Raw genomic sequence first — 72,089 nt, 5'->3', positions numbered from 1 at the left:
ATATTGCTCCAAGAAAGGTCTATGAAAATACTTTCTGTCTTCCTCGTATGAGTACACTCAAGTCTCTCGGAACAACATTTACATACCTTTCAAAAAATATTATGCTTTTCAGTTCTTGCTATAAAAGTAAATTACTTCACACTGCCCCACATTATACTACACCTGCCACATTCTTCCCCTATTCATTCAACCTTGTAGCCTCTCAGCATCTTATATTTCCACGTAAATTTGTATTCTCAGCAAACTTTGGGGCATTACACTCAGTCCCCTCATTTAAGTCATTAATATAGGTTATAAATAGCTGAGTGTATCTTCACACAGAGACATTTTTCCTTTTGGGGGATAGATTCCCGAGCTGATTATCAGCCCATTGGACCATATTATGAACATTCCTTCTGGTGCCAACATGTCCTGACATTGGACATGAACCAGACACTTCTAGTCTAGTGGTGGTGGCGCTACCCCTGTGCCACAAGACCTACTAGCCTTCCAATACTTCACTTGTTATAGCCTGCCAACCAAAAAATGCCATTTTTATTTCTATTCTGTTATCTGTCCATTAACCAATCCTCAATCCATGCTCTTACAGCATGTTACTTCCAATAAATTATCGTAAATCTGAACATGCTTTCACTTATTTTGACATATAATAATGAAAATATCACACTGTCCTTATTAATGAACTAAGCATTACCCTCATGGCCTACCCTTCCTTTGATTTTGGTGATTCTATCTTGGATAGACGTTTACCCTTTATCTAAGCCTCAATGCATTTCTATAACTCTCTTGTAGATTGTACATTTTTTCAAGGGAAGAAATGAGACGGAAGAAGGATCAAAGAGGTACAGGTGAGAAAGCTATAACATGCTCCTAAGGAGGAGCATGTGGACTTTCTCTTGATTATTGGAATCAATAACCTTGGTCCAGACTTAGGGTTTTAAGATCCTAATGAAACACATGCCAGGACTTTTCATCTCGAATTTCCTCTCTTTTTATCCCTGAAAGTCCAAAGGAGCATTTGTTGAAAAATGCTAAATTTCCACTGGACAATCCCCCATTACAAAAAAGGAGTTGGCAGAAGCTTTACTGAGTTTCCCTTTCCTGATTGAAATCTTTGGTGCTTTTTAGACAGGGTGGAATCACAGTCTATCCAATAAACCCACTGATCACATGACCCACTGAATGTATAAAGATGTTGTTCATTTTAGAATGCCAAAGTTCATTTGACTTAGGACCATTAATAATCACTACAATTAATAGTTTACTCCAACCTTCCCACCACCAGCACCACTCCCCCCCCCCCCCCCCCCCCCCCCACCACCCCTGACCCCCATCATTATTGGTTTGATCATAGGACATACAATCAAGATGTTGATAAGTTAAAATATTTATATTTCTTTATAATTAGAGATGTGATTACATTAGCAACAATGATGTGAAGCAGTTTTATTTGTTGTATCTGCCTTAAATTATGACAAACTTGTAGCACCAGAAAAGTAGAATATAATTAAAGGAAGTTAGACATAATGCTTGAGTATCATTTACAGCTTTTGAGAAGGTTTAAATTTGAATAATTTGCAAAACAGCAGCTGCATTTCCATATCAAATATAAAAAGGGAAATGGAACAACACAAACATTATTACAAAGGATTTTACTTTAACGTTGACTGAAAGTTGGTCCCAATTTTATTTGCATTAAAAAACATAAAAGGTACAAAATGGAGTTTTAAAAAAAGGCAAATAGAGCACAATTGTTAGTCCAGGATAATTTTTTAAAAAAAATAATTTTTATTCATATTTTCACATTTTCACAAAAAAGAAAACCATAACAGAAAATTCTAAGAACAAAAAAACAAAACAGAACCCCCCTCCGCCGTAAATACAAAAGAGAAACAATAAATTAACGGCTGTCATTGGCAAAAAACAGATATTCAACCCAAAACAAAAACAAAGAGACAAACCCCCCCCCCCCCCCCCCCCCCCCTCCCCCCGGGGTTGCTGCTGCTGCTGACCTTTTCCTTTTACCGTTCTGCCAGGAGATCTAGGAATGGTTGCCATCTCCTGAAAAACCCCTGCACTGACCCCCTTAGGGCAAATTTCACCCTCTCCAATTTAATAAACCCTACCATATCGTTGACCCAGGCCTCCACGCTTGGGGGCCTCGCATCCTTCCACTGAAGAAGGATCCTCCGCCGGGCTACTAGGGACGAAAAGGCCAGAACACCGGCCTCTTTCGCCTCCTGCACTCCCGGCTCCACTGCAACCCCAAATATTGCGAGTCCCCAGCCTGGATTGACCCTGGATCCTACCACCCTCAATACCGTCCTTGCTACACCCTTCCAAAATTCCCCCAGCGCTGGGCATGCCCAGAACATGTGGACATGGTTTGCTGGGCTCCCTGAGCACCTAATACACATGTCCTCGGTCTCAAAAAACCGGCTCATCCTTGTCCCGGTCATATGAGCCCTATGCAGTACCTTAAACTGTATGAGGCTAAGCCTCACACACGAAGAGGAGGAGTTCACCCTTTCTAGGGCATCCGCCCACGTCCCCTCTCAATCTCCTCACCCAGCTCCTCCTCCCATTTATCTTTCAGCTCCTCCACTGAGCCCTCGTCTACCTCCTGCATCACCCGGTACACTTCCGTGATCCTCCCCTCTCCAACCCATACCCCCGAGAGCACCCTGTCCTGGACCCCAATCGGCAGCAGGGGGAACCCCGCCACCTGCCGCCTGACAAACGCCCTTACTTGCATGTACCTAAAGGTGTTCCCCGGGGGGAGCCTGAACTTCCCGTCTATGAACAGGTCCCCCAGCCTCCTGACACCTGCCCTGTGCCAACTCAAGAACACGCCATCAATTCTCCCCGGAACAAACCAGTGGTTCCCCTGTATCGGGGACCTCGTCGAGGCCCACATCTCCCCCCTGTGCTGCCTCCATTGCCCCCAACTCTTGAGGTCAGCTGCCACCACCGGGCTCGTGGTATACCTAGTCCAGGATAATTTTGTATAACAGTTGGAAAGTATGCTTTTTGAAAATTACCTAAGATTTTGTGATAGAAATAACAATGACTCATTGTTATTTATGTGGAAGCTGAACAGTAACTTCAACCTTATATGTGCAATTAAAAATGCAAATAAGGAAGTTGCTATCTGAGGGGCCTTGCTCCTCCAGAAGATGTTTGATAATGCTCGCTTGCTATCTGACTCACCATTGGAAGACACTCATCAGCATGAAGTTACTGCACTTAACCTCGTAGATGCAGACTGAAATTGCCACAACAAAATTAAGGCATGTCATTCCAGTGTCAGTATGTGCCCTTTAATAGGTGCAATAGGTCCTATTATTGCAAAATATCCTTGTTAAATAATAAAGAAGCTTAAATAAAACTTTTTATTATTTAATTACTGCGCTTTTATTTTCCTCTCTTAATTCAATCTGAAAATCACCAAAGTCCCAAAGGCTGGTCTTTTTTGAGAGATGATGTGGAGATGCCGGCGTTGGACTGGGGTGAGCACAGTAAGAAGTCTTACAACACCAGGTTAAAGTCCAACAGGTTTGTTTCAAACACGAGCTTTCGGAGCACGGCTCCTTCTTCAGGTGAATGGAAAGGCTTGTTCCAGAAATGTTTATATAGACACAGTCAGAGATGCCCCGGAATGCGAGCACCTGCAGGCAATCAAATCATCAAAGATGCAGAGAGAGAGGTAACTCCAGGTTAAAGAGGTGTGAATTGTCCCAAGCCAGTTCAGTCGGTAGGCCTCTGCAAGTCCAGGCTTGTTGGTGGGGGCCGAATGTAATGCGACATGAATCCCAGATCCCGGTTGAGTCCGCATTCATGCGTGCGGAACTTAGCTATAAGTTTTTGCTCAGCAATTTTGCGTTGTCGCGTCTCCTGAAGGCCTCCTTGTAGAATGCTGACCCGGAGATCAGAGGCTGAATGTCCTTGACTGCTGAAGTGTTCCCCAACTGGAAGGGAACAGTCCTGCCTGTTGATAGTCGCACGATGCCCGTTTATTCGTTGTCGCAGTGTCTGCATGGTCTCGCCAATGTACCACGCTTCGGGACATCCTTTCCTGCAGCGTATGAGGTAGACTACATTGGTCGAGTCGCACGAGTATGCGCCGCGTACCTGGTGGGTGGTGTTTCCACGTGTAATGGTGGTGTCCATGTCGATGATCTGGCATGTCTTGCAGAGATTACCCTGGCAGGGTTTTGTGGTGTTGTGGTTGCTGTTCTGAAGGCTGGGTAATTTGCTGCAAACAATGGTTTGTTTGAGGTTGCGCGGTTGTTTGAAGTTTTTTGAGAGAGAGAGAGAGAGAGAGTTGACTGGTGGTGATTGAACTTGAGGGTCACCACACCTCAGGTGGGGGACAAGGTTGATAAAGACGGCCTTCATGAATAATATAAGAACATAAGAACTAGGAGCAGGAGTAGGCCATCTGGCCCCTCGAGCCTGCTCCGCCATTCAATTAGATCATGGCTGATCTTTTGTGGACTCAGCTCCACTTTCCGGCCCGAACACCATAACCCTTAATCCCTTTATTCTTCAAAAAACTATCTATCTTTACCTTAAAAACATTTAATGAAGGAGCCTCAACTGCTTCACTGGGCAAGGAATTCCATAGATTCACAACCCTTTGGGTGAAGAAGTTCCTCCTATACTCAGTCCTAAATCTACTTCCCCTTATTTTGAGGCTATGTCCCCTAGTTCTGCTGTCACCCGCCAGTGGAAACAACCTGCCGGCATCTATCCTATCTATTCCCTTCATAATTTTAAATGTTTCTATAAGATCCCCCCTCATCCTTCTAAATTCCAATGAGTACAGTTCTACTCAACCTCTCCTCATAATCCAACCCCTTCAGCTCTGGGATTAACCTAGTGAATCTCCTCTGCACACCCTCCAGCGCCAGTACGTCCTTTCTCAAGTAAGGAGACCAAAACTGAACACAATACTCCAGGTGTGGCCGCACTAACACCTTATACAATTGCAACATAACCTCCCTAGTCTTAAACTCCATCCCTCTAGCAATGAAGGACAAAATTCCATTTGCCTTCTTAATCACCTGTTGCACTTGTAAACCAACCTTCTGTGACTCATGCACTAGCACACCCAAGTCTCTCTGAACAGCGGCATGCTTTAATATTTTATCGTTTAAATAATAATCCCGTTTGCTGTTATTCCTACCAAAATGGATAACCTCACATTTGTCAACATTGTATTCCATCTGCCAGACCCTAGCCCATTCACTTAACCTATTCAAATCCCTCTGCAGACTTCCAGTATCCTCTGCACTTTTCGCTTTACCACTCATCTTAGTGTCATCCGCAAACTTGGACACATTGCCCTTGGTCCCCAACTCCAAATCATCAATGTAAATTGTGAACAATTGTGGGCCCAACACGGATCCCTGAGGGACACCACTAGCTACTGATTGCCAACCAGAGAAACACCCATTTATCCCAACTCTTTGCTTTCTATTCATTAACCAATCCTCTATCCATGCTACTACTTTACCCTTAATGCCATGCATCTTTATCTTATGCAGCAACCTTTTGTGTGGCACCTTGTCAAAGGCTTTCTGGAAATCCAGATATACCACATCCATCGGCTCCCCGTTATCTACTGCACTGGTAATGTCCTCAAAAAATTCCACTAAATTAGTTAGGCATGACCTGCCCTTTACGAACCCATGCTGCGTCTGCCCAATGGGACAATTTCTATCCAGATGCCTCGCAATTTCTTCCTTGATGATAGATTCCAGCATCTTCCCTACTACCGAAGTTAAGCTCACTGGCCTATAATTTCCTGCTTTCTGCCTACCTCCTTTTTTAAACAGTGGCGTCACGTTTGCTAACGTGAACTGGTGAACTATGAACTGGTATGGGAATAGAATCGGTGCTATTGGCATCAGTGTGTATTATGAACCAGTCATCCAGCCAACTGAACTAACCAACCCACCATCTTTGTAGCTAAATGTCGTAGCTAGATATTTATAAACATTGCGATTAGTTTCACAGCTGGGTACTTCAAAGCCCATGAGGCCTTTTGCAATATTTTCGACACTCGGTATGCTTTGTGGGATGTAACAAGATCTAGCGAGATGCCGTGATCTGGATTTCACTGGGTGGGATCCAGATTTGCATATTTAAGTGAGCAGTGACCTTCTCTGAAATATGTTTGTGTTGGAGTCCCCGAGGCCTGGGATCGAATGCCCACACGAGACAACTCGCTGTGCACCGTTTAGTACTGGTCCACACAAACGTGGACAGATGTAATGCCACCTGTGGGGTCTCCCCGGACATCAGAGGCCCTCAGGTGGTCAGGCTCTGGGCAGGATGGTACTCTGGCACTCTTGTAGGCACTCAGGTACCTTGGCACTGACAGCTTGGCACTGTCACCTGGGCACCTTGGCAGTGCCATGGTGCCCAGCTGGCATTGCCAGGCTGGCAGGGGTAGTGCTATCAGTGTCAGGCTGGCAGTGCCAAGCTACCAGGTTGGAATTGATAGGGATCAGGCATGAGGGTGCCCTGCCCTAACAGGTAAGTTATGGTGGCTGGGAGGGCATCTGAAGGTCATGGTGTGGGGTCTGGAGATCAGTGAGATTGGGGCAGCATTTGAAATGATCTCTTCCGACACTGACAAGTTGAGCTGTAATTAATGTAAGTGCGGCCCCAGTGGGGCATTCCTCACCGAGTCCATAATAAAACAGAGTTCCACTTGATACAAATACCCTGGTAAACGTGTCCAAAAGGGAATTCATATTTCCCATTAAATTGCGCCCCATATGATTGACAGCTCCTGAATCACATCAAAGATAGTTAAGTGCTTTCTGCAGAGAAAAGGCGGGAGCGAAAGCTCTTAGAGCACGTAACTGGTTAGTTTAACAGCTGGGTACTTCAAAGTCACTCAAGCCTGAAGGCAAATGAATGACATTATACAGACAGCTGGGTGTGTGTGGAAGCTGTCAATCACAGCCTAGTTAGAGCAATTTCACAGAGATATGATGAAAGTCTTGCAGATCAAAAATCTGAGGGGTTTAAACCCAGCTGACTAGATTTCTCTTTCCAGGAAATGACAGATGCTTCTTCTTCTGACTGAGCTGGCAGGTGTATTGCTGAGGTGAGTTTTAAAGCAATGTATCTTTTCACTGCTGTCTGGCTTCCTCTTATGGGGAGTTTCCAGACATGGCTTCCACTTATGGGTTGGCTCTGATGGGGGTCTCTGTAACCGGGAGGTTTCTGTAGGGTGTCTCTGTAATTCGGAGGTCTCTGGTGGAGGTCTCGGTAATTGAGAGATCTATGGTGGGATCTCTCTCATGGTGGTCTACTGTGATGGGTTGGTGGGGAGGGAGGGGTTGTGTTGGGTGACCCTTGTACTGGAGGGGAGTGCGGTGGGGTTCAGAAAATTCCAGGGTGGCGCGGACTTCCATTGCAGGGGCGTCCAGCCGCCGAACCTTGCTATTGAACCACCTGCTTAAAATGGCGGCCCAATAGCGGGATTCGTTCGGGAATTCATCACAATCCTTGTCATGCACAAATTTGCATGGACAAGGATTGTGACTCGCTTCTGAATTTGCGCTCACGCAGATGTAATTTAGCTCTTGTGGGAGAACATAGGGTTGGATTCTTCTATTTTTTTTTTATAAATTTAGATTACCCAATTATTTTTTCTATTAAGGGGCAATTTAGCGTGGCCAATCCACCTACTCTGCACATTTTTGGGTTGTGGGGGCGAAACCCACGCAGACACGGGGAGAATGTGCAAACTCCACACAGACAGTGACCCAGAGCCGGGATCGAACCTGGGACGTCAGCGCCGTGAGGCGGTTGTGCTAACCACTAGGCCACCGTGCTGCCCGGATTCTTCTATTTTGAGGGGCATATATACCCAGAGAAAGTGCCTAGTTTTACGATGAAAAAGTCGGTGCTGCTCCCACACCGATGCTCCATCCGATAGGTGGCTATCAACCTCGTCGTGTAAAACCTCCAGCGTTCCCGACAGAAACGGGTGAAGAATTGGCCCGTCCATGGCCGCGCATGGCGCCAAATTGCAGTGGTCGTGCCACACAACATGGCGCCGGTGGCGTGTGGACCCGGCCTATCAGATGGTGCCTCTCTGTTACCCCCTCGCCACCCCCCACCAGTTCCTCTGCCCCTGTCGAAACCCCCCAGCCAGCGGAATGGCTCTACCGCCCCCCCCCCCGACTGTGGTGGTGCTGGACACAGCCGGCAGCCACCAGACATGGGTAATGAAAACTTAGAGCATGTGATCCACGCCATCGGGAAGTCGGCCTTTCGGGACGGAGCATCATGGGAGGGCCTCCAGGTGACGTCTTGAGGCTGTCCCAACGACGTGCGGCGTACTCACCAATGACGCCGTTTTGGGGGGGGATGGAGCATCTGAAAGCAGGCACCGCCCTGGATTTCAGCATCAAAAGGGATTCTCTGCCCGATCGCTGATACGATTTCGCCATCGGCAAGCGGAGAATCCCATCCATAGTCTCCCAAACGGAGATTCCTTGCCATCATGCCATGGTTGTGATGTGAAGAAAAATATCAATTTGTCAGCTGGCTTATTTTATACAGTAATTTTTTGGTGTTTTTAAAAACTGGCAGTGATGGCTCCAGCTGGTCATATGCTGACTTCTCGAAGTTTCTGAGTCATTTCAAAGTGATTAACCGCTCAGACGGCTGGAATGTAACATTTCTTGCATCGCACAAACATTCTAGCCAAGCTAACACGATGGTCCAGCAGATGGTTTGTCTGCTCCAGCCAGCTTTGAACAAAGACAGCCCTTCGCAGATCCTAATCTCCGATAATGTTGCAAATGGCCAAAGGATGAACTGTTCCAACACAATGGGCGGGATTCTCCTGTACCCGGTGGGACGGGGGGTTCCCGCGGGACGGAGTGGCGCAAACCGCTCCGGCGTCGGGCCGGAGCCGGAGTGGTTTGCGCCCCGCTGGCTGGCATGGAAGGCCTTTGGAGCCGCGCTAGCCGGGGTCGAAGGGACTCCGCCGGCCGGCGCAGGTCCGCACATGCGCGGGAGAGTCTGGCTGCTGACGTCATCCCCACACATGCACGGGGGGGGGGTCACCTTCGTGCCGGCCATCGCGCAGGCATACATGGCCAGCGCGTAGGAATAGAGTGCCCCAACGGCACAGGCCCGCCCGCGGATCGGCGGGCCCCGACTGCAGGCCAGGCCACCGTGGGGGCACCCCCCCGGGCCAGATCACCCCGTGCCCCCTCCAGGATCCCGGAGCCCGCCCGCGCCGCCAGGTTCCGCCGGTAAGGGACCCAGTCCAATTTACGCCGGTGGGACCTGCATAGAACGAGCAGGACTTTGTCCCATCACAGATCAGAGAATCGCCGGGCCGGGGGTGGGGGGGGGGGGGGGGGGGGGGGGGTGGGGGCTGTGAGCGACCGCTGACCGGCACGGCGCAATTCCTGCCCCTGCCAAATCTCCGGTGCCGGAGAATTCGGCATCCGGCGGGGGCGGGATTCAGGCTGCCGCTCGGCGATTCTCCGACACAATGGTTTCAACAAGAGGGCCTTGTTTAACAAACCAAAGCCAGCATCACATGACCAAGCCTTAGACAAGGTCAGGGGTGGGCAAACTACGGCCCGTCTTTATGTCTTTATGCGGCCCACCAAGATCAAGTCATAAAATTTTTTTTTTAAATCTTTTTTTTTTAAATTTAATTTAATTTTTAAATTTTTTTTATTTTAAGGTTAATGGGGAGGGCTGTTGGGTTACTGGTATAGGGTGGATACGTTGACTTGAGTAGGGTGATCATTGCTCGGCACAACATGTGTTTCATGTGAAGTTTCTACTTTAAAATATTAATTAATAAAAATTAGTTGCTTTTTTTTTCTTTAAAAACCTTTTATTTTGGCTATTTTAAATATTAATTATTTTACTTAATATACTATGCGGCCCTTTAGAATTGTGAATTTCCGAATGTGGCCCTTTCACGGAAAAGTTTGCCCACCCCTGGACAAGGTATTGTCAAACTCAGGGGCGGAACCCTCGGGTGGGCGCGGGCAGGTGTTGAGAAGGTCGCGGAGCCGTCCGTCGTGGTGCCCCATTTCACGCGAATCCGCACGCAACAACGCAGCAGCCGAATTTTCTTTTATATGGTCACAGTTTTTTTTCCAAGTTCGGGGGGACCAAAGGGACCATTGTGGCCTAAGGGACCCAAAACCATTTCCTCCACTGTTGTCAGCAAAAACAAGGGAAGCGAAAATGGTGGGTCGTGAAGGTCGGCCGGAGTGGGTCGCGAATGTCGGCCGGGTTAGGCCCAGAAGGTCGGCCGGAGTGGGTCGCGAAGGTCGGCCGGGTTAGGCCCAGAAGGTCGGCCGGAGTGGGTCGCGAATGTCGGCCGGGTTAGGCCCAGAAGGTCGGCCGGAGTGGGTCGCGAATGTCGGCCGGGTTAGGCCCAGAAGGTCGGCCGGAGTGGGTTGCGAAGGTCGGCCGGGTTAGGCCCAGAAGGTCGGCCGGAGTGGGTCGCGAAGGTCGGCCGGGTTAGGCCCAGAAGGTCGGCCGGAGTGGGTCGCGAAGGTCGGCCGGGTTAGGCCCAGAAGGTCGGCCGGTGTGGGTCGCGAAGGTCGGCCGGGTTAGGCCCAGAAGGTCGGCCGGAGTGGGTTGCGAAGGTCGGCCGGGTTGGGCCCAGAAGGTTGGCTGGTTGGTAAAAATGGGTCCCAGGAAAAAAAATTTGAAAAACACTGACTTAGACCATTGGAATTCCAATGATATAGTCTGCACCTTATAGCTCAGTTACTTTTTTAATGGGAACAGAACTCAAGGCAATAACCTGTGCAGGTGGGAGCAGAAAGAACTCGAGCCTTCACAAAAGTGCAAACTGCTGGAACCTTGAAACTAGTAGCTCCAAGACTAACTCGCTCCATGTGCCTACTCCCATCATGGAAGCCTTGCTTCAGGAAAGACAGGATCACTTTACAGCCAGCCAACTTCCTCTCTGAAGGAACATTCCATTTGACTTTTGATTCCAGACTTTGGACATATGTAAAACCCTAACTTGTATTTTATTGTGATCGGCCGTGAAACTTTTTCCTTTTCCCTTATCCGCCATTTATTGTGTGAGTAAAAAAGGGTGGACATTGTGAAACCCCTCTCACACCTGTGTGTATATATACGTGTGTAAAAATAAACCAACCCTTTGTTATATCTTACCTCGAGTTTGCTGTGCATGTTATTCACAGAGGATTAAAACACTTCAGATTTAAGGGGTGGGGCAATATGGCACCATTTAGAAAGGGTGAAATCAAAATAAACACCTTTTGTTTACAGATGAGTCGTGATAGGAGAAGTCAAGACAGTTTAAATTTACCCCCCTACTGTCCATAACAATCATCACCAAAATATCAAAACAAAAGGTTAGAAATTTTATTTTTACAGGAATTGTTAACAGGACATGAAATGCCTCAGCAGAAACAGTGATGGAAGAAGAATCCAGACTTCATCTTTAACTTTGCCCCTGTTTCACTCTTCTCTGCAAGCTAAAGATTTGCTCAAAACATTTATTAGAACAGCTCTTTACTGACACTTACAGTCAGTGAAATATAGTGCTGTTGGGAAATGCTCTTTATTCTAAATTTTCTCCCCTGGATACATAGATTCTCTGGCAAGTGTTCAGGTAAACAAAGATAGTTTTAAGGATTTTTATTTGTATTTGTAAACATTAGAAATAAGGTGTTGTTTTAGGTGTGTTTAATTCAATGTTTCTGTTTCTGGAAGGGCAAAACCTGTAGTTAGATTTATGTTGGAAAAGGGGCTGGATTCTCCCAAAATGGGACTCTGACCCCTTGCCGGCGTAAAAACACTGGCATTTCAGTCCGGAGTTTCCTCAAAAAAAGAAAAGCTAATTCACTCACCTTCAGGGGACTGGCAGGGACCCGGAGTGATTCCCGCAGCTTTAGCTGCGTATACGGGTCCCCACATGTGCACAGCAGCGGCCTCCAGCGGCTGCGCCGAGCACCATGGCGGGCTCAGACCGCGGAGGCAGCTCCAAAATGTAGCCCCCCCCCCACCCCCCCCGATCTGCTGCAAGCCCTTGCAACCGACCTGCCTGATCTGTCCCCCAGCCGTCCATAAACCCCCCCCCCGCCACCCCCCCATCCCCCCCCGCCCCCTCTCGGTGCCCGATCCCCCACCCCACCACCAGGGCGGCCGTGGACTGAGAGCGCAGCCGCCATGCAATGTTACCAAATGGCAGTGGGTGGTTAGAGCCACGCTGTCGGGAACTTGGCTGGTCGGGAGCGGAGGATCGCTGGGTGGGCCTCTGGCAATGGCCCCCCAGCTCCGCGGACTACTCCGTGATTACACTGATTCTCGGGTCCTGGAGAAAAACCGGACCGGCGCCGGGCCCGATTTCTGTGTGAAAGTTGATTCTCCGCCCCCGCGACAAACGCAATTTCGGGAGAATCCAGTGTTTGTATGTGTGGAGTTGGTCAAGTTCTAATGTTAAGTTCAACCAGGAGCTGGTTTAGCACTGGGCTAAATCGCTGGCTTTTAAAGCAGACCAAGGCAGGCCAGCAGCACGGATCAATTCCCGTACCAGCCTCCCCAAACAGGTGCCGGAATGTGGCGACTAGGGGCTTTTCACAGTAACTTCATTTGAAGCCTACTCGTGACAATAAGCGATTTTCATTTCATTTCATGTGTTTCTATTGTGGTTAGAGAAGGCTATGGTTTGAAAAATAAATAAAATGCATAAACATGTGGCCATTGCTTAGCACTGGAGGTCCTTGTGAGGTAAAAAGCATTTACGTTTTTGTTTAGGTAATTTGAGAGCAGTTGGAGACAGGATCTCGGGGATTGAACATATGACAACTCTGCCAGATGATTCAACAGGCCAGGAGCAACAATGTAGACTTCCTAAGGAACAGGACACAGTCCAGATAACGAGGATATTGGGAGAATCGGCGGGGGGGGGGGGGCACTGCGAGAGGCCGCCGACCGGTGTGGCGCGATTCCCGCCCCCGCTGAACCTCCGGTGCCGGTGAATTCGGCGGCCAGCGGTGACGGGATTCACGCCGCCCGCTGGGTCGGAGAATCCCGCCCACAATCATAGTAACTGATTTAAAGTGTGACAATAGTCAGAGGTAGATGAAATACTTGGTGTCATTTTAATACAGTCTGGTAGTTAAAAGTTAAAGCAATTGTGAGCAGTTTGCACAGCAGTCGAAACAAATAAATCCTAAAGGGGTTGGTGTGTCATCTTACTCTGAATCTCACAGCCACACCCTAGCATCTGACTGGGACCAGTTGGGTCCTTGGATGCAACAGACCTCCGACTTCTGTCTCCCAAAGATGCAACAGACCTCCGACTTCTGTCTCCCAAAGATGCAACAGACCTCCGACTTCTGTCTCCCAAAGATGCAACAGACCTCCGACTTCTGTCTCCCAAAGATGTTCCTGCCTCCACCTGATGTGCATCACCAACTGTGTAGTGCTCACCAGATTGTGCCCCAGATGTCTGGCCGCTACTTTTGCCCACCGAGGTGTGTGTCTCTGCGCAGGTGGAAGGTGGGGATAAGAACTATGATGCCTCAATGGTGGCAAGCACAAAGCTCCCCTCTGAGGTGTTCACTTGGAAGGCGGGGAGTGCAGGGAGCGTGGGTTCAACACGGATGGGCCGGCACCATCAGATGGAGATTCTGCAGGAGAATCGATATGTGGTCGGTAGGAGGGAATGATCAGTATGTCTGGCACGAACAACACGTGTGACAGGTCATCTGGGTGGGGGGGCCAGAGAATACTCACCTCTGTGGTGCAGACCAATTTCAATGTCGGTGACTGCTCTGTCCTTAGCCACCTCTGCAACCTCCAGGGCCCGTTTCTCGTAGGGATGAGTACTCCGATGTCCAGCACCCCGCCCCCTGTCTGGGCCCTTTCCTGTCTGTTATGGGTCAACGTCTGTAGGGACAAAGGGCATTTTGACCGTGGAGGAAGGGGGTGCTATGGTGAGGGCAGGCGTGGACATCACTTCTGGTAATGGGTGGGGTGTGCTGGTAGGTGCCAGGGTGTGCTGGAGCACAGGTGCGGTATTGTGCTGCGGTGTGGGTGTGGTGCCAACTGAGGGTCTTCAGGAGGAGGAAACAGCTGGGGGTGCCATGGGGCCGATGCCAACTCACCAGTGTGGCTGGATGGAGATTGTTTTGCTTCTTGTGGCACTCTCACGTGGCACTGGCTGCCCTGTGGCTGACCCTCCGACTCCCTTGGGGGAACAGGGTATACTGTCTGAACTTCCCTCATGCCCAACAGCCTGGCCTGGTCTCCGAAACGTGTAGTGGGCCTGCACCGTGGCATGGCTGCATGCTGTCTGGGGTTTGCTTGGAAGGATTGTTTTAAGGGCTGCTCCCCCTTGTTAGTGGGTAGCTGCTGGGCATGGTCCAGGCAAATCAGCTAATGGGACAGTCATTACCAACATGAAGCCCATGGGACATCATTACCGGCCCTAATTGCCATTAGATACTGGAGACGGCCTCGCCAGGTCGGCCATCACCTAACAATTCTTGCTTGCTACTGCACATAGAAACATCTTCGTTAGATCGTGCTCTTTGTCTCTCTGCTTTTATTATTTCCATACTAAAATTTTATGATTTGAAGAACTCTTGCTGACAATTTTAATGGTATTTACAAAACCTTCATTCACTTGTTTTAGGTATTGCACAGTTATGTGATAATTTACATCATGAGAAAGTTACAGGTCATAGCATTCAATATCCCAAAACATCTCAAATTGTCGTGAAGAAATAGCATTCTATGGTGACATTGTGGAATTAAGTAAGGAGGGAGGAGACTTGTTTGGAGCAAGTTGAGGTTGCTTGGATTGAACAGCTGATTTATGTGCTGTAAATCCGATGTAAAGGAAAAAAGATACAGCTCAAACAGCAATGCCCAAGATGTCTAGAAGATGGAACACTTGATGGCATATTCCATCATTTTGCTGATGATCAACTGGTAAATGACAGAATTGCATTTGTCACTTTTTTGTGGACAGGACATGTCTGTGCAATTTTCTAATTTGTCGGGTAGATGCCAGCACTGTTGGCGTTCTAGAGCAACATAGTCATATGTTCATCTAGTCCTATACTATTGCACCCCCCTGCAGTAGGATACATACATAGATACATAGAAGATTGGAGCAGGAGGAGGAGGCCTTTTGGCCCTTTGAGCCTGCTCCGCCACTTATCACGATCATGGCTGATCATCAAACTCAATAGCCTAATCTTGCTTTCTCCCAATAGCCTTTAATCCCATCGCCCCAAATGCTCTCTCTAGCCATCTCTTGAATAGATTCAATGTTTTCATCAACTACTTCCTATGGTAATGAATTCCACAGGCTCACCACTGTTTGAGTGAAGAAATGTCTCCTCATCTCTGTCCGAAATGGTTTACCCATAATCCTCAGACTGTGACCCCTGGTTCTGGACGTACCCATCATTGGCAACATCTTCCCTGCATCAACCCTGTCGAGTCCTGTTCGAATTTTATAAGTCTCTGAGATTCCCCCTCATTCTTCTGAACTCCAGCGAGAACATTCCTAACCTAGTCAATCTCTCCTCATATGACAGCCCCACCAACCCTGGAATCAGTCTGGAAAACCTTAGCTGCACTCCCTTGAGAGCAAGAGCATTTTTCCTCAGGGAAGGAGATCAATATTCTAGGTGTGGCCTCACCAAGGCTCTTTATAATTGTAGCAACACATCCCTGCTTCTGTATTTGAAACCTCTCGCAATGAAGGACAACATACCACGAGCCTTAATTACCACCTGCTGCACCTGCATGCTTACCTTCAGTTTACCTGGTGCACAAGGACACACAGGTCCCCCTGCACACTATCCTCTCCCAATTTACAACAATTCAGGTAGTAATCTGACTTCCTGTTTTTGCTTCCAAAGTGAATAACCTAACACTTATCCAAATTATACTGCATCTACCATTGATTTGCCCACTCGCCCAACCTGCTGGAGGATCTCTGCATCCTTGTCACAGTTCAACCTCCCACCCAACTTGGTATCATCTGCAAACTTTGAGATGTTACATTTTATTCCCTCATCCAAATCATTAATATATATCGTGAATCGCTGGTGTCCCAGCACCGATTCCTGTGGTACCCCACTAGTTACTGCCTGCCAATTTGAAAAGGACCCATTAATTCCTACTCTTTGTTATCTCTCTGCCAACCAGTTTTCTATCCACCTCAATACACTTCCCCCAATCCCATGCACTTAGATTTTGCACAATAATCTCTTACGCAAAATTAAAGTGCATGGGACTGGGGGAAGTGGAGAAAAATATCCAAGATATTTTTGGGATCCTTAGACCTTCCTGCAACCAGTGAGCTGAGCCAATTGTTGGTATTGTGCGGAATGACTTGAATTGGCTGAGAATATTGGCATGAAGGTGGAAACCACAGGAGATCAAGGTGGATGATACTTTTAGTACTCATTGCTGAAGATAGTTGAAAACACATTGACGAACAGTTGATTTTTTTTATTGTGTTGGTTCTCTCACTTCCTGCCACAACCCCAATCTGACAAGTATTTCCTTTAGCTCAATTCAGTGACTGATGAAATTGGTGAGCTCTCTTTGGTGAGGGACATTGAAGAACCCCACCCATGGTACATTCTGCATCTTACCAGTGCTTCTTTCTAGTGGTTTTCAACATGGAGGAGCAGTGATTCATCAGCTGAGGGAGGGTGGTAAGTGGTAATCAGCAGGAGGTTTTCTTGCCCTTAGACTTCATGGGCAGGATTCTCCGCGAACCAGCGGGGCGGGCAACTCCGGTGTGAAGAGGTGGCATGAACCACTCCGGCATCAGGCTGCCCTGAAGGTGCGGAATCCTCCGCACCTTCAGGGGCTAGGCCGGCGCTCGAGTGGTTTGCGCCTTGCCGGCTAGCGCGGAAGGGGCTTGGCGCCATGCCAACTGGCACTGAAGGGCCTCCGCGGGCCAGCGCGAGTTGGCGCATGCACATGAGCGCCAGCGTGTGCTGACATCATCCCAGCCATACGCAGCAGAGTTCATCTCCGCATCGGCCATCACGGACTGTTACAGCGGCCGACGTGGAGGAATAGAGTGCCCCACGGCACAGGCCCGCCCGCGGATCGGTGTACTCCGATCGCAGGCCAGGTCACTGTGAGGGCACCTCCCGGGGCCAGATCCCCCCCACGCCCCCACGAGGACCTCGGAGGCTGCCCATGGAGCGAGGTCCCGCTGGTAAGTACCTGTTGTAATGTACGCCGGCGGGACCTGCCATAAATGGGCGGCCACTCGGCCCATCGTGGGCCGGAGAATCACCAGGGGGGCCGCTGCCAGCGGCCTCCGACCGGCGCGCACGATTCTCACCCCCGCCAAATCCTCGGCGCCGGAGAATTTGGCAGCAGGCGGGGGCAGCATTCATGCCGCCCCCCCCGGTGATTTTCCGACCCTCCCGCCCCATGAATTCTACTGATGATGACTCCCATGACAGCGAGATAGGACATACCCAGGGATGGTGAAGGTGGTATCTGGGAGTTTTGCTGGAGGGCCAATGTGTATGGCTATAGCTTGATGTTATTTCACTAAGATTTATTTCAGAGTCTTTTGCAGCGTTTATTAAATAGACAGCAACAATTTTGCTTACTGCACATAATTATACTCTCTCAACTTTGGCACAAATTCTGAAATGTGAGTGAAGAGGACTTTTCAGGGCCAACTGTCTGGTCCTGTTTTTATTGCAACTGAATCTGAAGCCTAACTGAAAGCTTAGTGGGCCGTTCAGTTTTATTCTTATAATGCTTCTTTGTATAGGCTTGATTACAACTGAAAGATTTGCTAGGCCAATTCAGAGGACAGGTAAAAGTCAACTACATTCTGGAGTCACATTTAGGCCAGGCCAGGTAAGGATGCCAGATTTTGTTCCCTAAAGGACACTAATGAACCAGATGGGTTTTTAAAACAATCGATAAAAGTTTCATGGTCCCTGTTACTGACACTTTCAGCTTCATTGAATTAGAATTCCACCAGATGCCGTGGTGGCATTTGTACCCTTGCCCCAAGAGCATTAGTTTGGAATGCTGGATTGCTAGTCACATTACCACTACACCACCTTCTCTCCTGTTATGTTGAAATCATAAACGGCACTTTCAGGGCTAAATTCTTTTAACTTTACTCACAGAAGAAATATAGCATGTCACACAGACCTTGATCCCCACTGGGCCACTCAGCATCAAACGACTGGTAACAGTTGCAACAGAGATGTTATTTCACTAAGATTTATTTCAGAGTCTTTTGCAGCGTTTATTAAATAGACAGCAACTATTTTGCTTACTGCACATAATTATAGCTGTGAAGCATGGAGCAATGCATGCAAATTCTGACCATGGATAGACAAAGGGACATTTCAATTCTGTGCTCACTTTGCTATTTGGCATCTGTTTTTTTTTCCTCATAGGAGCTGTTGACCTAAATTTGAAAGTTGCCAATAGGTAGCTGTTCAGTAAGTTAAGTGAAACACCAATTAAGGAAGTTTGGGTTAATTTCTAAGGCCCAATTTTGCAAAGCTGTCGTTGCAGTGTGAAACCTGAGTGGTGAGTGGGACTTGTGCAAGTTGGGGTTGAATTTCTGCAGTGGACTTTCCTGATTGTTTGCCACAATTTTGGGTAAAGAACTGAAAATCCTGCAAACAGTGCGAACCTCAGTGGAAACTAAATTTGATGAGTGTTGGGGTTGGGGGCATTGCATGTGCACAGTCGAGCTATTTAAATGTGATGAGATCAAAATCATGATGGGTTCCATTATAGACATGCAATCTGGTCTGTTCATGTGCTATACCGAAATGATCCCTTGTGTTCAAATACAATAGGAGAATTATTTGTCCCGTAGTTAATTTTCCTGAAGGAGCACAGATATTTAATTGTATTTTCCTTCTCACATTAATTTCTGAAGGACACCATTTTGCACTGTATTCTTTTCCCCGAATACTTAATTGCAGCATTGTTGCATGCTGTTGCAATCCATCTTGCAGTAATCAAGGTTTCTTATATTCTTGCTGGCAAGGCCAGCACTTGTTACCCATCCCTAATTGCCCTTGAGTGTGCTGAAGCTGGAAAATCCTTTGGACATGCTTATAGTACTTCACACCTCAAATAACCTTTTTGCTCACTCACCTTCCACAAATGTCTTCGAAGCTGAACCTTATTTCATCAATGCTCCAAAATGCACATTACTTTTATTCCACTGTGGGACTTCTGATTTTAGCTTTGGATTCCATCCTACTGTCTCCCCACTATACCCCTTTGTTACATGGATGTGTTTCTCCTAATCTTGCTATATAATATTGCCTATGTAACTTCAGTTCCCCAGGGTCCATTCAAGTATGTTTTAACTGTTGCTCTGGTCCTGAGCCCATCACTCCTATTTCCCTTTTCCTTCTTTTTCTCTCTTTGCCTATCCTGGGCGTTCACTTTTGCAGACAGGCCTTCTTTCACTTCTCCCCTCATTGCCCACCTTTCCTTCTGGGACAATTTTACCTCCTACAGTGTTGGACTCTGACCTGGTCTCTGTCCGATAATATAATCTCTTGAGTAGTTTTGAAGGTTTTCCTTTCTTGTTTCTGGTACTAATTTAATTCCAGCTCATATTGCCATTTATTTTGTTTCAGTTTACACTTGACACGCTGTCAGAGCAATGCTTATTCTTGATTATGCTGGCCCACAACTCCAATCCTTAATGATGCTCGATTGACATATCACTCATCCGAGATAACTCATTTACTCACGCTAGCTCTATTTACAGGTCACCACCACCCTTCTGTCGCCTGCTTTTTAAGGCCATAACGCTGTCTTTAAATTTACTGATTTACAGACACACTTCACATGTCTTCAGCCCTCCATTATTTTTGTCTCTCATTAGTAAAGATCCCACAGTGAACATATTTCCTGGGGCGTGATTTAACGAAAAAGGAACAAACTGCCATAGCAAGCATGTTTAGTCGCATGTTTCTCAGCACTCGCAGCACCGAGAAATACATGGCTATAAAAAGCCACTCATGTTAGATAAGGGACCTCAGCTTTATCTAAGGGAATGCGTGGCCGAGGCTTCATATACCCCTGTCTTGTGCACTGAGTACAGCGAGAGATCGGGATGCCATTTTTCCCTGAGCCCCGACGCAAACCCGACCCCCCTAAAGTTCAAATGCACTATGGGAGGGTCCATGCCCCTCCCCTGCAACACCCAACACCCATGCAGGGCACCCCCATCCAATGGCCAGTGCACAAAAATACCAGCTTGGCATCTTGGCAGTGCCAGGCTGGCACCTGGGTGGCACTGCCAGGGTGCCCAGATGGCACCAACAGTACCAGGGTACTACCACCCTGCTCAATGGGCATGCACCTAGGGATCTCCAGTTCCCTGGGAGACTGCCACAAGTGCCGATCCGCCTGGTCCCTGTTTCTGGAGACCAGTGCTGAATGGCACTCACCCAAGGTTTCCGAGGCAAGGGGATAGAATCCATGCCTCGGGTAATTCGGGAATCTGCACAATAAAGTGAGACTAGCTGTCTCGCTTTAAAATGTAGATTTGCGAAAACATGACTTACATCATAATGTCTCGCGAGATCGCATTAGATCTGCCCATCTGCCCAGGTAGAGCTGAAATTAGGTCAGGAGACTGAGGACATTGGGATTCAAAGTCATGGATCCAGCATGGTGTTCACGCTAGAGATTGTGTTCAACAGGGAATGCTGGTACTTGGAGAGAGAAAGAAAACTGTAGTTGGGTGGCCTGAAGGGGATCCAGGAATGGGAAAGCATTCCTGTTCCTTCTCCGACAATGATTGCACAAAAGAATAATTATTTTTCAACTTACTTTGGCCTCTTCTCCAGCTTTGCAGACTCCTGCCATGGATGAGTTTGTGAATATGGAACACCTAAATCAGTAAGTAAAAATGCTTTTATAGCACTAGCAATACGATCAGGTCATAACAAGTATTATGAATGTCCCTGTTCTTGTAACAGAATCACAGAAACACACAGTGCAGAAGGCCCTTTGGCCCATCGAGTCTGTGCCCACACCTGACCTACTACCTAATCCCATTTGCTAGTAGTTGTCCCATAAATTTGAGTGTTATGATGTGCCAAGTGCTTATCCAGGTACTTTTAAAAGTTGTGAGGAAACCCGCCTCTTCCACCCTTCCAGGGAATGCGTTCCAGACTGCCACCACCCTCTGGGTAAAAATGTTTTCCTCAAATCCCCCTAAATCTCCTTTCCTCACCTTGAACCTGTGTACCCTCATAACTGACCTACAACTCAGGGGAACAGCTGCTCCCTATCCACCCTGTCCATTCCTCCCATAATCTTGTATATCTTGATCAGTTCTCCCCCCCCCCCCCCCCCCCCCCCCCCCCCCCAGTCTTCTGTGCTCTAACGGAAAAAAAACAAGCCTATCCAACCTCTCTTCATAATCTTAAATGTTCCATCTCAGGATCCTGGTGAATCTCTTCTCCACCCCCTCCAGTGCCCCCTCCAGTGCAATCACATCCTTCCTACATTGAACTGCACACAGTACTCCAGCTGTGGCCTCACCAAAGTTCTATACAAGTACAAAATCACCTCTCTGCTTTTGTAATCTATCCCTCGGTTGTTAACGGCAAGTGTCCCAGATGCCTTTTTCACCACCCTATTAGCCTGCCCTTCTGCCTTCAGAGGTCTATGGCCAAACACGCCAAGGTCTCTTTTTTGTTCAGAACTTCCTGGTGTCATGCCATTCATTGAATTCCTTGTCAAATTACTCCTTCCAAAGTATAACACCTCACACTTTTCAGGGTTAAACTCTATCTGCCACTGATCTGCCCATCTGGCCATCCCATCTATATCTTCCTGCAACCCAACACACTCAACCTCACTGTTAACCTCCCAACAAATCTTTGCGTTATCCGCAAACCCGCTGATCCGAGTCAACTATATCTTTTATGTAAATGACGAACAACAGGAGACCCAGCACAGATCCCTGTGGCATGCCACTGGCTTCCAGTCACTAGAGCAGCCATCTTCCACCATCCTCCGTCTCCTACAGCTAAGCCAATTTTGAATCCACCTCATCAAGTTATCCTGCATTCCATGTGCATTTGCCTTCTTTATAAATCTCCCATGTGGGAACTTGTCAAAGGCTTTGCTGAAATCCTTATAAACTACACCAACTGCACTACCCTCCCCTACACACCTGGTCACCTTCTCAAAAAATTCAATCAAATTTGTTAGACATGCCCTCCCTTTGACAAAGCTATGTTGACTATCCCTGATCAGACCTTACCTCTCCAAGTGGAGATAAGGGGCTGGATTCTCTGATTCCCGATGCCAAAATCCTTCTTGTATATCCCACCTTCCCCCAAAATGGTCCCACTGATCCAGGAATCTAAAACCTTCCCTCCTGCGCCAACTCTTAAGGCACTCATTCACCTGTGCTATTCTCCTATTTGTGTGCTCATTAGCACGTGGCACTGGGCGTAATCCAGAGATCACAACCTGAGACGTCCTTTTTAGTCTTGATGCAAGACCTCACCCCTCTCTCTACTTATATCATTGGTACCAACATGTACCATGACCTGCCTTATCACCCTGAGTCCGAATGCCCTGCAGCTATTCAGTGATATCCCGGACCCTGGCACCAGGGAGGCAACACACCATCCTGGAATCACAGTCGCGCCTATCTGTCTCCCTTACTATAGAATCCCCTATTACTATTGGTCTTCCTCTCTTCCCACCCCTCCTGTACAGACAGGCTGCTCGTGATGCCAGGAGCTTGGCACTTACTGTCTGCACTCACTAGAGTAACAAGCCTCATCAGTCTCCAAATTGGAAAACCGGTTTGTGAGCGGGACTCCAGTGGATTCCTGAACTACCTTCCTGTTCAGGTAGGCAGTATTGAACTGCCTGGTGGTCACCCATTCCCTTCCTTCCTTAAGTCCTTCAGCTGTGGTGTGACCACCTCTCCAAACATGCCATCCATGATGCTCTCAGACTTGTGGATGCTCCACAGTGTCCCCAGCCACTGTCCCAGCTCTGAAAAACAGTTTACAGGAGATGCAGCTGGACACACTTCCTGCACACAGGCTGGTCTTGGGCTCTGAAAATGTGCCCGGCTACCCGCACAAGGCAGGAGGAGCATCTCCTGCCACAATCAAACCTTTTAAATTTAAAACTTTAGAACACTTTTAAAAAATCAAATAAGTTGCTACCCTTGCTTAAACAATGACTTACAATTTAATAGAGTTTGAAAATACACACCTGGATTTACTCACCAATCAGCTGAGCCCGTTGATCCCACATCACTTTTTGAACTGAGTTGTCACCTCTGAAAGTGTCCACTTTGGTGTCCACGATGGCCCCCACTGCAAAGCCACACTTGCCTTTCTGAGGAAAGGTAGAAATTGAAAGGAGCACCTCACTCGCTCCGGACCAAAATTCTTATCACAAAACTCCAACTTAAGTACTCTACAGAAGCCCAAAGTAGCATTTCCTGGGTAAGTTAGGGAAATATGACCCTGCATCCTTATCCCTCAATCCACACCATTCTCACTGGGGAGGTAGGTTAATATCTATCTCTTTGATACTGGTCTATTTGTCTTCTGCCTCCTCTGTTACTTTACCTGATTGCTGAAGCTTTGTGCCGTTCAGAAGCCTTTGGAGAATCAAACTCTCTAATTTAACACTTGCTGGTCATGGCGAACTCCTGTTTTGGTGGTAGGTAAAGTTGTTCTGAAGTAAAATTGTTCCACTACACGCCATATGATTTTAAGAAGGGGTGGCACGTTGGCACAGTGATTAGCACTGCTGCCTCACAGCACTAGAGACCCAAGTTCAATTCCAGCCTTGGGTAACTGTCAGTGTGGAGTTTGTGCATTCTCCCTGTGTCAATGTGGGTTTCCTCCAGGTGTTCCGGAGTTTCCTCCTGAAGTCCAAAGATGTGCAGGTTAGTTGGATTGGACATGCTAAAATTACTCCTTAGTGTCCATGCGAAGGTTAGGTGAGTTTCGGGGATAGGGCAGGAGAGTGTGCCTAGGTGGGGTGCTTTTTCAGAGGGTTGGCGCAGATTCAGTTGGGCCTAATGGCGCCCTTCTGCATTGCAGGGATTCAATGAATAAGATGATTGTCAGGGGCACAAGACAGGAGTTTGATGAAATACTCTCCAGTTGCCCTCTTATGACCACTGGAATTTTTATGACTGTTATGTTTTGAATTGTCTCCCTTAATTTAAGTTAAAATGGGATAGTTTGGCGAGGGAAATAGTTTGGGGTGAGGGGGAGTTTGGGGGCGATGGAGATTTGGGAGTGGCAGGAGGTTTGCGGAGTGAGGGGGTTCAGGGGTTAGGGATGGGGGCTGTAGCTGGTGTATGTTGTCCTGAAGCCTTCAGGCTGTGTATTTTTAAAAGTTCTCAGAGCTCTGTGTCAGTCTTCAGGCATGTGTTGTCAGAACATGAAAATGAGCCCTCAGTTACTCAGCTGTGAGTGGCGTGGTGGTATGGGGTGCCTGTAGGGTATCATGAGATGGGAGGAAGGGAGTGGCTGCCCAGTAGTCTTAAGTGTAAAGGCTTGACAGCAATGAGATCTCAGGATGATCCAGCCTGAGTAAGAATAGTGCCTATTAGTTGTGCGTATCCTTGATTCAGAGAGTAACTGTGCCCTCTAACATTCCTGAATCTCATGCTCATAAAAATAATAATATCACAAAATAATAATAATGCATATCGTGGTCTGTTATGCCCTACATAACTTGGTGCAGCAGACCACAATGTCCTTGACGATGATGACCATGAGGAGCGGAATGTCTCCTTTGATGAGGAGGTGATTCAGGAGTGAATAGAGGTTTGTGACCCCTCTACGACCAAGAGAGGAGGACTTCATGAAAACTAACTCTTCAGGGTTAGGTCTTAGGGTCCTTATGCCTGCTTACTCTGTCAATGAAGGAGGGTGATGCAAACTTGTGGTGAGGAAAGGGTGAGGGCTGCAGCTGGGCAGTCAACCTGGGAAAAGGTTCAGAGACAGCTACTGGGGCTGGCAGGTCTGGAGCAACTATAAGAGTAGCCGGCTGCCAAGGCAAGCTGTTTAAAAAGCCCACTTTGGTGCTTCATCCCAGTTAAAATAAAAACAGAATGGCCCTCCTACCCTCACCTCTCCACACCTCCATACATTCCCTATGCCCCATAAGTGCCACCTTATAGCCTTACGCCATGACCTCTCAGGCCTCTGCATTGGTCCTTCATGATCCCAATGCCAAAGTATGCATCCTCTATGAGCCTTATGCTCCCCCATGCCAAGCTATTCCCATTCACTCACTAGACACTATAGAACCAATGAGCAATATATTGACAGTACAATCTGTTTAAAAAAAAATGCTTTTTAAAAAAATAGTCAATCATTGATAACTTTCCCCTTTCTTAAAAAAAGCTCCCTTCATCCAGACTCTTTGAAGTATCAATATCAGAAACTGAAAGCACTTGGAATCTCTTTATTTTATGTAAATCAACATTGTTCAATTGACAGCATCAATAAGCGAGCCAGAGCTGTCAATCACGCAATAAATTCTCCGGGGCTGAGGTGTTTCAACAGGCTAATGGATTCTGGGCTCTTAGTCAAAATTCATTATGTATTCTTGCTACGTAAATCCTGCTGTCACTACAGGGCCCTTTGGTTATATACAGCGTTTAGTGGGTGAATGCGCATGGAAGTGCCATAACTTGGCATGAGGGGCCATAGTGATTTTTTGGCGACATATCTGGGCAAGGGGTCATGTGGAGACCCTTCTGAACTTACCTTTCAAAATGTTGCCTCATTCAGATAATGGTTCACAATGGTTGAATTTGTTTGCAACATCAGGCATGTGGACGTCCATGCTGAATGTAGGCTCGTTGGCACCCACATTTTTATAGGAGCAATAGGCAGCAAGGTGCATGTATGGTTGCCTCTTTATAGGAGCTAATGTGCGGGACAGGGCTCATTCGTAGTCATACAGGTTATATTTTCGGTATTTTATCCTTTTGCGTGTTTCGTTAAGCTTTCAGCGTTACACTCAATTTTTATTTTTGTTTGTGTCCTGCTAATATTAAATAATGTAAATTTGATTAATCAACTGACTACTCCAATCCCATCCCAGTTTTTGGAAACATTTTGGAAATCACGTCTGGAACCACTGTGAGGAAGCTCCGAACACAGTCAGGCTTTTCCTAGCACTGTATCGCCTGAAAACAATATCATAGATTTCAACACATATGCAGACAAGTGCGCATGCACAAACTGGTATCAGCAGCCAACTTATGGTGGTAGGAGACACAGTGAGTCCACGATACTGCTGAAATGCCATGGACCACAACTCTTTGGAATGCTGGACCAACTCCATGAGAACTGGACATGCCATAAGACCATAACATATAGGAGCAGAATTAGGCCATTCAGCCCATCGAATCTGCTCCGCTATTCGATCAAGGCTGATATGTTCCTCATCCCCAATCTCCTGCCTTCTTCCCGTAAACCCTGATTCCCTACTAATCAAGAAATCCCCTTATTATCAAGAACTCCAGATTTGAGCTTGAGGTGTGGTTACAGTGGTTCAAGGAGGCAGTTCACCACCATCACCAAGGGCAGTTAGGTATGTGCAACAAATGCTGGCCTTGCCAATGTGCTAACAACAATAAATTAAATTCATGGCTTCTGATGAACTCTGTGGTGTTTGATATGTGTACAGCACATTACCTCGGCTAACAGTGCAGTTTTAAAGACTCAATTGTCAGAGGGGCTATCTTTCAAATGAGAGATTACACTGTTGCCCCATCTGCTTGTTGTTACGTAGAAAGAAGATATCATGGCATTTCTTGAAAGTCAGCAAGGAGTTGTCTTGTTTCTCCCTCAACCAGCAAAACTAAAAGCAATTGCCAGTGGGAGAGTACATAGCCATGGATGGTGATATAACCTCAGTGGTATAATTATGTAAGAACATAAGAACTAGGAGCAGGAGTAGGCCATCTGGCCCCTCGAGCCTGCTGTAGTAAGTATGACTATATCTGGCTTTTGCTTGATTAGTCTGCCAATGTTTGATATAGCCCTCAAGATGTTTGTGAGGAAAACGTTGTCAGGTCGAATGAGCTGGATTTCCCTTTGTCAGGTCAGAATCTGATGCCTTGATCAAAGCCAGGAGTCCATTCATTTTTTAAATTCTTTTTCTTTGCATGGCGTGATACAATGCAGCTTCTTGTTAGATCAGATCATAGGAATTAACCAAGATGGTATGAGAATGAAGTCACATATAGGCCATATGAAGTAAGCTCAGCACGGGCAGCATGGTGGCACAGTGGTTAGTATTGCTGCCTACGGCGCTGAGGACCCGGGTTCGAATCCCGATCCTGAGTCATTGTCCGTGTGGAGTTTGCGCATTCTCCCCATGTCTGCTTGGGTTTCACTCCCACAACCCAAAGATGTGTAGGCTCGGTGGATTGGCCACACTAAAATTGCCCCTTAATGGAAAAAAATTAATTGGGTACTCTAAATTAAAAAAAAACTGAGCTTAGCAGATTTCCTTCTACAAAGGGCATTAGTAATCAATCTGGCTTTTAGAACACAATATGAGCAAAATCTGAAATCTGCTTTAAATCGGAAATAAAAACAGAAATTCCTGAAAAAACACAGCAGGTCTGGCAGCATAGAACATAGAACAGTACAGCACAGAACAGGCCCTTCAGCCCTCGATGTTGTGCCAAGCAATGATCACCCCACTTAAACCCACATAACCCATATACCCGTAACCCAACAATCCCCCCCATTAACCTTACACTACGGGCAATTTAGCATGGCCAATCCACCTAACCTGCACATCTTTGGACTGTGGGAGGAAACCGGAGCACCCGGAGGAAACCCACGCACACACGGGGAGGACGTGCAGACTCCACACAGACAGTGACCCAGCCGGGAATCGAACCTGGGACCCTGGAGCTGTGAAGCATTGATGCTAACCACCATGCTACCGTGAGGCAGATGTGGAGAGAGAGAAACAGAGTTAATGGGCTGGATTCTCCATTCGTGCGTTTAAGTGCTGACGAGAACGGAGGATCTGTGGTGTTTCACAACGGGAATATCTGTGCTACACCGATTCCGGTACTGGTGAAGGGCTAGGAGCAGTGCCGTGTGAAACACATGGGGAACGCATGAAAAATGGTGCGAGAATCGGTGGGTCCATGCTGGACATGTGCAGGACTGACAAGCTGCAGACTTGCAGATGTTTACACCCTCACACGCCACTGACCGGGCCGGAAAAGATTCCGCCGGTTGTGATGGACCGCGTAACCGCCCACCCCAACCCTATAGCCCACCTTCTGGCCAACCCCAACAACTCCCCCCAGCCCTAGCAGAAGCCCCCCCGGCCAGCAACATGGCTCCCGGCGGAGTATAACGATGCAGGACACTGTCCACATGCCCTCTCTCTCTCTCTCTCTCTCTCTTTGCAGCTGCCACGCCAGGCTCATGACCACTGAGTTCACATGTGTCTTGCGCGTCAGAAACTCGCCCCATTGGAGGCTGTGCATCGCGGATGGGCCCGATAATTATATGCAAACGGAGTTGCGGCTGCGCACGGCGCACGTATTGAAGATGCCGATTTAGAGGGCGTGGAGCATCATGACTCTGCATCAAAACAGCGACTGCATCGATTTCGCCGTCGGAAGCCATTATCTCTGCCTGATCGCCGTTCCCGATATCAGCACAGGCAACGGAGGATCCCGCCCAATGTTTCGAGTCCAATATGACTCTCCTTTTTGTTACAGATTAATTGAATTCATACAGTAGAAAGTTGTTGGTAAATGGACTTTCACTGCGTTTAATTTCACGAAAAAATGTTCATCACATTATAGCCCTGAATAATGCAGGCATAAATTTCCTTTATTTAAGAAATCAATATGCAACCTCATAAACATTATGGCTGTCATAGACAAGTCCGGTGTGCAGTGCGAAAACATGAATAATTAAGAAATGCAAAACAGAATTAACTTTTTAATTATGTTTAAATACTATTGATTGTGAAGCTGTACACTTCCGACTATTTTTTTTCTAAATCTATGAACATCGATTATGAATATCTTGAAGAACAGTTTTGAAAATTGTGAGTATTTTATTTAAAACTTACGAAAACAATATTACTTAAATATATTTTTAGCTATACATGCCTAAGTTATCATAATGCAAAAATAGTTTAAAATGCTTTAGCAACTTTTTGAGCAAAATAAAATAAACTTCTAAATGTAACTTTAATTGTATTTAGAAATATTGGGCACGATCTCCCAGCTGCGTTGAACCCGAATGAGGGCATGGCCGTTAGACGCCAGGAGATCCCTTCCCTCTTCCGGGATCCACTGGCTCACCACGCCTCATGCGATCTAACGGAATCTTGCGAGATGTGCGATCAGAATCTTACCCATTGCATTTGCCAAATCTGCATATTAGAGTGAGACAGCTAGTTTCATTCTAAAATGCAGCTTGCCTGATCTACTGAAGGCCTGGGATCGAATTGTTTTGCCTTGAAGATGTCAGGTGATTGCTGCTCAGTGCTGGTTCCCACAAATGAAACCCAGATGGACTGGCAGTTGGATCAGAGGCTCCCGGGTGGTTGCCTTCTGGGCAGGGTGACATCTTGGCACTGGCAGCATGACACTCTGGCAGTGCCACCTGGGTGCCAGCCTGGCACTGTTAAGGTGCCCAGGAGGCACTGGCAGGGGCACTGCCATGCTGGCTTTTTTCCTGTACGGGTGGGGGTTGCGCCTGGAGGTGTCTTGCCCACTTGAGCTGAGGACCCCTTTATAAGTGCTTTTGGGGGGTTCAAGGGTCAAAACATTGGGTCGCCAATTAAAAATGGTGCCCAATCTCCTCCTTCACTGAGGAGTTCCCTGCTGAGTTCCCGGATTGCAACAAAGTCCCATTAGATAGCATGGCCTTTCTCGGCGCTGCGAGCGATGGGAAACATCGGTCCAAACTCTCTTGACATGGGGCTCTGTTGCAATTCTGTTAGATCGCGTCCTATAATGCATAATTACTTTTTTTTTCTGGGTACAAGATTTAAAAAACTACATTTCATTAACTGTCACTATAAATCAATGACAACTGCAATCTAAAGGTCCAGTAGTAACGCTGACCTCTCGGTGCTGTTCCCTTCTCATTTAAATGGGCCAGGTGGATGCAGCATTGCAATGGGTGCATCCTGAGCAACAGTCTACCCCATTCATCTGGAAACTTGCATCATCAAAATTGGGTGGAACACTAGCTCCTCAAGATATCTCGTTTGATCAACTCCAACATCACCCATCTATAGTTTTAAACAACTCCCCATTTTTGGGGATTGAGCTGATTTTTTAGGCCACGATTTTGCACTAGCGTTTGTCACAGGCGCAAATAGCGAGGTGGCTGCAAAATCCCACAATAAACCTAAAGCAAGATTCTTGCTGGCTAGTTCTTGTGGCAAGATCATTCCCGCCCACCTTCGCACGACAATGACATAATGAGGTTCCTGTCCAGGAAGGTCTGGAATCTCATTAAAATATATTAACATGTCATTAGTGGGTTTCTCCACTGTATCATCCTCCCCACGTTGGATTTCCCCCTAGCTGATGCGATGTCGGTCAGTGAGTTCACAATAGGTCTGGAGTCTGGAGCAACTTGAACCAGGTGAAGAGAGGACACCAGGGTGCATAAAGGTAAGTACAGCCCCTCTGGGGGAGCGACAGGACCGGGAATGTCCCCTGGCATTCCCCCCGGGGGGCTGTGTCTTTGTTTTTAAAAATCAGACATCCAGGGCTGGATTCTCCGCAGCCCTGCGGCACAATCATGACCGGCGGGGGGAACGGAGAATCCACTTTCATGCCTTAATCGGGCCCAGCGCCGGTTCGGCGATTCTCCGGCACCTGAAAATCGGCGTGACTGCAGAATATGGCACGCGGCTGGGGGCCCATTGATAGAAGCCAGCCGAGCAATCCTCCCGACCGGCCGGGTTCCCGACAGCGTGGAATGAACCAACTATTGCCGGTCGGTTTGCTCAGTCCGCGGCCGCCCTGGTCGGGGCAGGGGGATCGGACACCGGAGGGGGACCTTATAGGCAGCCGGGGGTTAGATCCGCGTGGTTTGATGCTCGGGCACCTGGTAGATCGGGGGTGCCCTCATGTCTCCGTTTGGCTCCGTGGTCCGAGTCCGCCAGGGAGCTTGGCATGGCCGCTGGAGGCTGCCACCGTGCGCATGCGCGGACTCCAAACCGGAAGTGCGGGGGACCGTATCCGCAGCTATAGGTAGCCCCCTGCAGGGCATTGAATTAGCTCTGCTTGTTTCTCCACTGTTTTTACATCAGCGTGGGTGTGGTGAACGTATTGTATTCACCATGTATTTCACAGTATCACGCTGTTGCCCATGTGGGCTCCACCTATGGACCATTGTACGATATTACATGAAATGTATCATGTTTGTGCCCTTTTGGGCTCCGCCCCTGGCTCCGCCCCTTGAGGGGACATATAAAGAACAGCAGCCCTGTAGGCGGCTCTCACTCGCAGAGCAGGCGCACGCAGGCACTGTTCTAGTCGATTAAAGCCACAGTTTACATCCACTCTCTGTTTTGCATGAATTGATGGTCACATCAGTGGAGATATAGTCAAATTTTGGGAGAATCCGGCCCCCAATCTCTGGAAACTGACATTACCAGCTCTTTTGCAATAGTGATTTTTAGGCAGTTACCTCACTTGATGGAAGATATTCAATTCATTCAGACAGGGCCTGTGCATTTGTACCGTTGGTGTCAGAGTTGGATTACAGCTCGGCTCCTGTTTTCTTACCTTTAATTTCTTTCAATCCTCTCTCACCCGACCTTCCAACTTGGCCTGGACGGGATCCAGGCAGTAGCGTGAATACCCGGGGCCTAGCATGGAGAGCAGCTCAGTCGGATGTGAGGTGCCACACTCCCATTAGTTGCCGTAGATAAGTTATTTTAATTGTCCTTGACAGGCCAAAGAGAAAGTAGATAGGTAGGTGTATAAGGTAAGTGGGGAGAATTTGGGAAAGTTGGGGGTTGTGGGGTGGTGATGGGGTGGTGGTCTCGGTGGGGGTTGGATCAAGCTTGGGTGTGGGCTCGGATCGGGCCTCGGAGGAGGGATGGAGTCAGGTTTCCTGGTGGAATGGGCAACCGTCAGTTCGGTTTTGGTGGGACTGGGCTGGCAGTCAGGCCTCCGTGGGGTTCTGGTATCACCTTGGGTGTGGGGTGGGGGTGTAGATAGAGCCAGACCTTGGGGGGGGGGGGGGGTTCACGGTGAGTCGGGTCAGGGTAACTATTTTCTGGGTAACTATTGAACCATCTGTTTGCGATTTAAGTCACATTTTCGGTTGGTTCCCTGTGCAGAGAAATTGCCCAGGGAAAGGTTTTACTTCCCAGGCATTTGTCATGCCTGGGAATGACTGGGTGGGAGGATTTCCCAGCGCTTCATTGAGGTACCCCACAATTACATTGCCCTGGAGCATGCAAGTTATGGTCCCCTTGCTACAAAACTAGCAGCCCTGGTATTAACTCCCCTCACCACCCCCACATACACATAAATATGATACAGTTCGGACCCTAATGCAATTTTAACCCCACAAGTTGCACTCAGCCTTGACTCTATCAGGGGAACTTGGCGCCAAGCAGGATTGTGGGTGGAAAGTACCGTAATTTTATCCTTTTCTATTCAACGACATTTACAATTTTTCATGATTCAGCGGCCTTGAGTTAAAGTCTGCTGAATGGCGTATTTAGCGGGGTGTTTCTTGGCCCCTCAGCACCGAGAAACATCCAGCTATTCAATTACACTTTGGGGTTTTTTTGGCCTCCTGGAGATTCTCTCCAAAGAAGTCACACTCAGAGGGATGTCCTGCTGGCGAGCAGGACAAGCTCCTTGAAGACCGGGCTGCCATTTTGTCCGGCTCATCCATTCTTTCCCTCCCACTATCAGACACCCCCCCATTTTTGACCCCCCCGTCAACCCCAAACCTTGGGTAGTTCCCCGGGAAAACCCCCCTCACCTCTCCTTTATCTGGCAGGACCACCCGTGGGCCTGATCCCTGACAGTGCCAACCTGGCACCTGGCAGTGTCAAGCTGGGCAGTGCCAAGGTATCAGGCTGCCGGGGAAGAACCAGGGTGCTACCCTACCCTTACCCCAACCACTTGGGGTTTTCCAATTGCCTCAAAGACCCCCACAGGTGCTGTTACACCTGGTCCACATTTGTGTGGCTCTGTATTACACAATGCCCTGGTGAGGTCGCCCAAGTGTGGCCGGGCACCAGGTGAATTTGACGAACATATATTTCAATGAACCTAATGGCTCATTCATATGCTGACCTGGATCATGCCCAGTGACGACGAGATCCAGATCGTGACGTCATGGGAGATTCTGTTGAATCTCTTAAGATGTTTCAAGCGTTGCGAATCTCGTCCTTGTCCTGACACCAAGTCAGGCATAACGAGGCTGCTGAATCATGCCGGAGAGCTCCCCTGGTCCCTGGAGGATGGCTTTGGGTCTTCATTGCCCCAGGCATCTCTACCCCTCCCTTAGCACAGTCTCTCTCTAGCTACTCCTCAACTGACCATTTAACTTAGTGCCAGAGATTATTACCGTAGGTGTCCAATAGTGGCATTTACCCAGAGCGAAATCTCCTCCTATCAAATGTCCAGGTAGTGATTCTAGCTGCCCTAATCATGCCCCAACTTCAAATCAGGGCTCAAATATTGGAATAGGCGATAGTATCACTTAGTTCCTTTGGCAAATCTGGGTTTTAAAATTCTATTGTACAATAGTAATGCATAACTGGTCAGTGTGTTTATAGAGAATTCTTTTGAATCCAAATTTAAGAAGTCTTAATTGATTTATTTTAGCCCAGCTCAAATGATTGGGCTAACAAATTAGTTTAATGCACGTGTATTTATCTGCTAATGTTGCAACACATAATTTCAAAGATCTGCTACTTATATTGTGCAAACTTACTGACGCATAGGTGCTCTAAGTGGTTGAAATGAGAAATAAGTTACATTTTGACCATATTTCATTCTATAGCGTGAAGTATTTAACAGCTTTTATGTCTTTTTCTCAGGTAGTTTGATTCACGTGTTTGATTCTGGTCATTTTTGATCAGGTCTGTGTGGTTAGATCTCTGATTAGCTTGACATTCAAATTCAGAATCTGCCGTTACATCAATCAACATGGAAGGCTGGCCGACAGTGGCAATCTCAGAGCTTGTTTTCCTATTGATAACTGGACACACAAACTGTCCTTTCTGTTTGAAATGTTCTCTTGCATGTGACAAGTAATTTGACTCCCTGTTACTTTCTTTCTTGAAGCAAATTATATGGCAGGCTGGGAAGAAATGACAACATAAAATGCTGTAGATTGATGCTAAAATTGCAATTGATTCAGTTACTGGGAAATATTTGTTGCTAACTTCCAAGTTAATATACACGACAGCAAAAGAAATCCAGACAATCAAATAAACAAGCATGCTAAATGTGATAAATTTTGCCTCGTTAAACCTTTCTGGAGCCTTTCTTCCTTTAAAAGCAAAGATGAAGCAGACACATGCGAGAAAAGCAATGTATCCCAACATCACAGCAAATGCGACATAGGAACCTTCATTACAGGACAACAAAATAATTTGGGGGATGTTTCTATTTTGCGAAGCTTTTGGAATATTAAAAGCTAGCCACATTGAGCAAATGGCCACTTGAATCCCTGTGGTAACAATTATAATGGGCACTGGTTTATAGGCACTCTTCAATCTTCTGTGGATAGTTGGATTAAAACTAAAAGCAAGAATAATCCTAAAAGATTTGACCAAAATACAGGAAACGCAAAGTGTAAAGCTTATACCAAACAATGGTTGCCGTATTATACAAACCCAATTAAACGGCTCTCCAATAAACAAAATGGCACTGACAAGACCTAGTACAAGTGAGGGCAGCATTATGTAACACATCCAACCTCCAGCAGCTTTCACAGCCGGGGTACCCAGATATTTCGTGAACAATGTGATTATCATACATATGATGAGTAATCCTAAAAGAGCAAATATAATTAACACAACAGAAATTGCATCTCGCCATCGAAGAAACTCTACAGTTTTATTCTTGCATATTGAACTTCCAACCTCAGACCATTGATCTTCTGAGCACTTCTCACACTTATTGGAATCTGTAGGGAAAAAAATATTATAAAACAGCATAGAAGATGTGAAGTGAAATTCTGAAACTAAATATTTTGACATAATGAAGTTAAATTAATGTTATGAGTTTGTGTTACCAGCCTCACTGGAAGTGCTTCTTCAGAATTTGAGTACATTCTGAAATCCCAGAAATGCATGACCATAAGACGTAGGAGCAAATATAGGCCACTCAGCCCATCGAGCCTGCTCTGCCATTCAATGAGATCTTCGCTAATCTGATATAATCCTCAACTCCACTTTCCTGCCTTATCCCCATAACTTTTGATTCCATTACTGATCAAAAGGTGATCCCTTACTCTGAGATTATGCCCTCTAGTCCTAGACTCTCCCACAAGAGGAAACATCCTCTTATCATCAACCCTGTCAATCCTATATGTCTCAATAAGGTCACCAACTATTGTTCTAAACTCCAATGAGCACAGGCCCAATCCACTCAAACTCTCCTCATAAGAAAATCCCTCCATACCCAGAATCAACCAAGAACACCTTCTCTGGACTGCCTCCAATGCCAATATATATCTTTCCTTACATAACGGGACCAAAACTGTTCATAGCATTCCAGGTATGGTTTAATTAGCACCTTGTTTAGTTTTAGCAAGACTTCCCTATCTTTATACTCCATTCCCTTTGAGGTAAAGAGCCAACATACCTGCTGAACTTGCAAGCAAGCTTTTCATGATTTATGCACGAGACCCCCAAGTCCTTCTCTGCTGCATTGTTCTGCAGTGTTTCTTCATTTAAATAATATTTAGCGCCTTTATTCTTCCTACCAAAGTGCATGACTTCACATTTTCTGACATTATATTCCACCTGCCAAGTTTTTGCCCACTCACCTAACCTGCCTGTATCCCTTTGTAGACTCTTTGTGTCATCCTCACCACTTGCCTTCCCACCTCTTTTGTGTCATCAGCAAACTTAGCAATACTACATTCACTAACTGTGGGCCCAGAACAGATCCCTGTTACACTCCACTATTTATAGCTTGAATCTCTAGCAGCTTCTGCACAGAGAGCTAATAAACTCTAAAATTATTTAATGACACATAAAGCAATGAAGGATATATATTTAAGGGCAGTACAGGGTGCATTCACAAATCCTGCAGTTCCTGTAAGAACTGCTGTTAAAGGGAGCTTGGAACAAATCAAGGGATGCATCACTGTCGATCTGACATTCCAACACTACTCTGTTAGAGTACAGGGTCAGGTTCCCCTTAACTGTTGTTAAATCTGACCCACAGTCATCAATCAATTTTCTAAATTTTGGCACATATCAAAGACATGGGTTACACTTTAATTGAATCTCTCTGCTCTTGGTAGTTATGGTACTCGAGAAAGAACAGAAACATCTCTAATTAATACATGCCACAGAAATAGATATAAATATCTTGCATTTAGCATTAATTTTCCAATATACCTTAATCACACCCTTTCTGCTGTTCCACATACATTTTGGCTGCCATTTTATATTTGGAAAACAGGAGCAAGCTATGGTTGGGATTTTATGGTGATGTGGACTTAAGATCTCGCGAGAGGCCAGAAAAGAGATTCTCGCTGGCGAGATCTCATGATGTTATCGTCATCGCGTGATGTAACATGGTCCTCGTGTGGGAAGGTCAAGAACCTCATATCATTAGTGGGTCCCGCTGTAACCTCCCCCCTCATCACAACTTCCAACTTGGTCAGTTGCAAGAGGGTTTTAAAAACGTGAACCTCAACTCAAAGGTAGAGTTTGGAGGTGAGTACGCCGGTCGACCTTGGCCACCAAGAAGTCCATGGGGAGAGAGGGCACTAGAAAGCTCAGGGTGCAGAGCCAGCTAAGAGAGTTGTACTGTGGGGGGGACAGGCTAGCACAGGGCATCAGTGTTCTGGAGGCTGGAGAGGCCAGCCCCAGGACGGGGTACCGGGTTTTGTGGGACTGCCCTGGGAATGCCCAGGCAGCTGGGCAGGTCTTGGTGGATGGTTGTCCACAATACAAGGCTTTCATAGATTTCATAGAATTCAGTGCAGAAGGAGGCCACTTGGTCCATCGAGTCCACACCGGCCCCTGGAAAGAGCACCCCACCCAAGCCCACACTTCCACCCCATACCTGCAATCCAGTAACCCCACACAACATTTTTTGGACACTAAGGGCAATTTAGCATGGCCAATCCACCTACCCTGCACATCTTTGGACTGTGGGAGGAAACCAGAGCACCCGGAGGAAACCAACGCACACACGGGGAGAACGTGCAGACTCCGCACAGACAGTGTCCCAGCCGGGAATGCAGACTGGGACACTGGAGCAGTTAAGCAACAGTGCTAACCACTGTGCTACCATGCCGCCCTCTTGGTTCCACAGCTTTGGGGTGGAAGGGGGAGCCGCTGGTGATTAAATCTGACCGTGTTAACTTTAATCTGGTGCCATGGAAGAAATAAACTTCCTCTCACCTGTTATACCAGGATGATTTTATTGAATTCAAATTTGACCATCTATCATGGTGGGATTCAAGCCTGGAAACCCAGAATATTGCTCTAGGTCAGTGAACTACCAGCCCAGTAACCATACCATTAGGCAAACCCACTAGGCAATTAACATTCCTTATTTTTGTTAGATGTGACAATGATGTATCACTTAGTTCTGATGTATGCTTGTGCTACAGATTACTGCTCATGAGTTAACCCTTTGGATTCCCCATTCAGTTAACCCCAAGGCTTCACTTCAGCATTTGCTGAGAGGGCGAGCAGATGTACTGCATCCAAGACAGGGGAGAACGTTTGTAGAGCTCATCAGGTTAGCCAGCCAGCTCCAACATGGGCTGTTGCAGTGGGGCCTCACAGGCAATCCCACCACCCCTGCACCACCCCACCACCCAATGAGAGTTCAGTGTGTTGACTAGCACAGCAGTCACTGAGCATCGGTAGGATGTTCCTGGGGTTGGATGGGCAATGCGTCAGGGCATGGACAGGACTCCTCAATGTTCATTCTTTCTTGTCCTTCATAATCCTTCTTGCCATGAGGCAAGCGAGACAATGACTGTGTCACCATACAGCTCCCCAAGTTCGGGGAGGATATGGTGTGAGGTGCTCCAGAGGGTGAACGCCTCCACCTTGTGTGCGAGGTTGGGGCTGATACAGCTGAAGGTGGTATATAGAACACACCTTGAAAGGGTGTGGATGAGCTGGCTGTTTAAGGGGGTAGAAGATGTGTGTGAATGTTGGGTGGAGGGGGGGCGCTGCAAGCCACGTTCATATGTTTTGGTCCTGTCCAAAGCTGGAGGATTACTGGAAGAAGGTTTTTAGGGTAATTTTTAAAGTGGTGCACATGAGACTGGAACCGGGCCCTCGGGAGGCCATATTTGGGGTGTCGGACCAGTCGGGGTTGGAAACAGGTGCGGAGGCTGATGTAGCCTTCGGCTGGTTGATCGCCCGAAGGTGGATCCTGTTGGGATGGAGATCAACCTCTCCACCCTGAGCCCTGGCGTGCGGGGGGACCTGCTGGAATTCTTGACACTTGAGAAGGTCAAATCTGAACTGAGGGGAAGGATGGAGGGGTTCTACAAGTCATGAGCATTATTCATTATCCACTTTCAAGAATTGGTTTACATCGAATATTAAGAGGGGGGGGGGACTGGGAGGGTTGGGAGAAGGGGGACTGTATGTGTTAATGGTGACTATGGGTGATTCCTGATTTCTTTTTGTCATTTGTTTATGTGAACATGCGGGCTGCTGCTTGGCAGCTTGGTGGGAGGATGGGATCATTGTTATTGATATGGGGATTGACATTGCATTCGTTACTGATTAGTGTTTATGGTTGGGTGTAAATTTGGGAGAAAATGTGAAACAGGAGGAGAATAAACATATATTTTTTAAAAACATACAGCTCCCCAGAGGAAGGTGTGGGAAAGGCCAGAGGCTGGGCTTGAAGACAACATCATCGGCACCAGGTTTACAGACGGAACGCAGCACAGTGGTTAGCAGCTTCACAGTGTCAGGGTACCAGGTTCGATTCCCGGCTTGGGTCACTGTCTGTGCACAGTCTGTACGTTCTCCCCATGGCTGCATGGGTTTCCTCTGGGTGCTCCGGTTTCCTCCCAAAAGTCCCAAAAGACGTGCTTGTTAGGAGAATTGGACGTTCTGAATTCTTCCTCTGCGTGCCTGAACAGGTGCCGGAATGTGGCGACTAGGGGATTTTCACAGTAACTTCATTGCAGTGTTAACGTAAGCCTACTTCTGACAATAATAAACATTTAAAAAAATTTAAGAACTTAAATGGATGCAAACCAGTGTAGGAGGAGACTCTGAATGTCACATTTGCCAGTTTCTCCAAGAGTTAGCCAGCCACTGCCAGGAACCTGGAGATCACAGCCACCCTAAATCTGAGCCAGTGGCTCCTTTCAGTTCTTCACCTTTGTGGCATCAGGGAGGTCATGGATGTACTGTTCACAACATCAATTTTGACCAGGACCAGTCTAGCCAGATGTAAGAGCCGCAGAGATGGCTTCCCACAAGGACAGGGAGCCTTTGATTACATGCATATGTCACTCCATTCCTCATAGCGGTAAGCATGTCTCTTCTTGAACTGCAAGGGCGTCCACTCCCTGAATTTCTAGAGCATTTACGACCATGCAAAGTGCTACCTGCAGGTGTGTGAGACCACAGAGTGCAGCAGAGACCCGCTATAATGAGGCTCATGCTGCTACTTGCATTTTGATGATCAGGATCCTGAAGTTACGGTTCTGTTGCATTAACCGGTCAGGTGGATCCCTCCAATATAGCCCCCAGAAGGTTTTGTGCATTCTGATTGTGTTCTGTGCTCCCCACAACCTGGTGCTGCAGGGTGAGGAGCTGGCAGAGGAGGAGGCGAATGTGTGACACATCATCTATGATGATGAGGATATTGAGGAGGGCACCAACGGGGATTCCCTGAAGGAGGCAGATGAAGACTGTCATGTGACGGCGAGTGCCCAATTGGGGTGGAGAGCTCAGGACACCCTCAGAGCCTCCCGCTTCATAGGTGACCAGGCCTAGTTTGGACACGGAAGTCCCATCATGGGAGAGGGCCTTTCCTCACTGATTGGTGGCAGAGCTAACTCAACCCTGAAATTGCTCCTGTCGTGGGAAGGGAGAGCTTTCTCCAGTCTAAACAGTGCAGGAAGATGATGGCTTGCAGTGAGGACAGCTAAGTTCCCCTGAGATAGCTGCTGTGAATGTCTGACTCCTGCTTGCAGACTCCCTGTGGCCAGGGTAATATCAGGGTGATGATGCACAGACAGACTCATCTTTTCTGATGGAGTTTCCTCCTTAATCAGTTGTGTCCCTCAGTATCTGTGCCACTGTTACTGGAGGAACGGCTTCACAAAGGTCCAGCCATTGGGTTCCTTGTGAGATTAGATTTTCCCAATGACTAGATTGAGTGGTGGGCTTGACATTTGAGGGGGATGGGGGGCTCCTCATTGCCAGTGTGAGACTGGCATGTTATGACTGTGTCCTGTCAGCGTGAGGGAAACCAACCAATGATCTGGCATTCTCACAGCTTCCAGATGGAGGAGGGGCCACATTTCAGCATCCAGCATTACCGTGTTAGATACACACCGCTATGTCTGCAGCAGATTAGAGAGCTATGCAATGAGAGCAGGGAGGCACTAAAAGGGAACGAGAACTTAGGTTTAATACATTACAGAGGAGTTTACATAATTACATAAATGTTCACTATGTACAAGTGGCTAACAGCATCCATGCCCACACTGTACAACTGTAACTTCTTAACCTTCCTAACCCTGCTGCTACATCGTGGTGTATTCCTAGGATCCACAGCTGAGACAGAGGTGGCCTGCTATCTGTATGCCCTGTTGGGGGCATGCCCTCTGGGGGCTGCCCTCTGGACGGCCAGGTCCTGAAGGGCCGGCCTGCTTGCGAGTTGCACAGGTGGTGCCACCCTCTTTGGCCAGCGAGGCTGGAGGTGTATTGGTCATAGGAAGAGGGGAGTCAGATGGGCTGGACAGCCCCAAGATCTCCTGGGTAGAAAGACCCGGGCTGCTCCTCCTCCCCATGGATGTTCTGGGGGCTCCTGTTTCTTCCTTGGGACAGAGGAGCAGCTGGAGTGATATTCAGAAGCGCCGCCCTCCTCTGGTGCTGGCACTCTTGGATGCACACAAGTGCCTTCTTCATGCAGTTCATACCCTGAAGTGTGGCATTCATAGATTGAACTATGCAATGGATATCCCCCGTCATGGAGTAAATGGGGTGCACCAAGGTCTCCACTGCAGCCTCCTTCCTTGCAGTAGGGCCCTGGTTGCCTCAGATTGTTGGCAGGATCTCCTTGGACAGAGGACTCCTCCAGTTGGCCTCTCAATCTGAGGAGTGAAGCTGACATCCCTTCCTGATATTCCGACTTTGATTCGGTGGCTCCTCAGCTGAGGGACGACCCAGGAGAGAAGCACATCATCTGACTGGGGCTCCGCAGATTCCTGGCCTCCTGCAGTCCTCCATGTGCCAGATCCCTGGGATAGACCTGTCTCAGTCTACTGTGGATGATCAGAAGTGCTCAACAGTTACTGTGCGTCTCTGGACTGGTGAAGGGTGTGAGTGACAGGTGTGACACCTCTTCCATCGGGATGTCTGAAAAGATGTCGGAGCTGCTCTCCAAAGCTGCTCCACTGGTTTTCTTGCAAGGGAATGGAGATTGCATTAATACCTGGCAGGGGCATAAGGATAGGAGTAATAGAACTCGTGTAAGGCTGACGAGATGGATGATTGTGTTGTGGGTCCTCAATGTTTTCTCTTGCGCCCACCTTGGCCTCAGCTCAGGAGTGAGAATCTAACACCTCAACAAGCTGGAAGGCTTTCTCTTCAAAAGGCAAGAGGATTTTCAGTTCGGGCATCCCTCTGCCTGTCTGTGCTCGCTTCATTTTTTATTGTGAGCAGGCTTGTCCTGCAAGGAGACAGATGGGGAGAGTGTAAACAGGCTGGATCAAATGATAAGGATGCCTGGCATGTGTGATTGGTGAGTGGGAGCATGGATATGGTGAGGAGAGGAACTACAGGGAAGATGAGGAAGAGCATAGGAGGGTGACTGGCATAGCCCTGTAGGGTGGCAGAGAGTTAGCTCTCAGTGAATGCGTGCTAGAGTGTGAGTGGGTGAGTGGTGACAGACAAGATGAGTGACTCACCCTGGTTGAATGGGAGGTCACTCATCCTCTTCCTGCACTGGTTGTCCGCCCTGCAATGCAGGGAGCTGGCATTTAACAGCAGTGCCGCCACCTCCAAGGCGGGGTCTGGTTGGTCACCTTTCTGGGGGGCATGTCCTGCCTCTCCTCCACTTCATCCAGCTTTCTGTACAGTGCTCGCTCAGAAAACCTTGGGGCGGCCTACCTAGCAGTGAATCTCTTGACTGGATTTGGAATAACTGCGAGGGGAGGCGTTTGAATGGAGCGTCCCCCCTGATTGAAGTGCTCAACTGATACCAGGCCAGGCGAATCAGAAGCAACCCGTCATGGGCACGGCGTGAGGTTGGTGCAAAACTTTATTTTTCAAAGTGCCTAAAAATTAGGCATGCAAATTCACCAACACCAGCAATGGGCTACTCGCTACTTCACTCGCCCAAAATGACACTTGGCAGCACGGTAGCATTGTGGATAGCACAATCGCTTCACAGCTCCAGGGTCCCAGGTTCGACTCCGGCTTGGGTCACTGTCTGTGCGGAGTCTGCACATCCTCCCCGTGTGTGCGTGGGTTTCCTCCGGGTGCTCCGGTTTCCTCCCACAGTCCAAAGATGTGCAGGTTAGGTGGATTGGCCATACTAAATTGCCCTTAGTGTCCAAAATTACTCTTAGTGTTGGGTGGCGTTACTGGGTTATGGGGATAGGGTGGAGTTGTTGACCTTGGGTAGGGTGCTCTTTCCAAGAGCCGGTGCAGACTCGATGGGCTGAATGGCCTCCTTCTGCACTGTAAATTCTATGATAATAAATGAGAAAGTCCAGCCCCATATTAACAGGTAAAGGAAAATGCCGATGACAAATTGATACATAAAAACAATTTGCAAATTATTTCAAATGGGGAGGCAATGGAATGATGACATTATCCAGAAACCCAGAGTAATGCTCTGGGAACCTGGGTTCAAATCCCAAAATGGCAGATGTTGAAACTTGAATTCAACAAAAAGAAATCTGGAATAAAAAATCTAATGATGACCTTAAAATCATTGCCGAATGTCACAGAAACCCACATTTTAGGGAAGGAAATCTGCCATCTTTACCTTGTCTGGCCTATGTGTGACTCCAGATCAAGAGCAATGTGTTTTACTCTTAAATGCCCTCTGATATGGCCGGGCAACCCACTCAGTTCAGGGCAATTAGGGATGGGCAACAAATACTGGCCCAGCCAGTGACACCCACATGGCGCCGGCGAGCTGAGTTCATCAGCAGGACTGGCTTCTCACTGATCGGAGCACCATTTTGAAAGGCACCGATCTCTACATCCCTCCCCCCTTTTCCAGGAGCCACCCCCCTTCACCCACCCAAACCTTTCTGTGGCCCGTTCAAACCCTACCTTACCACCCCTTTCATAGGAATACCCCACCCCCTTCCCCCAGCTCCCCCCCAGGCCCTGATTCTTGGCAGTGCCAACATGGCACATTGGCAGCGCCAACCAGGCACCCTGGAAGTTCCAGGTTGGCACTGCCATGGTCCCTGGGTGGCACTGCCAGGTTTCTCAGGTGCCGGGAGAGTGCCAGGATACGACCTTGCCTTGTCCCTGGCCACTCGGGGGGCCTCCGAGACCCTCGATTTGCTGTCGTGCTAGGTCCATGCCTGTGGAAACCAGTGCTAATTGGCGCCGTATTGTGACCTGGCAAGCGGGGCCGTCGACTCCCGGATGCCAGGTGAATGCAGCCATGGGAATATTTAAATGAGCCTAATGTTCCAGGCATAGTGAACTGGGTGACTTGTGACCTGCCCTGCGTCATGCCTGGCTCCGTGCTGGGTGCAATGCAATGGCTTAATTGTACTCAGTGTTTCCGGTCGATGACATTTTAATCAGAAATGGAAAAGGTTTGAGATGTGACGAGTTTAAAGCAAGTGTGGAGGCAGAAGAAAGGGAAGGGGAAGGGAGAGAACAAAAGGGAAGGTCTGTGACAAGGCAAAAGGTGATGGGAATGGGAAACGTAAAGCAACAAACGATGGGTTTCATGGAGACCTAAATTGGAATGTAAAATTATTCCCAACAGCCAAAATCTAAAAACAAAACCCAAAAATCACAAAATTAAATGGAGACAGAGGTTCTTTTCTGAAATTGTTGAACTCAATGTTGAATTTAAATTAATTTGAACTCTTTTTTGAAAATCCTTTAAACACCCCCTTAAGTTGCCTCTAAGGTCATGGTGAGAAATTTTGTAGCAGGATGAAAAGCACTGTTTAAAAAAAGTCAAACTCATCCGTGCAATAAAATTTTCTCTCCCTCACTGAGACACTTGTGAATTTGCAAATTGTTGACTGAAAGCCTCAACAAAGAGGCAGATGATAGCTCTCAGCAGGCTTCTATGCCTATAATATTTGGATTTCTTTGAAGAAAGAAGGCCCATTCACAGACCATGCAAGGCCTTGCTGCTTTTAAGCCTCGCCCTATTTTTTTCAGAATCAATGAAAAGATGAATTCACTATATCTTTGAAATCTCTTACGGACTTCTTTCCATATCCTTTTAGTGCAGCGTGCTCTGCTCCAACACTTCTACACCCCCAGTGTTCCTTCTTAAAACTGTATAACCTCTGGTTCACTGGCCAAGTGAGATCTGAAAGTTTGTGTATATATCATAAAAGTAATGGATATCGCTGACGCTAATAATTTAAAAACTGAACTTTACCTTTGGAGTTCACATAATAATCGCTTATTGTCACAAGTAGGCTTCAATAAAGTTACTGTGAAAAGCCCCTAGTCGCCACATTCCGGTGCCTGTTGGGGGAGGCTGGTAGGGGAATTGAACCCGCACTGCCTGCCTTGTTCTGAATTACAAGCCAGCTATTTAGCCCACTGTGCTACATTACAATCCAACCACTCAATATTTTGCTCTCATGATTTATAGCTATTTTGCCACCATGATTGGTGTTAGACGTATTAAATGCTGTGGTATGAAGAGGCAAAAGTTCTGCTCCTTTTTCACCAACACACTTTTATTTGTTGCAAATGACTCTGCAGAAAACTCTACACATCACCAGATCCAGAGGCCACCTGAAGCCTCTTTACACACCAGTGTCAATCATTGAACACTTAACATAAATGAGACAATCATTGAACACTTAACATAAATGAGACAACTAATTGCAATGTCTCTTAACCCATTACTTAACAATTGGATTATAGCATTGAGATTGGTACCAGGTATTAAATATCAGAAATAACCTCAGAAACTGAAAGTCCAATCTCATGTTCAGTCCATAGTTTCTATATATCTTCATACGTGGAATGAATTCTGCTGGATTTTCTCCCTAACATCTCACGTTTGATACTTACTATTTTTTTCAGAGTAATATCCCGCTGCACAGGTGTCACAATCAAAACAACAGGTGTTTTCAGATAATGCAGTCTTCATTTCTCCAGGCCAGCAGGTTCGTGAGCAATTAGAGAATAAAACCTGTAAGAAACACGGTAAGAAAACACATGAGTTACTGAAAACTGTGTTGACAGTGTGTCTCTTTAAGCTGCTGCCTCAGGCTGACACTACAACCATTCTAGAAAAAAGAAGACTAAATGCAGGACTAGCAAAGGTACTGAAAAATAAAATAGTAAATGGTTTTGGTGCAGAGAGATAGGGGGAGGCATGTTAATGCAGCGGATGGGGAAAGTTTCATTTCAATTGTGGCACCAGCTTTATATCTCCCTCAGCAAATAGAATGAGAAGCTTTAATAGTCATCGTCCGGAATTCTCCGGCCGCTCCGAATCAATTTTCCTGTCGACAGGACAGCCCTGCCAACGGGTTTCCCGGCGGCGTGTGCTGGGTACGATGGGAAATCCCATTAACAATCAGAGGGAAGATAGAATTCCGTAGCCAGCCGAGAAACACGCGGCTGACGGACTGAACAATGCTCCCCATCAAGTCTATGGAAAACAAGTTCAACCAAGCTTGTAGCATCAGCCCATAGCAACATCCGTCGTGCAATTCAGGACAAACTAACAAGATTGACTGGGCTTTTTGTGTTGGTAATAACAGTGAAACTCAGTATTTGTCTCATTAATCCTGTGAAACTGACAGCAAATCTGGAGACCGCATGTGAGCAGTTAAACACAGAGGTCTAGAAGTTGCTGTCCTTGATTCTGAGCTCCCCTATGAATGCACTGGTTAAGCCCCCACAGCCGGCAATCAAGTACAATCTGAATAGAATTTTCCATTTCGTACCATTAGCGTCGATGTAAATCATTTCAAAAAAGTTTCACTTTGTTGGATAAGATGTAACCAGGTTTAAAACAGTGCACTAACTTCATAATTACTGCTGAAAGTGGGAGGAAACCAGAGCACCCGGAGGAACCCATGCAGACATGGGGAGCATAAACTCCATACAGAAACCGGGCGCTCTGGTTTTCTCCCACAGTTCAATGATGTGCAGGTTGATCATAGATTGACCATGCTAAATTGCCCCTTAGTGTCCCAAAGGTTAGGTGGGGTTACTGGGTTACGGAGATAGGGTGGAGGCGTGGGCCCAATTAGTGTGTGCTTTCCAAGGGCCAGTGCAGACTGGATGGGCCGAATGGCTGCCTTCTGCACTGTAAATTCTATGATTCTGTGCCACCCGATTTTTTTTTAAAGATATTTAAAATTTTGTTTTTCTCACCAAACCGCCACACTGTATTCAAAGTTGCATCCATCTTCAACAAAATAGTATCCATCCATCTCCCTAGACATTCAATGGGATTACCATCACTGAATCCCCTACTATCAACATCCTGGGGCTTACCATTGACCAGAAATGGAATTGGACAAGTCATATAAATACTGTGGCTACAAGAGCAGGTTAGAGGCTGGAAATTCTGTAGAAAATAACTCAATCCCTGACCCCCCCCCCCCCTCCCCCCAGCCCCCCACCCCGCCCAAAGCATGTCCACCATCTACAAGGCACAGGTGTGATGGAATACTCTTCACTTATTTGGATGCATACAGCTGCAACAACATTAAAAAAAACCGACACCATCCAGGACAAAGCCGAGGTGGAGATGGTTAGCAGTTTTAAATTCCTAGGGTGCAAATCTCCAAAAATCTGTCCTGGTCCACCCACGTTGACGCTACCACCACAAAATCACAACAGCACCTATACTTCCTCAGGAAACTAAGGAAATTCAACATGTCCACATTAACTCGTATCAACTTTTACAGATGCACCATAGAAAGCATCCTATCAGGCTGCGTCACCGCCTGGTATGGCAACTGCTCGGCCCAGGACCGCAAGGAACTTCAGAGAGTTGTGAACACAGTCCAGTCCATCACGTGAACCTACCTCCCATCCATTGACTCCATCTACACCTCCTGCTGCCTGGGGAAAGTGGGTAGCATAATCAAAGACCCCTCCCACCTGGCTTACTCACTCTTCCAACTTTTTCCATAGGGCAGGAGATACAGAAGTCTGGGAACCCGCTGTTATCAGACTCCTAAATGACCCTCTGATGGACTGACCTCATTAACACTGCACCCCTGTATGCTTCATCCAATGTAGGTGCTACAATGTAGGTATACATTGTATATCTTGTGTTACCCTATTATGTCTTTTCTTTTATTCCCTTTTTCCATGTACTTAATGATCTGTTGAGCTTCTCGCAGAAAAATACCTTTCACTGTACCTCGGTACATGTTACAATAAACAAATCCAATCCAATCCAACCCAAAGCAGTCTGTTTGATTGATATCCCATCCACCACCTTCAACATCCACTCCCTGCATCACTGACGCACAGTGACTGCAGATACACTACACGATGCACTGCAGGTACTCACCAAGGCTCCTTCAACAGCACCTTTCAAACCCACAACCACAACCACCTAGAAGAGCAAGGACAGCCGATGTATGGGGGACACTCCCACATTCACGTTCCCAACTGCACTCACTTTTACTAAATAAAAGTTGCTGCCATCAGAACCTGCATGGGTCTTATCCAGACCTGTCAATTTGTGGAGTATTTGGAACACACTCTCTTCCATTCCCACTAAGGCCTCCTCCTTCACCTCTTTCTCCTGTACATTAATGACTGTTTTAGTGCCTTTCCTGTTCTTATCCTCAACTGGAAAATGTCAGCTTTGTCCCCAATTTCAACTCTTCCCTTGCCATGACATGGTTTATCTCCAACTCTCCTTTCCTTCCACCATTCTCTGTTTTCCTTCCTGGAATAGGCTTTTGACTAGTATTCACTATAAACCCACTGGCATGCACAGCTACCTTGTCTATACTTCCTCACATCTTGCTTCTTGTAAGGAATCCATTCAATTCTCCCAGCTTCTCTGTTTCATTACATCTGTTCTGGCAATGCAAATGTCCTACTACCTCTTCTGATAAGTCTTCCTTTCTCCTCCACCAATCAATCCCCTCCTCCCCACCATTGCTGACAGGGTTTTACCTATTTCTGTACCATTTCACACACATATGCTCTCACCCCTTACCCACCTTCCCAGAACTATAATAAGATGCCAATTCTCCTCGCCTTCCACCCACAGCCTCCTTATTCAATAGGTCATCCTCCACTTTTTTCATCACTTTGAGTGTGATGCTACACTGCCACCAAATACACCTTGTCTTCTTCCAATATTCTGAAGGGACCGTTTGCTTTGTAATACCCTGGTCATCCCCAACATACCCTCCCCTTGGTTGATTCTCTCATCCCTGATATTATACTCTGAAATCCAAATACAGATTATTAGATATTTTTAAAAATGTGTATAGATAAAAAATATTGAAAACAACCACACCCATTTCTGAATTATTTTGAATTGATCACCTTTGCCGTGTTACTGAAGTTATTGCTGATGCTTATCAATCGATTCATCACATTGTAGTCACCGACTTTGACATACTGTATTGCACCATTCACCATTTTCCATGTGATTATGTCATATCCATTTGAGGAATCTCCTGATTTGTCAAATTCAAATTTCCCATCTCCTGTCATAAAGCTCATGCTCTTCAACTCATTTAACAACTGAAAATAGAACATTCTTCAGTTATTGGAAGTTTATACAGAAATATGTTGAGCACACAAAGCAGAAATAATTTATTTTCAGAATGGGAAGGTGTGCAATAATAAATGTCTTCAGGCAGCGTGAGGGTTGGGCAGCGTGAGAGAGTCTTTACAGCAATGGCATGGTGACTGAGGGAATTGGGACTATGGCATATTAGGGTTAGGCATAATAACTGCCAAGAATTTTATTTGGTGTGGTTTTGTTTTCCTTTCTATCATTCCTTTCCTATCATTCCAGGTGCCAAAGAGGGACCTTCAGATGCCTATCACTGCCAGTGCTTCCAAAGAACAAGTACATGTGTTTCATGTGCAAGTAGACATCTGACTTTGGAAATGAGAGGACTGCTAAGAAACATTTCAAGGAATTATCTTTCTCCATGTGTGAGGAGATATAGTAGTAGATACAGTACGTCAAAGGTTAGTGAAACAGATGAGTGAACTTAAGGTCTTATTTTTATGGAGTATGAGGTTTTTCTCTGCAGAAGGGTGTCCCCAGCATTTCTTCCACTTTAGAATGCTGACCTTAGTGTTCCCACAGCTACGTATTATCTGCTCCTGAGCAACATGGATGCTTTCAGGTAAGAAAACAGAAAAGTGTTGAGGAAGAAAAGCCAAGAAAATGAGAGAATTGTAGCTTTATTATCTGCCAAAAGAAAGGTAAACCGGTCACCCTGGTTAGTATCCATGACAAAGAGAAAAAGGTGGGGTGCCGAAACAAGTCACTGGTTTGCTAATGCTTGTTTCTTGCAGGGTGAATAAAGTTAAAATGAGCAAGAGCTCGGTTTTCTGGAGCGTGTTGAAGGTGAAGGAGAGTCGGCACTGGTAGCTTTGTCACAAATGATAGATTTGAAAGAGAGAGTGTATGGAGTAGATCAGATGCAAAAGAAAAGAATGTGAATTTGGATATGGAAAGGATTGCAGGGGTAGGATTGAGTGAGGCAATGGGTGAATTTAAAGATAAGCATGGAGCATACAAGGCTTTCTTTGGAAGAGGAAAGTAGCTGTAAAGTTCCGGATGCGTTGGAGGTTGTGAATGGTGGCGTGCTTGCAATGAAAGAATTGACAAAATCACGTCTTGGGAAGATGAAGGTATGGGAAGAACAGTGAGGGAAAATAGGCTGTTGAGACTCTGGAGATACTTGCATAATACAGAATGAACCTTGACATTTTTTTACCTGCCATGGTGGGAAATTAAAATTTAGGTCGCAATTTCTTTGAGTACAATTGAGCACTCTCTGAAGAGCATGAACTATGGCACGGATGGCTAAGTAGACCCCATAGGTAGTTGATTCAATTATTTGGTCATATGTCAGAGTTTTGTTTTGCTTTGAGTTTGAATCATTCCAAGTTGGTTCATTTGTACCACTTTTATTGATGAAACGTATGTAGTCTTTAGTAAGCTTGTTGTCATCTTGGGGATGTGTCTTCAACTTTTTTAAGTAGCCATTGAAGTTTGGAATGTTTCCACTCTTGAATGTAAAACCCAAAATAGTTCCAATTTTTTCAATATGTTTAATTCTGGCAACCTGCCTAGCATTGGACCAGGAATCACTGGCAATCCAGATCTTAGTTACATTCTGTTCAATCAATATGGTGAACAGTTTGATGATATCTGCTCGTCTTGCAAAGACGATCACGACATTTGCAGTTGATTTCATAATCTTTTCAGCTGTCGCATTGATTTTAGCGTAGCGCTGTTCATTGCCGTGAATTGGAATCAGTTCATGAAAATCAACACAAATATTCAACCTTGCTGCATGTGAGATAAAACTGTTTAGTGCAGCCCGTCCGTATGCATCTTCACTAGCAATGGCTCCAACCCAGTTCCAGTTGAAGTTCTCAAGAAGTTTAGCCATGGCATAAGTTTGATGATTGTCATTTGGAACAGTCCGTAGAAATGATCCAAACCTTGCCTTGTCACTGAGTGTTTCTGCTGATGACGCGTAACTGATCTGTTAAGAGTTCAAGAAAGAGGCAATGTTTCAAAATGGAACCATTTATTCTTTTAGAAAAAATGCATGAATTATTTTAAACAAATATTTTTTTATTAAATATTAAAAGTGTGTGGCTGTAATTTGTATTTGTTTTTCATATAATGAGGCATCGAAGATGTAAGTGAGAAATACGTTTGGATAACTCAATCCTGTTTTAGTAGCATTAAGCCAGCAGCCAAAAATGATCTATAATTCAGTTCTAATTAGCACTGAGTTCTACTCAGTCAGTTTGGACTAAAAGAAACAGTGCAATGTCACGCTAGGGTCAAATTTCAACTTAGCACCTAAAACACATAGAACATAGAAAAATACAGCACAGAACAGGCCCTTCGGCCCACGATGTTGTGCCGAACTTTTGTCCGAGATTAAGAACAAATTAATCTACACCCCATCGTTCTACCGTAATCCATGTACCTATCCAATAGCCGCTTGAAGGTCCCTAATGTATCCGACTGAACTACTTCCACAGGCAGTGCATTCCATGCCCCCACTACTCTCTGGGTAAAGAACCTACCTCTGACATCCCCCCTATATCCGCACCTGCAGCTGAATCTTGTGCTGCAGATTGGTCATAACTTCAAACTTTCCTTACCCGTTAAAATTCAAAAAACAACTTGCTGAGTGGAGAAAAAAATGATTTTCGTAACTTGAAACGTGTCTTGTACAATAACCACAGAAGAAGCTGCAGCTGGCAAACTAAATTGGCCTGTACTAAAAATATAGTTTGCTAGCATAACAAATCGCTGATGAATAAAATCCTCCATGAAAAAGATGTCAGAATAGAATGTAGTGGACATGTGTTGATGCTGTGATGCATTCTTCAGTTCATCAAACAGTTACATCTTTATTCCGCGACTACATTAATGTAATGGACCAAATATTATCAGGAGCCATCAGTAGTGAACCTATAATCCCAATTTTGCTTTGAGAGTTCCTTTTCCCAACTCTACACATTACTTGAAGGTGGTGACTCATACACACACACAAACACGCAATTTGATAAAAATGGGACCCTTGTCAGATTTTCACTTTCCTACCTGTTAAGGGAAGACAAATGATTAGGATTTACTAACAACGTTCTATTAGGGCAATTAGCACTGATTCTGAGGGATTTTGAATCAATATGGTGCAGTATAATATACTAAAGCAATAAAGGACAATTTCACAAAGGTGATATCTGTCATGTGAGAGTATCTTTAAGAAATGAGTGTTTCTCAAATAGCTACAGTGATGTCAGAGTGTGGGTGGAGATGGGCTGTCTGTCTGCTTTACTTTCGTTTTTGAGCTGGCAGCTACAGTGAGTTTTAGTTTCATTTTTGGAGCTGGATAGCTGCAGGCAAAGCAAACAGCTGTATAATGATCTCTCTCTACAAGCTACACACTGTCTTCAGCTCATTTGAGGATTTCAAAGTAATCCCAGTTTCTGTAGAGGATTTAAAGCGGCTGTCTTTCTGTAAAAAGGCTCTTTAGAACTTATGGATGTTGTTAGGAAAGTTATGAAGGGTTACTTATAGAATATTATATTGGGGATTATTGGTGTTGATATTTGTTAAGATGTTTACTGTGGGTTTATAAAGTGTTAACTGGATTCATAAATAGACATGGTTTTTTAAAAAAAGTACTTTACATCTCTGTTGCATTACACCTGTAAAGTAGGCCCGTGTGCTCCCCATAACCAAAATCTATTAAAAATGGTGGGTCCGGTAAACTCCATGATACACTTTGGGGTTCTCTAGACCCTGGCCCATAACAAATTGGGGGCTCGAGGGGGATAAAAGTCCATCTATTTGGTTGGCTTTGCAAACTTACAGACAGTGAGGGGTGAGCATATTGTGGTTGATTTTCAGATGTGATATTTCAGTTTAAGTAGGGAGTGTGTTGTGGGCAATGGCTCTTTCAGAGGCTCAGAGGTTTTTGGGGGTGGATAAGGTCACACTCAGTACCTTACAAACAGAGACTAAGAAGAGGCTTTTAGATTTGGCAAAAACATTTCAGTTAACGTTACCTGACAGCATGCAAAAAGAAGAGGTACTTATTGTGCTAGCTGAACATTTAAAATTGCCTGAGACACAATCTGACTCATTAGAACTGGCAAAAATTCAGTTACAGATTAAACAACTGGAACATGAGAAAGAATTAAAGCAGCTTGAATACAAAATGAGAGAGAAAGGGAGATACAAATCAGGGAAAAAGAAAAGGAGAGAGAAGAAAAAAAACAAAGAAAGAATAGCCCTAGCAGAACAAAGAGAAAAAGAGAGAGAAAGGGAGATACAGGTCAGGGAAAAAGAAAAGGAGAGAGAAGAAAGAAACAAAGAAAGAGAAAGGGAGGAAAGGGAAAAAGAGAGAGAGTTTGAACTTCAGAAAATGGCCATGAAACATGACAGTTAGTTAAAATTGGCGGAGGTACAGGGAAACGTACAGTTGGAGGATTGTGATAAGGATAAAGAGAAAGAGCGCCATAGTTGAAGGATTGGTGGAGATCTAGTTAAATGTGTCCAAGCATTGCCAAGGTTTGATGAGATGGAGGCAGAAGCCTTTGTCATTTCATTTCAGAAGGTGGCTAAACAAATGAAATGGCCACTAGACATGTGGGTATTACTGATTCAAACAAAGCTGGTAGGTAGGACAAGTGAAGTGTTTGCATCGCTACCAGAGAAGGTATCTGGGACACATGAGGAGGTGAAAAAATCCATCTTAGGTGCATATGAACTAGTGACTGAAGCCTACAGACAAAGGTTTAGAAATTTAAGGAAAGAACCTGGTCAAACATACATGGTGTTTGAAAGGATCAAACAGAGTAACTTTGATAGGTGGATAAGGATTTTGAAAATAGACCGAACGTATGAACATAGAACATAGAACAGTACAGCACAGAACAGGCCCTTCGGCCCTCGATGTTGTGCCGAGCAATGATCACCCTACTCAAACCCACGTAACCCGTATACCCGTAACCCAACAATCCCCCCATTAACCTTACACTACGGGCAATTTAGCATGGCCAATCCACCTAACCCGCACATCTTTGGACTGTGGGAGGAAACCGGAGCACCCGGAGGAAACCCACGCACACACAGGGAGGACGTGCAGACTCCACACAGACAGTGACCCAGCTGGGAATCGAACCTGGGACCCTGGAGCTGTGAAGCATTGATGCTAACCACCATGCTACCGTGAGGCCCCGTATGAAGCTCTCAAAGAAATTATACTTTTGGAGGAGTTTAAAAATTCAATTATGTTGTAGTGAGAACTCATGTGGAAGATCAGAAGGTTAAAACTGCAAGGTTAGCACAGAAATGGCAGTTATTTATGACTTAGTTCATAATATTTCCAACATCAGTTTCAGCCTGTGAGGGTTAGAAACTGGGGACATGAGAAATACTCAAGTAGTAAAGGTAAGGGAGATCTGATGGGACATAATAAGGAGAGTGTACCTCAGATCAAAAAATAAATCCAGGAGGCTGGAAGAGAAATGAAACGTTTCAAATGTATTCACTGCAATGAACTAGACCATGTAAAGTCACAGTGTTGGTGGTTGAAGAAAAGCACTGGGAAGGCTGATGTGGTAAAACAGGATAGGACAGTGGGGTTTGTTAAAGTGGTAAAGGAAAGCCCAAGTGAAGCGAAGGAGATGCAAAAGATTGTACAGCCTGATCAAGAGGTGATTAATAAGAAGGTGCCAGATTTCTTTGAAGAATTTACTTGTGTGGGTAAAGTTTACTCTTCTGTACCAGAAGGAGCAGGTAAAGAAGTCACAATTTTAAGAGATGCGGGAACTAGTCAATCTTTAATGGTAAGAGATTAGGGGTTATGTAGCTTCGGAAGAATATTGCCAGAAAAGGTGGTAATATATGAAATTCAGGGTGAGAAGAATAGTGTTCTTTTAGATAAGGTAAGGTTGGAAAGTCCAGTGAAGAGTGGTGAAGTGGTAGTAGGAGTAATAGAGAAATTATCTTGTCCATTAATACAGTTTATTTTGGGTAATGATATAGCTGGATCGCAGATGGGAATTATGCCTACTGTGATTGATAAGCCAGTGGAAAATCAGACAACTGAAGTGTTGAAGGACGAATATCCTGGGATTTTTCCGGATTATGTAGTCACAAGGTCGCAAAGTACAGGCTAAGACAAGAGGAGCAATCAAAGAATGAAGATGAAGTTGAAGTTCAATTATCAGAAACAATTTTTGATCAGGTGGTTGGAAACGAACAAGAACAGGTGGAGGATGAAGCGGATATTTTTAGTTCAGGAAAATTGGCGGAGTTACAACAGAAAGATGTAGAAATAAACCGGATGTATCAGAACGCATACACGGAAGAGGAATCTGAGTGTATACCAGAGTGTTATTACCGTAAAAGTGATGTCTTGATAAGAAAATGGAGACCTTTACATATGCAGGTGGATGAAAAGTGGGCAGAAGTTCGTCAAGTGGTATTTCCGGTAGGGTATAGAAAGGAGGTGTTGTGAGTTGCACATGAGGTACCAGTGGGAGGTCATTTGGGAATGAGGAAAACTCAAGCTAAAATCCAGAAACATTTTTATTGGCCTGGACTACATACAGATGTTAAATTTTGTCGAAAATGTCATACATGTCAAGTGATAGGGAAACTTCAAGCAGTGATAAAACCAGCACCCTTAAACCCATTCCAGCATTTGAAGAACCTTTTACAAGGGTCTTAATTGATTGCGTAGGACCGCTTCCTAAAACGAAAAGTGGGAATCAATATCTTTTGACTATAATGGATGTGTCTACTAGGTTTACAGAGGCCATTCCAGTATGCAATATTACAGCTAAAAAGGTTGTGGTGGAGTTACTTAAATTATTTACTGAACATGGACTACCCACAGAAATACAATCGGATCTAGGATCAAATTGTACCTCAAGGTTGTTCAAAGAAGTTATGGAAATCTTACGAATAAAATAATTTAAATCATACCATCCAGAATTGCAGCGAGTATTAGAAAGGTGGAATCAGACATTAAAGACAATGTTGTGGGCTTATTGGCACGATTATCCGGAGGATTGGGATAAAGGAACTCCATTCATACTGTTTGCAGTTAGGGATGCATCTAATGAGTCAACCAAATTCAGTCCTTTTGAACTAACTTTTGGACATGAGGTAAGAAGACCACATAAATTGATTAAGGAAAAATTGATGAGTGAGAAATCGGAACTTATATTATTGGATTACGTGTCAAATTTTAGGGAACGATTAAATGGAGCAGGTGAATTGGCTAGACAGCATTTAAAAATTGCACAAAATATGATGAAAAGGGTAGCGGACAAGAAATCCAAAGTTCGTAGTTTTGCCAGTGGAGATAAAGTTTTAGTATTATTACCAGTCGTAGGTGAATCTTTAAAAGCAAGGTTTTGTAGACCTTATCAGATTGAAAGGAAATTAAGTGAGGTGAATTATGTTGTAAGAACGCCAGATAGAAGGAAATCTCATTGCGTGTGTCATGTGAATATGCTTAAAAGGTACTTTGAAAGGGAAGGGAGCAAATGGAGGACATTTTCATGAATCTAACTCAAAGTGACGAACCAAATCCAGATGACTTTGAATTTGACATACCTCAAATTAAATTGGAAAACGAGAATGATCTTAAAAAATGGGATACATTGTTGAGTTACCTTCTAGAGGAAAAATAGACTGACCTGAAAGAGTTATTGATATCACATAGGCAAGTTTGTGGAGATAAATTGAGAAATACTAAAATGGCTATACATGCTGTAGATGTTGGAAATGCTGTTCCAATTAAACAACATCCTTAGAGACTTAACCCTTTAAAATTGGCACAGGTTAACAAAGAGAATGAAAGTATGCTTAAAAATGGCATAATTGAAGTGGGTTGCAGCCAATGGAGCTCACCCATAGTGATGGTACCAAAACCGGATGATGCCCATTGGTTGTGTGTGGACTATAGAAAGGTTAATGCGGTTACAAGAATGGACTCTTATCCTCTCCCATTCTTGGAGGATTGCATTGAGAAAGTGGGACAATCAGCTTTTTCCCGTACCAGCCTCCCCGGACAGGCACCGGAATGTGGTGACTAGGGGCTTTTCACAGTAACTTCATTGAAGCCTACTCATGACAATAAGTGATTTTCATTTCATTTTTCATTTCATTATTTCCAAACTGGATTTACTTAAAGGTTTGTCAAAAGGGGGAAGGAGATTTCAGCTTTTGTGACTCCAGATGGTAGATACCAATTCAAAGTTATGCCATTTGGCATGAAAAACACCCCAGCCACATTTCAACGCTTAACTAACAAAGTCATTTCAGGTTTACCCAATTGTCGGGCAGCACAGTGGTGCAGTGGGTTAGCCCTGTTGCCTCACGGCGCCGAGGTCCCAGGTTCAATCCCGGCTCTGGATAACTGTCCGTGTGGAGTTTGCACATTCTCCCCATGTTTGCCTGCGTTTCACCCCCACAACCCAAAGATGTGCAGGCTAGGTGGATTGGCCACGCTAAATTGCCCCTTAATTGGAAAAACTGAATTGGGTACCCTTAAAAAACTTTGAATAAAAAAAGGATTACCCAATTGTGCGGTATACATGGGCAATCTGGTCATTTTTAGCCAGACATGGGAAAAATATTTAAAGCATTTTATAGAGTTATTCGATCGACTTCAGGAGGCACATTTGGTGGTAAACCTAGCCAAAAGTGAATTTGGAAAAGCCCAATTCACTTTCCTGGGCCATAAAATCGCATATGGTCTAATGGTCCCACGGGATGTGAAAACAAAAGTTATTGGGGAGTTGCCAATACCCTCAGCACAAAGGGGAATAATGAGATTTCTTGGCAATAGTGGATTTGATCGAACATTTGTGCCAATTTCTTGCAGCTTGGTTGCTCCACTGATGGACCTGTTGAAGAAACGTCAAAACTTTCAGTGGACAGCGGAGTTTCAACAGGCATTTGAAGGTCGAAAGGCCAGGATAACCAATGCTCCTGAAAATGGAGAATTACAAGGGGCTCTGTGATCAGTTTGAACGAAAGTATCTGACTTTAAAGAGAAATGGCGAGGCGTAGAGAAATGGATGGATTGTGCAGAGATCTTCTTGTCCAAAGAGACTGACAATCAAGAGGGAGTCCAGTTGGAGGAAGAAGAACTGAAATGGACTCTGTTATTATAAATGTTTGTGTGTTTTGTTTTGTTGAAAAAGAAAATGTATATTCACTGTTAATATTTCTTAAAGGAAATGAAAAGGTGAAAAATGAAACCATCTTGAAGTCGATAGTTTATTTTTTGCCTTGGGGGGAGGTGTCATGTGAGAGTACCTTTGAGAAATGAGTATTTATCAAATAGCTGTAGTGGATGTACCTTTAAGAAATGGGTGTTTATCAAATAGCTGTAATCTCTCTACAAGCTACACACTGTCTTCAGCTCATTTGAGGATTTCAAAGTAATACCGGTTTCTGTAGAGAATTTAAACTGCTGTCTTTCTGTAAAAAAAAAGTCTTTAGAACTTATGGATGTTGTTAGGAAAATTATGAAGGGTTACTTATAGAATATTACATCTGTGATTATTGGTGTTGATAGTTGTTTAAATGTTTCCTGAGGGTTTATAAAGTGTTAACTGGATTCATAAATAAACATGGTTTTGTTTTAAAAGTACTTTAGATCTCTGTTGCAGCACACCTGTAAAGTGGGCCCATCAGCTCCTCATAACCAAAATCTATTAAAAGTGGTGGGTAAGGTGAACTCCATGATACACGTTGGGGTTCTCTAGACCCTGGCCCAAAACACACCTAAAAGCTTACGTGGCACCATTTGGAGCAGGCAGTGCAAGGGTACAGCAACATGTTCCAGTTTATTCTTAAGGCATAATCTACACAGTCAGCATAAAGATTAACAAACATGTTTTTCTAATTTGACCTAAGGACCAGACACATCTATTGGTTCTGGCAACAAGTAAGGAGGTTAGGGAGGGATCCATAGAAAGATGAAGGGCACATACATAACTTGTTTAATGTAAAGTTTAAAACAGAGATGATCCAATGTAAACAATATTCTTGCCTATGTAACGACACTCTGTATAAATGTTATTGATTCTTTACGTTGGCAGTGTCAGCTCCAGAGGTCTTTCTCTGAAGTTGTGCTCTCCTAACATGACGGTTAATAAATGATCGTTCTGTACCTGCAATGTGACTTCTATTACCCTGAACCCTGTTTACTTCAGCACACATTAAAGATTAAACCTGAGCCTTTCCTTGACTCCACCCCACGTGGTGCATTCACTAGTAACAAAATATGAGGAGTTATCTTCAGTGTTGCTTTTGAATTAACATTGCTTCTGTAAATGTAGACAAAATTTCAAATTAATTATTAATAAAAATCAATTAATGATAAGACTGCTTTTTGTAAATTATTTTAATTAGGCAATTATTGCTCGATCAACCTATTTTCAATCTCAGCAAAGTGATGGAAAATTTACCAATAACGGGCTCGCTGATGCAATTTGTTGTGAATTTGTTGCATTAGAATCACTTGACTCCAGATCTCAGGGTATTTTTGGCCCAAACTTGGACAAAAGATCTGCAATGGAATTCTCCGTTGGTGCGATCCTCCGCTCCTCTGGCTGTAAGTTTCCCGACGGTATGAGGTGTCCACAATGATAAACCCCATTGGCCAGTTGATGAGCTGGATTCTGAGCTTCAGACGCTGTGACACATCAGGGACGGGGACAGTTACCTGGACACTGTGTTTCAGGCCACAAGCACACCCTTTATATTAACTACCTTGAATTCGGACAGTGGTCATGGACAGGAGGGTGTGGCTACGAGTGAGGCAGGTAGAGAGATCCAGGAGGTAGGGTTTCAGAAGCCTCAGTCCCTGAACTTGTCCAACAAATCTGAGATTCTTGCTCCCTGTGTGGACGGGAGGGGAGACTGCAGGGAGGATGAGCAAACTGGCCACAGCACCATGATGTAGGGAGTCATTCAAATGGGGTGGGGGGGGAAGAAAAGAAATGTAGTCGTAATTGGGGATAGGATAGTTTGGGGCATTGACACTGTTCTCTGTAACCAGGGCCAAAAATCATGAAGGTTGTGTTACCTACCTGGTGCTCCGGTTCAGGATATCTCAACTGGGCTGCAGAGGAACTTGGCGTGGGAGGGTAAAGATCCAGTTGTGGGGGTCCACGTTGTTACCATCGACATAGGTAGAACAGGAACAGAGGTTCTACGAAGCGGGTATGAACAGCTGGGGCTGACTTAAAAAGCAGAACCAAAAAGATAATAATCTCCAGATTACTACCTGAGCCATGACCTAATTGCCATTAGATCAATAAGATTTAGGAGGTAAATGTGTGGCTCAAAGAATGGTGTGGAATGAATGGGTTTCAATTCATGGGACATTGGCACCAGTATTGGGGAAGAGGGGACCTGTTCCGATAGGACGGTCTTCATCTGAATCATGCTGGGACCAGAGCCCTGGTGAATCGTATAACTAGGGCAGTAGATAATGCTTTAAACTAAATAGTGAGGGGGAGGGTTCAGTTGTATGGAGAATTAGACAATCAAAGTTAAAGGAGGGGGTAGAAATGCTGGTTAATGACGAGGACTTTAAACTAGTTAAAGGAACCGAGGGCTCAGGAGAGGTTAGTAAAGTTTCAGACCACGTAATAGAACAGAGAGTATGGAAGGTGGCAGGAATCTAACCTCAGGCAGAGCTAAAAATGTGACAAGTATGAGAAGGGGTCAATGCAGGACTGAGGGTGTTGTACCTATATGCACACACACACAGTATACGGAACAAGGTAAATGAGCTTGTTGCGCACATTGAAATTGGCCAGTACGGTGTTGTGGGCATCACAGAGACGTGGCTGCAAGGGGATCTGGGCTGGGATCTAAATATACAAGGATATGCGTCCTATCGAAAGGACAGGCAGATGGGCAAAGGGGGTGGGGTTGCCTTGTTAGTAAGGAATGAATTTTAATCGATAGCAAAAAGTGATATAGGACCAGAAGGCATAGAATCTCTGTGGGTAGAGGAATCACAAAGGTGAAACGACCCTAATGGGAGTTAGGTACAGGCCCTCTAGCAGTAGTCAGGATATGGGGCAGAAAATAAATCAGGAGATCGAAAAGGCATATTAAAAAGGCAACATTATAATTATCATGGGGGACTTCAATATGCAGGTGGACTGGGAAAATCAGGTTGGTAGTGGATCCCAAGAAAAGGAATTTGTGGAATGTCGAAGAGATGATTTTTTGGAGCTGCTTGTGATAGAGCCCACTAAGGAACAGGCAATTCTGAATTTGATGATGTGTAATGAGGCAGGCTTGATGAGGGAACTTAAGGTGAAGGAAGCCTTAGGGAGCAGTGACCACAAAATGACAGAATTTACCCTGCAGTTTGAAAGGGGGAAGCTGGCATCAGATGCAACAGTATCACAATTAAATAAGGGTAACTACAAAAACATGAGGGAGGAGCTGGCCAGAGTTGATTGGAAATGGAGCCTAGCAGGAAAGACAGTGGAACAGCAATGGCAGGAGTTTTGGGGGGCTATATGGGAGGCACAACAGAAATTCATCCCAAGGAGGAGGAAACATGCTGAGGGGAGGACAAGGCATTCATGACTGATGAGGGGAGTCAAGGACAACATAAAAGCTAAAGAAAAAGCATACAAAGTGGCGAGGTTTAGTGGGAAGCCAGAGGATTAGGAAGCATTTAAAAGCGAGCAAAGGACAACCAAAAAAGCAATAAGGGGGGTATAAAATGAAATAGGAATGCAGGCTAGCTAATAATATAAAAGAAGATAGGAAGACTTTATATCAAAATATAAAAGGTTAGAGAGAGTCAAAAATAGACATTGGAACACTGGAAAATGAGGCTGGAGAAGTAATAATAGGAAACAGAAAAATGGCTTGGGAACTGAATAGTTACTTTGTGTCAGTCTTTAGGTGGAAGACACCAGTGGGATGCCAGAGCTCCAGGAGAATCAGGGGGCTCAGGTGAGTGTAGTAGACATCACTAAGGAGAAGGTTCTGGGGAAATTGAAAGGTCTGAAAGTGGATAAATCACCTGGACCGGATGGACTACACCCCAGAGTTCTGAAAAAGATAGCTACGGAGATTGTGAAGAAGATAGCTACGGAGATTGTGGATCTTTCAGGAATCATTGGAGTCAGAGAGGGTCCTAGAGGACTGGAAAGTGGATAATGTAACATCGTTGTTTAAGAAAGGAGGGAGGCAGAAGACCGGAAATTATAGGCAGGTTAGCCTGGCTTTGGTCATTGGCAAGATTTCAGATTCCATTACTAAAGATGAGATCACGGAGTACTTGGAAGTGGATGATAAAATTAGGACTGAGTCAGCACGGCTTCGTCAAGGGGAGGTCATGTCTGACAAATCTGTTAGAGTTCTTTGAGGAGGTACCAAGAAAGTTAGACAAAGGTGAACCAGGGGAAATAATTTATTTATATTTCCAGAAGGCCTTTGACAGGGTGCCACATAGGAGACTGTTAAATAAGTTAAAAGCCCATGTTGTGAATGGTAAGATCCTGGCATGGATAGAGGATTGGCTGACTGGCAGAAGGCAGAGAGTGGGAATAAAGAGGTCTTTTTCAGGTGCACGTTATGGAGCACAATACAATCCAGAAAAAGCTGTCCTCATGATTGATATTTCAGCCATTGAATTTTAAAATAATCACGCCTTCATCATCTGCTTACTGTAGCAGAAATGTCTATTATCTACAGTATGCATTGCAGCAACTTAGCAAAGTTTCTTCTTTCACAGCATTTCCCAAATCTCGGACCTCTACCACCTAAAAGACAAGAGCAGCAAATCGATGGAAAAACCATCAATTCCATGTTTCACTCCTAGTTGTAAAACATTCCATTGTCTTTCTTTATTCTTGCTGGGTCAGAATCCTGGAACTCCCTACCTCACAGCATTGTGGCATTCTGCACCTCATGGACTGCAGAGGCGCAACAAGATTGTCCACCACCACTCCAGAACGACTAGTTTTTATGTTTGTATGCCTATGCACTATATCATAGGTGGATGGTGTGTGACCTCTAGCCAGCAAGTGGTGGTATAGAAGCACCATGCGGTCTCTAGACCAAGGTCATGTGACCTGTGACTCAGATATAAGGGAGAAACATCTGGCTATCTTCAGAAGAAGATTGACAGGGTAATAAGACATACATGTGAATGGTCAGTGCTAGGTGCAAGTTCCAGAGGAATAGTTAACAGACTCCATGATAATGTGCTCCATATCAAATTGCTATCTTACCACACAAGACTGAATAGGCAGATGGAGTTCAATCCAGGCAAATGCGAGGTGATGCATTTTGGAAGATCTAATTCAAGAGCACACTATATGGTCAATGGAAGAGTCCTGGGTAAAATTGACATACAGAGAGATCTGGGAGTTCAGGTCCATTGTACCCTGAAGGTGGCAACGCAGGTTCATAGAGTGGTCAAGAAGGCATACAGCATACTTGCCTTCATCGGACGGGGTATTGAGTAAAAGAGTCGGCAGGCCATGTTACAGTTGTATAGGACTTTGGTCAGGCCACATTTGGAATACTGCGTGCAGTTCTGGTCACCACATTACCAGAAGGATGTGGATGCTTTAGAGAGGGTGAAGAGGAGGTTCACCAGGATGTTGCCTGGTATGGAGGGTGCTAGCTATGAAGAAAGGTTGAGCAGATTAGGATTGTTTTCGTTGGAAAGACGGAGGTTGAGGGGGGACCTGATTGAGGTGTACAAAATTATGAGAGGTATGGACAGGGTGGATAGCAACAAGCTTTTTCCAAGATTGGGGGTGTCAATTACAAGGGGTCACGATTTCAAGGTGAGAGGGGGAAAGTTTAAGGGAGATGTGCGTGGAAACTTTTTTACGCAGAGAGTGGTGGGTGCCTGGAATGCATTGTCAGCGGAGGTGGTAGAGGCGGGCACGTTAGCATCATTTAAGATGCATCTAGACAGACGGGCGGGGAAAATAGGCGACAGGTTTAGATAAAGGATCTGAATTGGTGGGCCCAAGGGCCTGTTCCTGTGCTGTAATTTTCTTTGTTCTTTGTTCTTTGTATTCTAATTTGGACAAGTCAAAGAGTTTGGTGAATCCCTTCGTAAAGTACAAAGGGCCAAACACAACAGATTTTTTTTCTCATTCAATCATGGGATGTGGACACCACTGGTGGGTCAGTATTTCTTGTCCATCTCTAATTGCCCTTCAACTGGGTGGCTTGTTTGGCCATTTCAGTCGGCATTTAAGAGTCAACCACATTGCTGTGGGTCTGGAGTCACATTTAGGCCAGACCAGGAAAGGACGGCAGATTTCTTTCCTAAAGGACATGAGCGAACCAGATAGGTTTTTATGACAATCAACAACGGTTTCATGGTCATCATCAGACTTTTAATTCTATTTTTTTTATTGCATTCAAATTTCATCATCTCCCATGGTGGGTTTTGAACCTGGGACTCCAGTGAATTACCCCAGGATTCTGGATTGCACGGACAATACCACTAGGTATAGAACAAATCTCCTGGTCGTGCCACTGATGCCCACTGAAATGGGCATATCTGAAATGAAATAGAATAGTTGAATTGAAGAAACAATGTTACTTTTCAGATAATAAAGAATAAAAACTCTTACCTGTGGAATAAGGTACAGATTCAACAATTGTGCAACTGCAATCGATATTTCTGAGTATGAACCCCCGACAATTGCTTTTACATTCGGTATATAGTCAGTATAATCGCAGTGAACTTCAATTCTGCTGTCCGAGGAATTAAATCGTGATATAAACCTGGTAGTTGCTTGTATTGCCGTGAGAACATTAGAGCAGGTATCATAAATTTCATATCCTAGTATTACACCCGGTAATAAAGTGGAATTGTTGATCTGTTCGATGCTATGTATCATAGCCTGGGCATGGAGAAACACGGAAAGGCTAAACCTAGAAAGAATATAAAAACACAACAAATGTTTTTCACAATTTTGAATATATCCTTTTTTTCATAGACATTTTTCAAATGTCCATTTGTTTCATGGACATTTTTCAAATGTCCATTTGTTTATCTGAGACACATTGGAATAATAATAATATATTTTCCAATTGGAATTATTTTGGTACAAGTAGTTTTAAATATGTTAAATCTTATGTTGATTGTACATGCTGGATAGAGTCAACATCTATTTACAAAGTGACGACGATGTACAATCAATAAACACCAATGCCACCAATGTGCATTTAAAACTTCTTAATTTTTCCAACCCGACCACTATGTCTAGGTACAACACCGACATCCGCAATTGAGGTGGAGGCAACCTGCTCACTGCTTTGGCTTGGTGTCTGAGATAACTTTGGCAGGCAACCTCTGGAGGTCGAAGGCCATTAGGTCAGATTTCCTGCTGAGGTGCAGATTTAGGTTTCTCAGCCTAACCTGCTGGAGTTGATGGCATCACTGGTAGGGGTGAGCTGGAACTTCAAGGCACCTTTGGAGTGTCTTGGGTGGATACCTCTCGGGTGCCTAACTGGCTCCTCCCTTTGCATTACCGATGCATATTCCCTGACTCCATGAGGGGAAGGGGGTCTCCACCTTGTCATTGCTGAAATGCACCCATGGCTAGAGTGATGGTGCGCAAGTCTGAAGCAACCCCAGCAGAAACTGGGTTTCCAAGGTGGCCGCCACCTTACATGTGTTTGGATGTTACAGCCACGACATCAGACAAAATGTGGTTGGATTTCTCCATTCTTCCATGAAGTCTGTTGACGGCCTCTGACAACTCTGCTGATGTTTCCCTGCCTGTCTCTGCATTTCCAAGAGTTCCTTTAGGCACTGAGTCCAGAGGCTCACCATTGGACTCATACTCAGCTGGACCCTTGTCTCCAGCCATTTCTGTAAAGCCCTCTGAAAATGCTGCATTCCCCCATCTTGCCTGTGTTCACTGACCTACATTACCTCCTGGTCTGGCAATGCTTTGGTTTAAAATGCTCATCCTGGTTATCAAAACCATCCAAGGCTTGGCCCCTCCATATCGCTGTAACCTCCTCCAGCTCTGCAACTCTCCAAATTTTCTGCACTCCTCCAATTCTGGTTTTGTTGAGCATACCCAATTTTAATTGTGCTACCATTGGTAACTCTATCTTCACCTTCCTTTCATAAACCTCTCTGCCTCGCTACCTTTCTCTTTTTTTTAAGATGCTCCATTGACACCGGGGCATGGTGGCACAGGGTGGCACGGTGGCACAGTTGTTAGCACTGCTACATCACAACACCGGGTTCAATTCCGGCCTTGGTGACTTTCTGTGTGGAGTTTACACATTCTCCCTGTGTCTATGTGGGTTTTCCTCCAGGTCCTCTGGTCTTCTCCTACAGTCCAATGATGTGCAGGCGGTGGTTTGGCCATGCTAAAATTGCCCCTTTGTGTCCAGGTATATGTGCATTAAATGGGTTTATAGGGTTGCTGGGATAGGGCGGGAGTCTGGTTAGGGTTAGGCAGACTCGATGCGACGAATGGTCTCCTTCTCTACTGCAGGGATTCTATGATTTTCTTGATCTGTCGTCTTTTGAGACTTGATATCATATTTTGATTGCTAATACACCTGTGAAGAGCCTTGAGGTGTTTTACTCTGTTAAAGTGCTATATAAGTGTAAGTTTTGGTCAAGATACTGGAACAAATATATTAATCAGTTTGCTAAAAGTAGCAAAGAAAGGAACGTATGTTGCTGAAGTTTAGTAAAGAGCTTTGGTTATGTAGCCTTCTCCATAGAAACCATGAGAAGATAGATAGGTTGCAAGCCAGGGAACACGTTAACCGGGCAAAACCTGGCAAAATCAGAGGTCTTACCATTTTAATGGCAATGTTTTTATAATGCTATCCTGCTGGTTTTCACAATGGGATCTTAATTATTTCTTACATTTCCAACCTGGCATTTGGCCAAATGATCAGGCATGCAACTTGTGGGAAAACCCTTGGAGATAGTCCGCGTATAATCAGTAGGGATGAGGGAGCAAGAAGTTGATCAGGGATTGGATGGAGTTGTGCGGAGAGAGGCCATTGTCGAAGGAGAGGAGTTAGTGATTGGGATTGATAAGGGGAAGAGTCCAGGGATTGGAATTGGACAGGGGAGGCTAGCTATCACAGCAGAAGGGAGAGAAAGGCTTCAAATGGCATAGGGGAGGCCAAATGCTTCCTTGAGGGGCTGGTGGTGGGGGAGTTGCAGAAGGGTGGAGCACTTCTACTCCTCAAGGACCCCAAGAAGTATTGTAAAACACACTTGAATGAAAAGCAATTCTCGCCTTCCTATCACTGTAGGTTTCCTATATACCCCTGGAAAATCAGACAATAATGGTTGAATTCAAATAATACCCGCAGTCATCCTTTTCAAATTGGAATCTTTGCATGACACAAACCGTACCACCATAAAAAGCACAGGCATGTGCAAGGCAACTTAACCCCATCCCAATCCTCACCTGCTTGTCTTGTGGTGTGGATTTATATTGTGACCCAAATGATTAAAATACCTGGGAAGTACTGGGTAACACATATGTCAATGATAACAATATTTCAATAATAAGTGCAAGGGGCTTGTAACTTTTACAAAATGGGTGTTTTTAAAATAAAGGTTGAAAAAAGGTCAAATCACCATTTGAGGAGGAGAGCTGACTGGTGGTGATTTAATCTGATGATCACCACACCTTAGGTGAGGGGCAATGCTATGAAGATGCAGCCTTTATGGATAACCTCAGTCGGTATGGGAATTGAATGTGCACTGTTGGCCTTGCTCTGCATCACGAACCAGCTGTCCAGCCAAGTAAGCTAAACTGGCCCCCGGTGTTTAAAATAAATGCAGCAGTAATGGCAGCCTGAGCCAGGCCACCCCGATCACGAGGGGGACACCCTGAATCCACGGCGCTTTCAACAACTAGTTCCGGTCATGGCAGCCATCCCCTAGCAAACGCTACAATTTTTAATCGTTTTTCAGAGGGATGGAATTTAAGACTAGGGAGGTTATGTTTCAATTGTATAAGGTGTTAGTGAGGCCACACCTTGAGTATTGTGTTCAGTTTTGGTCTCCTTACTTGAGAAAGGACATACTGGCACTGGAGGGTGTGCAGAGGAGATTCACTAGGTTAATCCCAGAGCTGAAGGGGTTGGATTATGAGGAGAGGTTGAGTAGACTGGGACTGTACTCGTTGGAATTTAGAAGGATGAGGGGGGATCTTATAGAAACATTTAAAATTATGAAGGGAATAGATAGGATAGAGGCGGGCAGGTTGTTTCCACTGGCGGGTGAAAGCAGAACTAGGGGACATAGCCTCAAAATAAGGGGAAGTAGATTTAGGACTGAGTTTAGGAGGAACTTCTTCATCCAAAGGGTTGTGAATCTATGGAATTCCTTGCCCAGTGAAGCAGTTGAGGCTCCTTCATTACATGTTTTTAAGGTAAAGATAGATAGTTTTTTGAAGAATAAAGGGATTAAGGGTTATGGTGTTCGGGCCGGAAAGTGGAGCTGAGTCCACAAAAGATCAGCCATGATCTCATTGAATGGCGGAGCAGACTCGAGGGGTCAGATGGCCTACTCCTGCTCCTAGTTCTTATGTTCTTATGATTTTCTGGCAGGGCGGAATCTGGCAGAACGATCAGTAACCAAAGGATCCTGAGTTAAAGAACCAGTGGTTTTATGACAAAAATGTTTTTGATGCAATGAGTTGTTACGTTGTGGGAAGGACTATCTGAAAGGGCGATGAAACAGATGCCATAATAATTTTCAATGGAAATTGGTTAAATATATGATAGGGAAAGAAAATGCAGGGCTATGCAGGAGGAGTAGAGTACTGGGGCTAACAGGATAGATCTTTCAAAGAGCTAGCACAAGCAGAATGGAGCAAATGGCCTGATCTGTGCCATATCATTTAAAGATTCTCCATAGCTGCTTTTGCTTTAAGCAGAAGTTATTGTCCTCAAGCTGTTGCTCTTTATGATATGATGTTGTGTCCCAACAGCGTCGCCAATACTGTGGGTATTTCTATTTATCTCGGTGAACCACAAGTCTTTACTTATATCGGTCAAATGACCAAACAACTAGTTAGTCAGTTCAAAAGATGGTTTATTTAAACACACAAGGATTACTTCGACATGCAAACACAATATCTACTATGAGTTAAACTACACCTATCAGCTGCAATAACCTACACTTAACTTCAGAATGACTGGCACTGTGCACATGGATAAGGTCTTTATCTTGATCTCATGTGGCTGGTTCGAAGAATGTGGCTCTGTCTCTGCTGGGCTCATCCATCAGGGAGAAATCGTTGGTTTTGAACTTGGCTGACTGTTCTTGCTATAGTTGGCTGGCACAGGCTGGATTCAAAGGAGGCTGGCACAGGCCAGATCCAAAAGAGGCAGAACAGATGGCTATGTCTTCTTTTATCCCTCTGGGATTTTGCGCTCTTTGGGGCTGTCCTTGATCTTGGACCCAATAATTTGACAGGGCTCTGATCACTGCCTTTGATTTCGGCCAATAAAGGGGCGAGTGCCTTGGTGGCTGGGCAGGTCCTTAGCGGCCATTGACCTTGGCAGTTGGGCTCTCTGAGTAAAGGGAGTGGCGCCGATCAGTCTGTGGCTGTATCGGTTTCTTGATTGGAGTCCTATTGTCCTGGGAAACGTACCATGAAGAATGCAAATGAGCAGGGGTTTCGATCAGGTCTAGATACCTGTGTTTCAGATACACATAAGCTCTGTATCTGTCTGAGTCCTGGGTTGGCCATAATTCCCATGGTCCTTTGCAGGTGGCCATCATAGATGGCTACAAAGCCACACACAAACACCTATGTCTATTTGTAACTGAGAGAGGGAAACATAAAGATAGGGTAACAGAACACAATGTGGGTTATCCAAATGTAACCAGCCAAATCCTAACAGGAAGTATAATTCCTTTCCTCCACTCATGTAAGGCATACTTGTTAAAACATCTTTGCTACACCTTTTTCTGAAGTTTGTTTGGATGGTTTGATTTTATTTAATTCACTGCTGTTTTGCACATTTACAATTGTACTGTACCTCAAAGTACAATCCAAATATATGGCATTCATAAAATGGTCCACAAAACAGGTGTGTCTGCAACTATAAAAATAGATTTTGTTTCTGAGCACAACAATGCACAGTCTTCGGCATTGTATGACTAAGATTAGCATCAGTTTGCACAACAAGGAAATATGGGACCCCAGTAATTCCCTGATGCCTTTGCTTCTGTTTGAGATTTTCACTTTTCATTTTTCAGTTTATATTTTGTGTTATATTAAAACTGCTATATTAATGAGGGTGAAGTGTATGCAAGATGTAGATAGAGTATTATGTATGCAATGGAATTGGTTGCAGAGCTATTGCATGCGATATTTGCAAATGGCTTTCCCTAATCTTTTACAATCAAGGGCAACATTCAAGATAACCTTCAGTGTGTTGCGTTTCCAGGCAGTGATGAAAAGGTTCTCAACTATCACACTGTCAGAGGTGCTGTATTTCCGATTGAACGTTAAACCAAGGCTCCATCTGTCCTTGCAGGCGGATTTAAACATGTCATGGTAGTACTGAATTATGTCACCACAGTCCTAGATGACCATTGGACACTCTTCCCTTTGAGAGAGAGCTGACTGGTGGTGATTTTTCCTGAGGGTCACCACATCTCAGCCGAGGGGCAAGGTTGGGAAAGCTGAGATGTGGTGGCCCGCAGGAAAAATCTCAGTTGGTATGGGAATTGAACCCGCGCTGTTGGTGTTGCTCCACATTACAAACTAGTTTAGCTTAGTTGGCTAGATGTGTGGTTCATGATGTACAGTGAGGCCAATGGCGAGGTTTCAGTTCCTGAACCAGCTGAGTTTATTCATGAAGGCCCTGCTGTCTCAAACTTGCCCCTCACCTGAGGTGTGGTGATCCTCAGGTTAAAGCACCACTTGTCAGCTCTCCCCCTCAAATTATCGCATTTCAAATCTACCACAATCCCTCTGGCCTCGACTCAGATTCTGTACAATAATTAAAGGCTGTAAACAGAAATGAATGGCTGGGTTCGGTTGAGCATAGTGTTAATAATTACTTGCCAAAAGTATTCCCTTGGCTGGGAATAAACGTTTCTTTCCTTCATTCCTTTAAAAATCTCATCCAGCTCAATTGAAAATAATCACAGTCTTAAAAAAGACAGTTAATTATATCGAAGGAAAGCTAATTAATCATAGTGCAAAAAACTTACTTTGAACAATACAGTCGTCCTGGTTGAGTCCGGTTTTCCAAATGTTCCAACTTCCTGTGGACTGGAAAGAGTCCTCCGATGATGATGTCTCCTGGAGCTCTGGCTGATACAATATCATCAGGGATATTGCAAAGACTGGCTGCGTGGATAAATGAAACCCAGCAAGAAATTGTGAACGTGACAAGTATGGGAAACATATTCACCAATTCATGAACACATCAAGCTGGATGTGAACTGCGTACCGACAATAAACTGAATTCTAATGTAGCACCACCCTCATTTGCTTTTACTATCATTCAGTGGGGAGGAGCTACTTGTATCAAATTCCTCTCACCACTGTTTTAAAATACATTTCAACTTCCTTTTTAAAATTGGTTAAGGCTCTTTTTAATTATGACTCACGGTAGCATGGTGGTTAGCATCAATGCTTCACAG

At 45.4% G+C, this 72,089-nt stretch overlaps 1 protein-coding gene across 1 annotated transcript; it reads right to left on the bottom strand.

Annotated features, from left to right (window-relative positions):
* Positions 1–34,065: 34,065 nt before the first annotated feature.
* LOC119966820 (G-protein coupled receptor family C group 6 member A-like) lies at positions 34,066–71,861 on the bottom strand. The gene is made up of 6 exons (XM_038798794.1): positions 71,655–71,861; positions 65,056–65,359; positions 50,628–51,404; positions 49,213–49,413; positions 45,748–45,868; positions 34,066–35,234 (listed from the first exon to the last, which is right to left on the bottom strand). The coding sequence occupies exons 1-6, from the start codon at positions 71,849–71,851 to the stop codon at positions 34,114–34,116; spliced, it is 2,721 nt and encodes a 906-aa protein (XP_038654722.1). The 5' UTR covers positions 71,852–71,861; the 3' UTR covers positions 34,066–34,113.
* Between the last annotated feature and the right edge of the window lie 228 nt (positions 71,862–72,089).

This window comes from Scyliorhinus canicula, chromosome 6, assembly GCF_902713615.1.
Source record: "Scyliorhinus canicula chromosome 6, sScyCan1.1, whole genome shotgun sequence".
Classification (NCBI taxonomy): domain Eukaryota; kingdom Metazoa; phylum Chordata; class Chondrichthyes; order Carcharhiniformes; family Scyliorhinidae; genus Scyliorhinus; species Scyliorhinus canicula.
This window is presented reverse-complemented; position numbering and strand designations above follow the sequence as displayed.

Bases quoted from the DNA above. Each gene is read 5' to 3' on its own strand.
- LOC119966820 (XM_038798794.1), bottom strand. From the start codon at position 71,851: ATGTTTCCCATACTTGTCACGTTCACAATTTCTTGCTGGGTTTCATTT. The intron at 49,414-50,627 runs GTAAAAAAATGT...TTCTATTTTCAG, and splicing joins TTAATTTCCCACCATGGCAG to TTGTTAAATGAGTTGAAGAG. The intron at 45,869-49,212 runs GTGATCAATTCA...TGTTTCTTACAG, and splicing joins ACTTCAGTAACACGGCAAAG to GTTTTATTCTCTAATTGCTC.